The sequence below is a fragment of the Callospermophilus lateralis genome, chromosome 7 (assembly GCF_048772815.1).
Source record: "Callospermophilus lateralis isolate mCalLat2 chromosome 7, mCalLat2.hap1, whole genome shotgun sequence".
In the NCBI taxonomy this organism is placed as follows: Eukaryota; Metazoa; Chordata; class Mammalia; order Rodentia; family Sciuridae; genus Callospermophilus; species Callospermophilus lateralis.
In genome coordinates this window covers 132,856,531-132,919,366 of record NC_135311.1, presented here as the reverse complement: position 1 = coordinate 132,919,366, position 62,836 = coordinate 132,856,531, and the positions used below count along the sequence as shown (strand labels likewise).

At 49.3% G+C, this 62,836-nt stretch overlaps 2 protein-coding genes across 5 annotated transcripts; one reads left to right on the top strand and one right to left on the bottom strand.

The window, feature by feature from the left end:
* The first annotated feature begins 2,102 nt into the window (after window positions 1-2,102).
* On the top strand, window positions 2,103-27,656 carry Szrd1 (SUZ RNA binding domain containing 1). Of its 4 annotated transcripts, none has more exons than XM_076861193.2 (4): window positions 2,103-2,179; window positions 21,233-21,282; window positions 22,831-23,082; window positions 24,545-27,656. In XM_076861193.2, the coding sequence occupies exons 1-4, from the start codon at window positions 2,129-2,131 to the stop codon at window positions 24,645-24,647; spliced, it is 456 nt and encodes a 151-aa protein (XP_076717308.1). In that variant the 5' UTR covers window positions 2,103-2,128; the 3' UTR covers window positions 24,648-27,656. The 4 variants fall into 4 exon arrangements, with proteins under 4 accessions (XP_076717308.1, XP_076717306.1, XP_076717310.1 ...); XM_076861191.2 differs by having other exon boundaries at window positions 22,828-23,082; XM_076861195.2 differs by lacking the exon at window positions 21,233-21,282 and having other exon boundaries at window positions 2,104-2,179.
* Window positions 27,657-28,292: 636 nt separating this feature from the next.
* Spata21 (spermatogenesis associated 21) lies at window positions 28,293-58,540 on the bottom strand. Its single transcript, XM_077110089.1, has 11 exons — window positions 58,412-58,540; window positions 50,048-50,340; window positions 49,649-49,697; window positions 44,230-44,708; window positions 43,856-43,944; window positions 41,260-41,397; window positions 39,869-39,940; window positions 39,632-39,749; window positions 29,866-30,041; window positions 28,856-29,033; window positions 28,293-28,350 (listed from the first exon to the last, which is right to left on the bottom strand). Exons 1-11 carry the CDS (start codon window positions 58,538-58,540, stop codon window positions 28,293-28,295), a joined length of 1,779 nt encoding a protein of 592 aa, XP_076966204.1.
* Between the last annotated feature and the right edge of the window lie 4,296 nt (window positions 58,541-62,836).

Below are 62,836 nucleotides of genomic sequence, written 5' to 3'. Positions count from 1 at the left end.
AAAATTTGAGCTGCAAATGGAATATCCACACAGGGGACAATAAGAAATCTAGCTATATGAATCAAAATCAGTTCACAACTAGAAATCAACTTTGGGAGAAGCATCTTACCATGAGCATTGGTAAGAACAATGGACTGAAGGTAGATCTAAACATCAACAAAATTTCAGAGACAGGAAGTTGTGAAACTGAATTAGTAAACATGACACTTTAACTTCTAAGTAACGACCAGTAATAACACATGATTGCGACTCATAATGAAACAGTCCCTTTAAAATTCAAAGCAGGGGCAAGGGATGTGGCTCAAGCGGTAGCGCACTTGCCTGGCATGCGTGCGTCCTGGGTTCGATCCTCAGCACCACATACAAACAAAGATGTTGTGCCCGCCGAAAACTAAAAAATAAATATTTAAAAAATTAAAAAAAAATTCAAAGCAACTTCCTGATAACTGCTTTTCTGAATCCCGAATTTCCCCATGTTGAGAATGAAAACTGAAGACACCACCCACGGTGGTCTGGCTGGGCATCAGAAAGCTTGGGGATTCTCAGGCTAGCACCACCTGGCTAAATTAACATATGTAAATCACTTGGCTTTTTGTTTCTATAAATCCTAACAGCTTCTGCAGGACAGGCAGAGAAACAATCCAGCTGCTTCTCCCCAATTAGGTCAAACTGCATAAAATTCATTTTTCTTTTTTTACTTCATTTGCGTATTTCTCACGCAGGCAGGATGCCAAATTCCACCAGCCTGGATCCAGGGAAGTTCTCTGGCTGGGCTGCCAGTAACAGTAATAATCACCAAGGATACAGACTGCAGTCCAGTACGGTATCCTGTACCCGAAGTCCCAGAGGTTCATTCGAGGACAGCCTTCAGTTTATCCTGCCTTAAAATTAATAAAATAAAAGACTGAGGATTTAGCTCAGGAGCAAAGCATCCTGCTTTCAATACCCAGTAATGGGAAGAAAGAGAAGGAATACAAACTGCAAACTTTCACAACAGGAAAATGTTACTTTGTAAAGACTAATGGTATGCTAAAAACATGCAGAAAAATACATTCCGATTTGGATAAATTGATTACAGCAGTCAAATGAAGCACTGCAAAATTATGAAGCTTTTAATACTGAGAAGACTAGAGGAACCTGTCAGTGAGAATAAAAAACATGGTGTTTGCTTTTTTCCCCACCTTTTGTGTTTGGGGAAAGAAAGGATGATTAGAGAGAAGTGAGAATTAGAAGTCTTCCCCAGGCAGGCAAGACACCCCACCCCATAATGATAATAACTAACTCAGAATTTTTACTCAGGGTCAGATATGTCTAGGTTTTTCAGCATTGTAACTCGTTTAATCCTTACAACCTACCTTTGCGGTAGCTGTTACTACTATTTCTTTTTTTATACTTAGGGAAACTAAGGCACGGTTTCACAATGTACACAAGATTGTTCAAATTGAAGGTGTCTGAAGGTGAATTGGAAAAGGTCTCCACTTGTATTCTGAAAAAAGACAATACAAGAAAGCTAGGTAGAAATGTACTGGATTTTTAAAGGTAATGCTAATGTATTCGCCTATCATTAAAGACGCAGGACATCAACTCATAGTAACATTTCTACCACACGATAGAGGATATAAAATAGATGATTGGAGCACTGCTTAATGAGCAGGAAATACCGTGATCAGAAATTTTCACCCTATCAGAAATGAAAATGTTTTATACATTAACAGCTGTTTTTCATCCTTGGTTGAGATATAAGAGTATTTTCAGAATTCTGAGGGAAAACATGAACTACAGATTAGGGAAACTGCGACTCACTTAAAAAGAAAAGTTTTCAGTAATTGCCTGCGTCGGTCCCAAAAGACGCGCTTCCCGTACTGCAGACGATGACTTCAATGGAATTCCCACTCTATGCGAGAAATAACGCGTTTCCCTTAGGAAAGATGGCCGCCGCGCGGTTTCCACACCCTCTTCCAAGATGGCAGCCTCGGTTAGAGTAGGCCCTAGCCTGGAGCTTCTTCCGGGCTCGGCCGGGGGCGGGGTCCATTGAGTAAAGCCTTACGTGCCCGCGCCCGCGACGGAGGCGCGTTTCAGGGCGCAGGCGCGGGGAGGGGTTGGGGGAGGAGGGAAAGCGGCGAGTAAGATGGAAGATGAGGAGGTCGCTGAGAGCTGGGAGGAGGCGGCAGACAGCGGGGTAAGGAGGAGCCGCCGCCCCGGGGCAGGGCCGGGCGGGACCTGGCGTGAGGGAAGACTCCGGTGAACGGGTCCGGGGACGGTTTTCCCCAAAGAAGGGCCCCACACACCGGGCCGGGGGTGGAGGAGAGGCCCCCGGTCCCTGAGTGCCTTGAAGGCCTCTTAAAGGGGCCGCGTTCCATTTCTGTCTCCACCTTTGCCCGGTGCGCTTCCCTCCGCGCCCCCGTGTGCGCGTCACCCGGGGCGCCCCACCCGCCACCTGGGGTCTCTTTCCGTGGCCCCTGCACCCGCTCGCTCGCCCTGGCTCCTGGAACCCTTCCTTTCCCGTCGGGCCCCCCCGCCCGAGGCACCATTTTAAAGTTCATGTGCTCGCAGGAGGAGGAACTCACCGTAGGAGTGCTTGCGCGGACCGGGGTGGTGTGCCCAGTTCGGGGGGGAAGCGGGAGGAGGCCGCTGCGGACCCAGGGACGTCCAGTCCTCTTGGGGCCCTTCCGCTCTGCTAAAATCCCCCACCTCTTTGCGCCATCCGCCGCGGTGGGCGAGCCTGGGTTTTTTCCTCTTTCAATCTTACTATGAGAGTCCGCAGCGGGCGGCTCTCCGGGGACCCCTACGGAGCTGCCCAGGGCTCGACCGGCCGCCTCTCGCCCCGGGGGAGGGGTGCGAAGTGTGAAACAGCTGCATTCCCGGGACTGGGGCACACGGACCGTTCCACTCAACTTTGGAGTTTTCGTTTGCCTCTAGCAGCTGTAGGAATATAGTTCACCTCAGTAGGAACTGCCAGTTCAGCTAGGTTCGGGATTAATTTGGTCTTTGCAGAGTTTGTTGGTTCAATGGTGACCCTGGCAAAGCCGGGAAGAGGCCTCTCTGGTGTCCCTGTGTCCGTGTCTGTGCAGTGCTGGCTCGAGCGACATCCACCTAAAGGGTTTATGTGGGGAGTCGAGCGTCTCAGGGTAGAACAGGAATTGGGTCTTACTTTCCCAAGCACCTTGGAGGGTGCCCTGGAAGAAGACTGGGAAATTGACCCTCGCAGCAGTGGGTGTGTATATCTCCAGGAATGTTGAAACTTGGCTTCGAAGTTTTTTCCGCTGGTTCAGCATTTCTCCCACGGTTATGTTTTTCCACTTAGCATAACTGAGTATTTGAAGGAGTACTTGGTTCAGAGGACATTTAGTGGAGTTCTCAGTGCCTACCAGTTTTCTCGGAGTTTGGCTTGAGTCAAGAAAGTAAATTAAAGCTTTTATAGGGAATAAGAGGTGTCAGTTGGATATCCATTCATTCAGCCAACATTTTTGAGTGTCTGCTGTGTGCTGGGCCTGTGCTTAACAATGACTTTGTGCCAAAGAATGCCAAATTTCCGGTAAAGGCAGTAAAGGCGTTTATTGCCTTCCACTAAGGGGAGTGAATCACTCAGACACCCCTTGTGCTGCCCCCTGTAGAAAAGCTTGGGCCATAATTTGTGACTTAAGGATAAGTTTCTAGGACACCTGGGCCTTTCTTTGGTTTTCCTCACCTTGTGTTTGGGCTGGAGAGGGTAGGTACTTGGGATTTAACCCAAGGGTGCTCTACCCCTGAACTACACCCTCAACTTTTTAAAATTTTGTTACAGGGTTTCACTAAATTGCCGAAGTTGGCCTTGGATTTGAATCCTCCTGCCTCAGCCTCCCTAATTCCTGTGATTACAAGGCTGTGCTACCAAGCCCGGCTTTCTTCACCTGTTTTATAAGAACATGAGTTCTCACCTTAATGTGGTAGGGAGAAAATTAAAGGAACAAAAATGAATGTAGGATTCTGCAGAAATTGGGGGTTATTTCAGTTTTTTGAGAATGTGTAAATTGCTTAGAGGTCAACTAATGCAGGCCCCCATTTTACAGCTGAGTAAACCCAGAAGTGTAAAGATGTAACTTATGTCTTGCTGATGCTTATCCAGTATTCTTCCCACTATCTTTAAAGTGCCAGGTAACAAAGGTAGAACCTCAAACCTTGCCTCTTACCTCATTGACGTTTTATATATATATTTATACACACACACACACACACACACACACACACTGTGTGTGTGTGTTTGAGAGAGAGAGAGTGTTGCTATGTTGCCCAGGCTGGTCTAGAGCTCCTGGAAGTAATCCTCCTGCCTCAGCCTCCCTAGTAGCTGGAATTTCAGGGATACACACACTATGCCCAGCTTCTTTCTTTCTTTCTTTTTTCTTTCTTTTTTTCTGTGTGTGTCTGTGTGTGTTTTGCTGGGGATTATTGAACCCATGGCCTTGTGCATGCAAGGCAAGCACTCTACCAACTGAGCTATACCCCCAGCCCTGTGCCCAGTTTCTTTATGTATCTTATTGAAATAATTTAAAAAAAATTTTTTTTAGTTGTAGATGCACACAATACCTTTATTTTATTTATTTATTTATTTTTTTAAAGAGAGCGTGAGAAAGAGAACTTTTTAATATTTATTTTTTTAGTTTTCGGCGGGCACAACATCTTTGTTTGTATGTGGTGCTGAGGATCGAACCCGGGCTGCATGCATGCCAGGCAAGCGCGCTACCGCTTGAGCCACATCCCCAGCCCATATTGAAATAATTTTGAAATGACCTGTTGAACCATTGTCCTTCTGTTATAGATGAGGAAACTGAGATTTAGGGAGTAACCTATTTTGTTCAAGATCACATGCATAGTAAGAGGAGAAGCTGGGATTTGATCACAAGACTGATTTCAAAGTTGGTCTCCCCCACCGGTTGGGGATTGATTCTAGGATCTTGAGCATGCTGGGCAAGTACTGAGGGTGTAGTTCAGTGCTATGTGCCCAGCCCTTTTTATATGTCTGTGTCTGTCTGTCTGTCTGTCTGTGTCTCTCTCTCTCTCTCTCTCTCTCTCTCTCTCTCTCTCTCTGGTTTTTGTGGGTTTTGGTGGTGCCACAGATTGAACCCAGGGCCTCAAACATGCTAAGCAACCGTTCTATCACTGAGCTACATCCCCAGACCTTTTTTTGTTTTATCTTGTGACAGAGTCACAGTAAGTTGCCCTGAATGACCTTGAATTCAGTAATCCTCCCCCCTCAGCCTTTCCAGTAGCTGGGATTACAGGTGTGCACCACCATGCCCTACAAAGCTGATTTCCTTGGCTAGCATTTTGTTGCTTCCCTACCTGGAGACCTGTGCAGGACTTTTAGAGTTGGACATTAGCCTTTATTTATTTATTTAAATATTTATTTTTTAGTTGTAGGTGAACACAATACCTTTAATTCTTGAAAAATTTTCTTCTTTTTTTTAATATTTAGTTTTTTAGTTGGACACAATACCTTTATTTTTATGTGGTGCTGAGGATTGAAACCCAGGGCCTCATGTGTGCTGGGCGAGCACTCTGCCACTGAGCCACAACCACAGCCCTATTTATTTATTTTTGGTGTTGGGGATTGAACCAGGGCCACTTGCATGCTAAGCACACACTCTACCACTGAGCTACACTCCAGCCCTTACTTTTCATTTTTAATGTTTACTTTGGGCATTTATTTGAAGGCTTTGCTTTCCTTCCTTCCTTCCTTCCTTCCTTCCTTCCTTCCTTCCTTCCTTCCTTTCTTTTTGTAATCCTGGGGATAGCTCCTAGGATAGGGTGTTCTACTGCTGAACTATATCCCCAGCTCCCAGCTCTTTTTACTTTTTATTTGAAACAGCCTCTTGCTGAGTTTCTGAGGCTGACCTTGAACTTGTGGTCCTCCTGCCTCAGGCTCCTGAGTTGCTAGGATTACAGATGTGCACTACTGCACCCAGCTATTTGAAAGCTGTCTTGAATTTGATTCACTTTTCAGGTGTCAAAAAGAGTTTATTGTTGTTGTCCTTTTGTAGTTGGACACAATACCTTTATTTTATTTATTGTTATGAGGTGCTGAGGATCCAACCAGGGCCTCACATGTGCTAGGCGAGTGCTTTACCACTGAGCCACAACTTGAGCTCCTCAAAGGGTTTTATAAATGTGCACCTTGAAGGAGGGAGCCATGGAAGGGATGAAGCAACATGTGCACATCACTGTCTACCTATGGACTATTAATGCCTTTCAGATGTAGGCAGTTGCTTTGGGTCACTTTCCCTCTCTCTCTACTATTAATGAGCATTGAAGGCCACCTCCCCCACCACAATACCTTGCCAAACCAAATCTGAGTGGAGGTGGAGGGATTAGCAAATGAGGTCTGGTTGATTCTGAAAGTGAAAGTTCAAGCTCTACATAATCCAGAGGCACTTCTAGTCCTTGGTGATTCCTGCCCTCTAGTGCTACAGAAAAGTTTGATCATAATAGAATTTTTTTTTTCTTCCTGTGTCAGTGCATACATCTGAAGTCATTGTTTCCTGCCTGTCTTCAGAATATGCAATATTTGAGTGCTGTTGTGTCTTCAGGGAAAGACTGACTTTTGAGAAACACCTCAAATGTTATTCAAATAGACTACTGTTTTGGGGGGAGAACCAGGGATTGAACCCAAGGGCACTGTATGATCGAGCCACATCCTCAGCCCTTTTTACTTTTAATTTAAAGACAGGATCTCACTAAGTTGCTTAGGGCCTCAGTCTCCCTAGCCACTGGGATCATAGACTTGCGCTACCATGCCCAGCTCTTGCTTTTTCAGTTAGTACTATGAACAACTTGTCTATTATAAAATTATTCCATTACCTCTCAAGGGGCTATACTCACAATCAAAAGACAGTTCAAAGAATATGACTTCTATTTCACCAAGGCAGTGCTTCTTGAGCAATATGCTGTCTTGAGGGTAGCGTGGTGGCACACGCCTGTAATCCCAGCTACTCGAGAGTCTGAGGCTGGAGGAGTGCCAGTTCTGGGCCAGCATGGAAAACTCAGTGAGACACTGTCTCTAAATAAAATACAGGAAAGGGCTGGGGATGTGGCTCAGTGGTTAAATGCCCCTTGGTCAATCCTCAGTATCAAAAAAAAAAAAAAAAAAAGAATTCAAATTTATATTTACTTTCTGTCCATATGAGCCAGTCTTCTAAACATTGCCCCTTTAGTGAAGCTGGGTGCCGGATATTGAATACCAATTGTGTACCAAGCACTGAGGCCTTGTCCAGTGAAGGAGTCAGACAGGTAAGACAGCAACATTCATATAGAAGAACCTTGAGTGGGGTATCCTGGCTGCAATCAGAGACTGTCCTGTAGAAAAGATGATGCCTACATAAGATTTGAAAGACCAGGAGGAGGGTGTGGTGATGCACACCTCTAATTCTAGCTTCTAGGGAAGCTGAGGTAGAAGGATCACAAGTTCAAGGCCAACCTGAGCAAAAATGAAAGCCCCATCTCAAAAAAAAGTTTGAAAGAACAGCCAAATTAAGTTGTGTTTGGCCTAGGAGGGGCACGTGGTAGGTTGTAGGGCCAAGGTATGCACAGATGAGGCTGGAGGGAGAAGTGAAGGCACTGGGAGCTACAGGCATTTCCCTCTGGGTGAGGGGAGGCAAGGGTTGGCAGGACTAAGTGGAAAGAGATGAATCCAGAGAGGTATGCAGGGCCCAGATTGGGAAGGGCTTCCTTACACTTGGTTCTAGAAGCTTGGACTTCATCCTGAAAGCTATGGAGAGTTTTGAATGCCCCCCCCCCACCCCTTTTCTTTTTTAGCAGTGGTATGACATAACTAGATTTTAATTTAGAAGGTAAGAACTTTGATTTACCTCTCTTTAGAGAAGAGGCCATGCCCCCCACGTGTGGTGCCACTTCTCTTTGGGTCTGTATTGCTTCCTTTGGCTGCTGTCATTATGAAGTGTGTACAGTTGGCAGTGGGTAGCAGGCAAAAAAAAAGATTGATTTGAGACTATCTGCTATGGATTTCCTTCTGTCTTTACAGTCAAGGAGGTAGTCATGGTGTCAGAAAGCACAAACTCGGGAATACCAAGCCTGAAGTGACTCCCTCTCTGCTATTCTGGTCTTTTTGGAAAAATTGAGTTCTAGGGACTACAATGTTCTCAGAAGGGATTTTCTGCAAAACATTTGGCCAGTTTAGGCATGATCATGCAGAGCATTCTGTCCCTGGTCTTTGGAAAAAGATCTGTTTCACTGTGGCTTCAAAGAAAGGAGGATAATGAGCTTTTCAGTAGTAACTTCTCAGCCCTTTTCATTGAGGCTGCATGGAGTTGGGTGTTCTGTTCCCAGCATGCTCTGGGTATGCAAGAGAGCTGCCATGGTTGCCATGGACTATGGGCTGGAAATTCAGGCAATCACAGGCCTTCTTGATTTTCCTCTTACTGTGCAAGAGAATTAGTGTATCTTTCTAAAACTGTTGGTAAAATCCTGCAAGAGAAAGTTACTGTTGTCTAGATCTGATAGCCAGACATTCTTGAAGCAGCCCTTACTTTCTAGTCCCCTCTACTGCACTGTGGTGGCTGCCCACAGGTAGTGTCAGTTCCTGGCTGGTCACTTCCCTAGTCTCCACAAGGTGTGGTATGCACCCCTGGCACACCTCCCGCATAGGAATAGAAACTTTTCTTCTGTCAGGACAACCATTGATTTGTTGGTTTCTTAGGAGAAGGTTGAGTTTAGCTACTTAAATCTATGGCCAAAGTACAGATTGAAATTATGTATGTATGTGGATATGTAGAGAGAGATTTTTATGTGTGTGTATATTGTATATATATATATATTTTTTTTTTTGAAGTCCTAGAGATAGAACCAAGGGCCATGCACTATGCAAGTGTTCTACTACCGAACTATATCCTTAACCCAATTTTGTTTTATTTTTTTAAGTAGTGACGGTAGAGATTTCTTTGCCTAAGCTGGGCATAGCAGTGTATGCCTGTAATCCCAGTCACTCAGGAGGCTGAGGCAGGAGGATCACAATCCTGAAACCAACCTCAGCAAGTTAGCCAGACCCAGTCTCAAAATAAAATGGGATGGGGATGTAACTCAGTGGTAAGGCAACCTTAGGTTCAATCTCTAACACCAAAACCAGGGGTTTCTCTGTGAGACTAAGTGTTAGGTCTATTAGCCTCTACCATATATCTTTCTCTTTAACACCTCACCATATGAGGATTTTGCTGGGAAGATTAAGGTTAAAACCAAGCAGTTAGGAACAAATCTCAACAGTAGTCTGTATGTGGATAAAAAATCTTTGCTGCTGAGACCAGCTATTCCTCACAGGCTTGGTATGGTGGCATGCACCTGTAAGTAATTCCAGCTACTCAGGAGGCTGAGGAAGGAGATTGCAATTTTGAGGCTGCCTCAGCAAAATATGATATCCTTTCTCAAAATAATAGAGAGGGCTAGGGATGTGGCCTAATGGTAGATCACTTACACCTAATAAGTCAGAAGCTCTGGGTTCCATCTCTGGTTCGGAAGTAGGGGAAGAAGGGTCCCTCACAGTAAATCATTCCTTCCCTCTCAGAGGAACACAGGAAATAGCATTCATTCCTTTCCAAGAGGAATAATAAATACAGTTATAATTTCATTCTCATCTCATCATGCCTAGATGAGATTGTACAGGATATTTATGACTTGAGTCTAGAGAGGTCAGGCTGTTAACACTTTTTTTTTCCCTTGGTACCGGGTGTTGAACCTAGGGCCGCTTAACCACTAAGCCACATCCCCAGCCCTTTTTATGTTTTATTTAGAGAGAAGGTCTCCCTGAGTTGCTTAGGTCCTCACTAAATTGCTGGGGCTGGCTCAGCCTCCCGAGCCACTGGGATTACAGGCACAGGCATGAGCCACTGCTCTTAGTTCCTGTCACCACTCTTCATTGACCTTGAGAACCAAGTTCCCAGCCCTCAACGCTCTGGTCTTCATGGCTTAAAAGCATTTGTGACCTTCCTGTTGTCAGGACCTTTCTGCTGTCTACTTGTGTATCTCCTGGCCTACAAGCTACTGGTCCTGCATCTGAGAGGTGTGCAGTGCGGGCAGAGTGCCTTTTTACATTCATCGTCTGTGACCTGGTGGGGTGTTCGATGCTATTAACCCTGGTCCTGGAAAGGAAATCCTGAGGTCAGTCCCAGCTCTACTTTTGTCCTGAGCCCACATTCTGAGGGACTGGCTTGCAGGATTTGTTTACATTTGATGGTCACCAGATAATTAACTAGATGCTAGTCCCTGTGAAGTATTTTATTTGTTCTCACCTGGGATTGACCTGTTTCTGTAGCCTGCATGAGCTAATCAATTTTGGGTTTCAGAAACTTGAAATTGATGCAGAAGAGCCAAATGCATAAGGCTGTAGTTGATGAAAATACTGAGAGTGACTGCTGGTTGAAATCTTGGTCATATTGGGAGATAACCTTTTTTTTTTAAATATTTAACCAAGTGGAAAAAGATAATATATAAATAATTTTTGTTTGTTATTTTTAATTATTGAATTGGATGCCTTTATCTGGGTCTTGGTTGTTTTCCTGTCTTCCTTGCATCACCTAACATGTTCCCACTTGTGTTCCTTTCTGCCCAATTAGCCATCAGGCTTAGAATGCATTGTGTATTCAGTCCCTTGCTAAATACCATGAAATCTTACTGGACTTCGAGACATGCACTCTTGGGTATTACTGTAAAATCGGGAGGGTGGGGGAAGTGTAGTGACTTTGTTCCATCCTCCAAAATCAGTGTACCTGATATTTTCTTTGGGAGAAGAGCCTTGACATTTTTGTTAGAGATGGTAAAAAGAACAGGTAAGCCCCCTCTGCCAGTAAACATCCCCTTTTTTCTCCATTGGTGGCAGTAGAAGTCAGAAGACTGGTATTTAAATGACAGGTCTAATTTGGGGTTGAATTACTTCCTATACTTCTCTTAGCTTCATCCTCCTTGTTTGTGATATTGAATTAATAGCATTTGCCTTGCCTGGAGGAGAGTTCTGTAAAGCACTTTAGTAAAATGCCGTTGCATGGTGCTGGAGCAGAATGGGCCGGTGCCTTCTTCCCGACTCAGCCGGGGCCGCAGTTCTTAAGACTGACTGAAGCTCTCTTTCTTGCTGCCTCTGAGGACTCGTGTGCCTTTTCATAGTGTCATTTAAAAACTGAAAGGGAAAAAAGGCAATTTAAAAAAAAAACTGGACAAGGTGGGAGCCCCATTAGACTTTACCTAATATTTTACTTATAGGGCAGGTCTCCTCACCATATTCCCTGACTGTCCTGTTACTTTAAAGGTCAACATGGTTTTGCTGTCCCACACAGACTCTTTGAAGAAGCACCCAAAGGTAGACATTCTTGTCTCAAGATGGGAATTTGCAAAGTTTCTGAGGTCCTCTGGCCTGGGACTCATCTAAATTGCTGGGTCTGGTTTCTGCTGAAGAACTGTTTGCCTTTGGGTTCTGCAAAGTTTGAACGTGGAAGTTGGTTTCGCTGGTTCAATCCTTCCTCAGGGCACCTGGCCTTGTACCAGCCTTGCATGGATGCAAAAGCAGGTGGGTGGTGCCACCTGTCAGCCTTTTTCCCACCTCATTGGGTTCTGCTGCCACTCTCCTGCCACTCTCAAACTTTTGTGCTCCCTCCTCTGGAGGATTAGGGTTCTGGGCCATTACTTACTAGTTCTGTAACCTCAGGCAAGTCACCTTCTTAGTATTGAGCAAGGCTGAAGTTCAGCCCAGGGATTGTGATGAGAATTCCAGGTGGTGACAGGAGGACATTGGTGCCTAACATCTGGCACAAGTGCTTGGAGAATGTGGCTGCTGCTGCCCTCACCACGAAATACCTAAGGCAGCCTTAGTGTTGTGTGTGTTCTTGGTTCTGGGGATCAAACTCAGCGCTGCACATGTCGTCCAGCCAGCCTTAGTTCTTATTTTGAATACGGTTGCTTCCCTGCAACCCCAGCTTCACTAGCATGTTCCCTGTTGTATTCCTTTTTGCCCAGTTAGCCATTAGATCCTGAGCACATTTTGTACCTGGGCCCCTGCTGAATAAAGGGGGACATGGCCTTGCTTCCCCATGGACATCCTTTAAAGAAGTACCCAAAGCCAGACAGTCTTATCTCAAGATGGGAATGTTTTTTAAGTTTCTCCCACAGAGAGAAATGTGTTGTGTGTGTCTGTCTTTCTGTCTGTTCCCCCCACCGTCTGGTTTTGCACTGTTGCCCTGGCTGGTCTCAAACTTGAGATCTGCCTGTGTCAGCCCACAAGTAGCTGTGACTGCAGACATGTGCTGTTTGCTCGGCTTATGACATACCTTCTCTGAATTGATTCCTCTTCATTTGTAAAATTGGGTGTATTGGTTAAAAAATCCTATTTCATTTGGATTGTTCATTAATACATGTGTCGTGTATGGTTCTAGGCACTCTGGACAAAGGCAGCGCATGAAATTCCTACTCTCAAAGCTGCTGTTCACTCAGAAAAATGAGAAATTATATCCCATCAAAGCTTGCTGTTTAGTGGGGATAATTAACAACAAATAATAAATTATTTATATGTACACACAAGAAAAGTAAAACAGATTAAGGGACATAGAAAGTGACTGTGGTGGGCTGGGTTGTGGCTCAGTGGTAGGGCACTTGCCTAGCATGTGTGAGGCACTGAGTTCAAGCCTTAGCACCATAAAAGTAAATAAATAAAATAAAGGTATCGTGTCCATTTACAACTAAAAAAAACGTTTTTAAAAGAAAGTGACGGTAGTAGGGGTACCATTGAAGTGGTCTGGGAAGGCCTCTCAGAGACAGGAGAGAGTCAAGGAAGTCTGTGACAAACCTCTCTGCATCCCAGGCAGAGAGGACAGTAAGTGCAAAGGCCCTGAGGCTGGGGCATGATTGTTATTGTCTGAGGATACATAGAGGTTGATGTGGTAGACACATGTGGGAAGAGAAAGTGATAGAAGAGGAGTCAGAGGAAGCCAGGTTTGGGGGAGACCAGTAGGCCACAGTGGATAGCACCTTGCATAGGAAGCCATGGTCAGAGCTAACTTGATTTTTAAAAGATTCACTGTAGCCATGTGGAAAATAAACTGTAAGGCAAGAGTGGAAGCACAGAAGCCTGGTGCAGTGATGCATGCCTGTAATCCCAGCTACTTGAGGGGCTGAGGTAAGGGGGTCACAAGTTCAAGACCAGCCTGGGCAATTTAGCAAGACCCTATCTCAAAATAAGAAATGAAGAGGGCTGTGGATGTGCTCAGAGATGGAGCCCACCTGGGGTAAGAGAGGGAGACAGGTTGAGTAGGAAGCAGCTGCAGCTGTCCATTCGAGATCATTGGCGGTTTGCACCAGGATCGCAGCAGCAGGAAGACGGAGAAAGTTAAGAGAGTGTTTTGAGAATAGGCGCAACAAGTCCTGTTGAAAGAGGCATCAGAGTTCTCCCAAGTCTTTGGAATTCCCTGGAAGGCAGGAATTGCTGAGACTGCAGAAGGTGGATGCTTTTTGAAATCTAGGGAGCATTGAGTCAGAAGTTAAGTATTGGTGTTCATAAAACTGTGAGCCTAGATGTGGCCACTTAAGAAGCCATTGTAGACATAGAAGAAGAGATATCCAAATCTCAAGGGTCAGACGAGGAAGAGGAACCTATGACCCAAGAAGGGGTCAGCCTCTTTAGAGTTTGGGAAGAAGCTACCAGGGAGGTAGACAGGACACCTAAAGCAGTGTCTGGCAGGTTCTCTTATTCTGGAGGACCCTACTGGGGATTGAACTCAGAGGCATTCTACCTCTGAGCCACATCCCCAGCCCTATTTTATGCTTTATTTAGAGAGAGGGTCTCACTGAGTTTCTTGACACCTCGATTTTGCTGAGGCTGGCTTTGAACTCATGATCCTCCTGCCTTAGCCTCCCAAGCCTCTGGTGTATGCCACCATGTCCACCTGGGAAGTTCTTTTTGGATGGACCCTTGAGCCTTGTCAGGTGCTGCTGAGAGCTTGAGGGAAATGAGGGTTTGGAATTCACCACTGAATTTGGAAGCAGGGGAGGTCTTTGATGACTTTGATGAGTTCACGGTGAATGGGCTGCAAGGGCTTGGAGAGTTGGATTGAAGAGAAGTGGTGAACGTCATCCAGAGAAGGGCCTGAGCCAACCCTCGCACTATGTCAGTGCTCATTGCTGTTAGCCAGTCTGACAGGGCCCACTATCACAGGTGCACACAGCAAGCAGCATGCCCCAGGTGCTGAACATGCTGGACATTGTTCCACCCTGGCAGCTTTTTTAGACTCCAAGACAGTTTTGTCCAGCAGAGGGCACAATGAGAGTCACTCGTGTTACAAGTTCTAGATACCACCTTTTAAAAGTGCAAATAAATAGGTGAAGTTTTAATATTTTTTGTTGAGCCCAATGTATCAGAATGGCCTTATTTCGGCATATAATCAGTATTAAACGTGTGAATAAGGTATTTTATACTCCTTTGAACCAGGCCTGGAATGTACGCTCACCTTGGTTTGGACTGGCCCACACTGGGTAACAGGCTAGAGCTAGTGCAAAGCACTGCCCAAGGGACTCCCTGCTGGCCAGCGTAGAAACGCCCTAAAAGCTGAATGCACTTGGAAAGGAAAGCAAAGGGTGGTTTTTCCCTGGCAAGCAAGTAAGAATTATTTGTTTTATATGTACAACTATACAATGCGCACACGCGTGGTCTCTGGTTACTTCAGATGTGTTTGTTTGTTTGTTTGTTTTTTCCCTGATTCCTTCAGATGGTTTTTTTTCTTCTTCTTCTTTTTTTCTTTTGTAGTAGTGGGGATTGAACCCAGGGGCACTCTACCACTGAACTATATCCTCATACCTTTTTTATTTGAGACAGGGTCTCACAAAGTTGCCAAGACTGACCCCAAACTCGCAACCCTCCTGCTTTCGCCTGTTGAGTTGCTGGGGTTACAGGTCTGCTCCACTGCACCCAGCAAGTTCAGTTAGTTTTTAACCTGACAGTGATCCTAAAGCACCACTGTGAAATCATCTTGGTGAGATAGGACTTTGGGTGTTTCCCTGTTTGGAACTGCCAGGGATGGTAGAATAAGAAGGAACATTGGACATGGCCAGTCCTGCTGGGGCAGGACACTGTCATTATTATTGCCACTAACAGAGAAACAGTACACTCAGAGGCTGAGGCAGGAGGATAGGGAGTTCAAGGTCAGCCTGGGTAATTTAGCGAGATCCTGTCTCAAAATAAAAAAGGCTGGAGATGTAGCTCAATAGTTGTTTGAATTCTCAATACCACTGAGAGAGAACAAGACAGAGAGAGAGGGGGAAAAAAAGGCAGGGGATGAAGCAAAACTAAACAAATCTACTTGGTAATTGTTTGGAGAAATCTCTTTGGGTTGCACATTAAGTGTACAGAGATCGTGTATGTGGGGATCCAGTCCAGGGCCTCATGCATGCCAGGCAAATGCTCCACCACTGAAGACCTTTTAATCTGATTTAGGTCAGATTTTGCTGCTGTAGATTGCTTCTACCTTATAAATTTCTTTGCTTTATTCCTAAGTGGAATTGGGGCCTGCACAAGAAAAGCCAGAATCTCATCCAGACTTTTGATATGGGAAGCATGAGGCAGCTTAATGAGAGATCTTTGCCAGAAGAGCCTAGTACTGGCCATCTCTTGCCCAGGGACATGAGTGCTAATGTCCTGTCTGGGACTGAAGAGCTGAGGCCCAACATGGGTTCTGCCATGGTGGAAGTTCAGGGCCAGAATGTGGTGATGGGAACCTTGCCTTCTACTCCTTTTCAGTGTCTTATCTCCTCCTAAGTGTTTTTCTAAAATTTGGGGTCTGTGTTAATCAGTATTTGCCAGGTTCTGATTCCAAGAGAAATCCCTTTTCTCTCTTTTACATCCTCCCTCCCCCACTCCCTGTCCACTTAGACACTGAAGGACACCAGGCAAGACCAGTTGACCCTGTGGGACATATTGATTCACAGGGAGTTTTAAGACCAGTTGTCTTTTTTGAATGTGAGAGGCACATTATCCGGGAAGTTCCTTAATCACTGTGTTACCAAATCGGAGCTGAGAACCAAGGGTGCTGTCTCTAGATCTCCACTTAAGTCAAGACAGCTTTCCTTCTTAGTGACCAGAGAGTGGGGTGTGATGGAGCAGGACAGTTTGTTCCTTTGCCTTGGTACTGTTACACCTGGTGGTGGCTCTTGAGTAGGTAGCAGCAGGAAAGGCACCAGTAAAGGCAGAACACCACTCCCACCCTCGCAGAGTGACAGGTGAGGATCTGGGCTTGTTCACTTTCTCTCTTGTAAGTTTGGCTAGTTGGAGTCAATCCCCCAGGGCTTCATCACCCCTAGGTGAGTTGATAGTCTATTTCCTGAACATTCCATCTGAGTTGCTGTAGTTGCTGCACTTTACTCCAAGGCCCAGAATGGCCTGCATATTTCCCTCTGCCTTTCCTGCTCTTCCTCTGTCCTCTCTTTTCCTTTCTCATTCTCTTAATGTTAAGGGAGTGAGCCTGATGCTATAATGGGCCTGGCCTTGCAGGCACATTTCTGTCCTCTTTGTCTTCTTTGTTCCATTCACAGGTTGTGACTGTGTAACAAATTAGGCTGTCTTGGGTGGCTCTTTCCCTGCCCTCTTCTTTCGGAATGACCTTGTCCCCAGCTATTAGGCTTCCACCCTGGCAGTTTTCTGCCGGAGGCTTCCGTGAGCACACTCACTGCAAGCTGCAGTCAGGTCAGCTTGTTGCAGATGTTGTCACCTGATTTCAGTCACCTCATGGTTGTGGCCTCTCCTTTACCTCCCCACAGGGCCAGGCTGTCTAAAACCACCTCCTTTCTTCCTGGTTCTTTTGTTTTCCCACCTCCACTGTTCCCTCTGGCCTTGCCTGTTCTCTGAGAACAAGCAGCATGTACTGGGCTGGGGCTGGGGCTCATTGGCAGAGCGCTTGCCTGGCACACATGAGGCCCTGGGTTCCATCCTCAACACCACATAAAAATAGATAAATAAAATAAAGATATTGTGTCCGTCTACAACTAAAAAAATAAGCAGCAGTGTGTCCTATGTTTTTGTAGTGGTGTAATGCCACAGGCAAGCCATGCCCAAGTTTGGCAACAGCAAACCTTTTGCTTAGGATTGGGACCCAGAAAAGAAACCACCTCACTCATCAGAGCACCATGTAATCTGGAACCTGCTCAGTGCTACTTGGCAAAAACAAAGAGCCTTTCCAGGAGGAGAAGCCATGACACAGCAGACCTTAGCCACACCCTGCAATGTGTTTATGCCATCATACTGGCCTTGTGCCCCGGTGTCCACTTGGAATAGTCAGGGCTTATGTGTTTCTTGCACTAGCCATGGAGGTTGATCCTCTAAAACAGGTGCCTTGACCATGGGCAGGGATTTGTGCATCCTTGTAAAGAGAGAGGGTGCCCCTTGGTAATTCCATTCCTAATTTCAGGCCCATGTTGGTGTGTGAAGCCTGTTTGATTGCATTGGGATGTTGAATCTCTGCAGGAGATGTCTGTTCTTGTAGTGTATCCTGTAGGAAAGGTTTAACGTGGTTCAGCTTTCCAGAGCAGAATCTGAGAGCAGATTGGCTGCAGGGCCTTGTCTAAGCAGAGAGTAGACTGACTCATGATACCTTGACAAATTCCAAGGGCGAAACACGGTACCCTCTCCAACTGCCGGCAAAGCACTCCCCATCCTGCTTGGACCACTCTCAGCACACTAGTGTTTGACTGGCCATCTGACCATGGCCAGGATCCACTTTTCACCAGAGCTGCTTGGATTTCTATTCCATTCTGTAATCTGATGGGAGAATCCCTCTCCAGTTCTGCTGAAGCCATCCTGCCTATTGTGATGGTGTTGGATGGAAGTTTTAGTTATGCAGTACAGAGTGTGGTGTGGAATTGGGGGAAATAACGGGATCAATATTTAATGACATTTACCAGTGGCTTACCTTGATGTCTGGCATGGTGTTTTTTTTTGTTGTTGTTTGTTGGTTTATTTTGTTTTGTTTTGTTTTGTTTTTTGTTGCTGGGGATTGAACCCAGGGCTTTGTGCATGCTAGATAAGCACTCTGCCAACTAAGCTGTACCCCCAGCCCTTGATGTCTGGCATTTTTTAAACCAATAATACTATATGCCAAGTAGGCTGGTTATGCTCTGGTTTGGAGACAAAAGCACATTCACTTACATATGACCCATAATATTCTTTGTGTGTGTGGAAGGGTGCTGGGATTGAACCCATGGCCTTGTACATGCAAGGGAAGCACTTTACCAACTGAGCTATATCTCAGCCCCATATTATTCTTTTTAAAAAATATTTATTTTTTAGTTTTCGGCGGACACAACATCTTTGTTTGTATGTTGTGCTGAGGATCGAACCCGGGCCGCACACATGCCAGGCAGAGCGCGAGAGAAGAGGGACCTCTCAGATTTAGCTAATATATTAGACCCATTTGCCTCTGCCTCCCTCGTAGTGATAAAGTGAGAATTATAAAATTTTTAAAATTCAGAGCATTTCTATTAAAAATCTTGAACTCAAAGTTTCTTTTTTTAAAATATTTATTTAGTTAGTTAGTTCTCGGCGGACACAACATCTTAGTTTGTATGTGGTGCTGAGGATCGAACCCGGGCTGCACGCATGCCAGGCAAGCGCACTACCGCTTGAGCCACATCCCCAGCCCGAACTCAAAGTTTCTTGAAATGGATCTGGCCCTGTCAGACAGAACTTGGTGGCCTATGGCCAGTACCCTCACTCTCTGGGTGTGCCATTGCGTGTAGTGTAGCTGCTTGCCTAGCCTGTGTAGGCACTTGGTCTCAACCCTGTTTGAAGGCATCTGAATCCCACGGATGTTAAATTTTGTGTTTATGATGGAGGAACTTGAATAGGCAGTCTGGTTTTCAGATTGGAATGATGTGATACAGTGTGGAATTTTAATGAAACAAGATGTTATTTGTGGAAATCCTTGAAGAACCCTTAACAGGTGATGGGCTTTAGACTCAGGTGAGATGTAGTATTTACTCAGGAAATAACACGGTCCCTTCACCCTGCATTCCATCCTGGGATTGAATGAGCATGTACGTGCCAGGCAAGCGCTCTACCACTAAGCTGCATCCCTGCTCCCTGCCTTTTTTTTTTTTTTTTTTTTTTTTTTTTTGAGACAGGGTCTCATTAAGTTGCTCAGGCTGGCCTGGAACGTGAAATTCTTCTCCTGCTTCAGCTTCTCAAGTAGCTGGGGTTAGTTAAGCATGCGCCACTGTGCCTCACATAATGCAGGTATTAATAGAATTAATACAATTCTGATGTAAACTCTACAGAGGGCACAGATTCTGTGTGTCTTTCAGTTCACGGAAGCATCCAGGTGATTCTCATTCTTTTATTTGGTGAACCTTTTCAGTGTAATCACTGAATGTTCATTGGGCACTTACCTTGCTCCAAGCTGGAGTAGATTAAGAGGCTTCGTTTTGGCACCTCCCCAGCCTTCCAGAAACTCCCAAATGCTCAGAATCGCGTGTATTGTGCTTGCCAAATATGACTTAAACCTAGCTCAGCACCACTCAGGGTGGGTGTGTTAGGCTGGATTTAAATATAGCTTCATATGATTCCATCTAACTCCATGTTGTTTATAAGAGATACAAATAAGAAGATGGAAAGGTGTTATAGCCAAAATAATGATAAACTGTTTAATTTACTAGAAAGAATTTTTCCCACAGTGAGTAGCTCAAATGAATCAGTGAAAATTCAGAAGGTTTGGCTCGAGCTGGCCAGCTTGCACTGCCCCTGTGAACTATAGCGTGCAGCACAGAGAACTCATGAAAAGGGCCACCACACACAAGGCTCTGAGGCATCTCAGCAAATCTTAGGACCTTCTGGCCATATGGCTGAATATTTTGCAGGTGATGGACTTTTTTGAAAATCCCATGTATCTTACCAATCAGGTTCCCCAACCTTAGCACTATTGACTCTGGGGGCTAGTTAATTCCTTGTGGGGGTTGTTCTGTGCATTGTATGATGTTTAGCAGTTTCCCTGGCCTTGACCCAATAGCATTTTCCCCTGGTAATGACAACCAAGCATGTCTTGACTTGGCCACTTGGTGGGTGGGACCGACTACTCCTGGCTGAGAGTTGCTGTTAAGAGATTGGCTCTCCAGAGAAACACATAATTTTGCATATAGTTTTTTCTTCCAATAGCTAGATGATCTCTCCCGCCCCCCATAAAGAAAAGCAGTGGGACAGCCCAAGAGCTGGGAAGTTTGGCCTTTGCCCTGTGTATAGTCCTTACCCCCAATCCCCATGCATGGAGATTTCACAGAGTTCTTGTTCTGGGAGCTGTTGGCTCAGACTACCAAGGGTGCCCCTGTTTTGCTCATGACAGGAAGTTAGGCCCAGCACAGTGGGAATTCAGGGCCAGATGTGTTAGACGATGGACTCTTCTGTTTTTCTCAACCTGACTTCTCTCTGCTTCTTTCTAAAGTGGTGGTTTTGTGTTAGTTGAGTCCTGCCAGGCTCTAGTTCCAAGAGGAATCCTGTTGTCCCTTCTCCTGGATGCATTTGGAGACTTAGGCACTTCAGTTCTATAAATATTAGGCTTCTGTTTTACTCTAAGCCTTTTGCTAGGTGATGTAGTCACAGAGAGTTCAAGTCCATACCAGTAAGAAATAGACTATAAAATAGTTAATATGTGTGACCATGAAGGAAAGTGACAGGGTGTGTTTACCGCCAGGAGCAACACTTCATAAAGGAGAGGAGACATCTGGGTTTTGCAGGATAAGTGGGAGCTTGCAGGGGTAGAGGACTTGGAGCCAGGTGGAGCAGCACTGGGGTTCTCCGGTTGTATGGCTCGGGATTGCCATGGTGCAGGATGGGAACAGAAGACAGGAGGAGGTATGGGGGAGGCTGCTTCCAAGCTTAGATGTGGCCCTGCAGGCAGTTGAAGGGTTTTGAGTGGGGAAGTGACATGATCACATGTATTTAGAAAGTTTATTTGAATGGCTCGGTGAAGGACAGGCCAGAAGTCTGGAGCCTGTGCAAAGATCCCAGCTGAACAATATCTAGAATCATTGCTGTGGCCATGGACTAGGAGGAGATGGACCCTCAGAGGCAGCCAGGAGCCCAAACCCCAGAGTCTAGTCTGCCTCCATTATCTCAAAGGACACAGTCGTGTGTCCCTGGCTAGAGAAGACACTGCCCTTAGCTCTGAAAATAAAGACGTAAGTTTTTATTTGAGAGAGATTTTTTCCACTTTTTATATACATTTTTTTCCTCTAGGAAATAGACAGACGATTGGAAAAAAAACTGAAGATCACACAAAAGGAGAGGTAAGGCTGCTGTCTGGTCTGAGAACTTGTGCTCCTGCCAAGGAGAGCTGCGCAGTCAGCGGTGTTCTCCAGCTGGCTGTTAGGTTTAGCAGGCCAGGCTCCCGGGCAGCAAACCCTTCCCTCCCAGTTGGGGACCAGGGCATGGTGGCTCAAGGCTTTGGGAGTGAGGCCGGGGTGTTGCTCCTGCCTCTGACCTCAGTGGTCCCCTCATGTGAGGTCATCTGGTGGACAGTCGAGGTGACAAGTTGCAACATTTAAGTTTTAGGCCTGGCTGTGCCCAGTTGCTCTGAGGTTTGGGGTAAGTCGTCCCTTCTGGAATCAGATTCTTCCTCTGTGATATGAGGAGTTTGGACAGTTGATTTCCCTGGGGCCGCAGTGATTTGGCAGTTGAGGGGATCCTGAAAGGAAAGAGTCTAGGAAGTTGAGACATCTTTAAGGATATCTTTGTTCCCCACCCCGGAGAGGAGGAAGTGAGTTGCCAGAGCAGGTGACAGTTGACTTTGAGCTTGGGTAGCTTGGTTTTTCCCAGGGACAGGCAGCAGAAGGAGGGTAAGACTTGGATTTGCCCAATAGGCTGCATGGTGTTCCCCAGGGAACTCTGGCTCCTTGTTTGTCTCAGCAGGTGCACTGTCCTTACCCCAGGCCCCTCCCTCTGTTGTTCCTCAGGTCCCTAGCCCTCCCGATAGCCCTGGCTTTGGAAAAGGCCCCTGTGTGTCTGTTGGGTTCTGAAGCTAGCTGATAGCTTGGGGAGGGTTCTGGTGGCTGGTGTGGGGGTCATTCCTGCATTGGTTCCTTTCTCCTCCTGTGGCTTTTGTTCCTCTCCCTCCCTGTGCTGTTTCCCGTTTTGTTAGTTCCACCTCTCCTTGTGGACATGTGGCCTTGATGTGTACACCCACCAACTTTGAGCAGTGCTTCTCTTTTGAGCACTGCTAAGCCCTGTTCAGGCTCACCCTCCATCCCAGCCCCGCCGCTGTCCAGCAGACCAGAACCCTGGGGAAGGAGGTTTCTCTGCTCAGCTCTTTGGAAAGGCCGACTCAGTTGTCGGATGTCTTGGTCTCTGGGAGACAGGTCGCTCTCAGCGGAAGGCTGGGGCAGTGTGGTGCAACAGGTTCTGGCATTGTGTGGTTGGAGCCCATGTGGTGGAGACCCAGGCTGGCCACCTGCCTCTGACACTGCCCTTCATAGGAAGGCTGGGACTTTAACTGAGGTTATTGGATTCTGAACATGAACTGTTTTGCCTCAGGGGCCAGATGGTGCTTGCCGTGCCCATGGGTAGACATGGGTGGAAGTCCCAGGTTGAGGAAGCATTCTGGCCCCTGGCCAGGGGTTAGAGCTGAGCAGCAGTTCCTGGGTGCTGCTGAGCTGGTGACAAGGTGGCTTTCTTGAGAGACCCTTCTTGAGGGGAATTTGAATGTCTGGTCAGAAGCCAGAGGCTGATGAATAGAGTTAGTGGAAAGAGGGAAGAAGGTGACAAAGATGGGCATGGGGCTAGAGGGCCTCCTGGTCAAGGATGGGATTTGTGAAGCTGTGTTTGCTCTTTGTCAGCAGGAAATCCAAATCTCCTCCCAAAGTGCCCATTGTGATTCAAGACGATAGCCTTCCCACGGGGCCCCCTCCACAGATCCGCATCCTCAAGAGGCCCACCAGCAACGGTGTGGTCAGCAGCCCCAACTCCACCAGCAGGCCAGCCCTTCCTGTCAAGTCCCTAGCCCAGCGGGAGGCTGAGTACGCTGAGGCCCGGAAGCGGATCCTGGGCAGCGCCAGCCCTGAGGAAGAGCAGGAGAAACCCATCCTCGACAGGTGAGTGTGGCCGGCCACCCTGGGAGGAGCAGCAGCAGCAGGGCCTGGCTGTGTGCAGACCAGTGAGGAGCCTGCTGGGCCCGCTCAGTCTGTACTGCAGTGGCCTGGCAGGCTCTGGAGGCCTGGGGAGGGGGTGCTGATGCCATCGGGTGGGGGTTGTTGGCAGTCTGCAAGCACAACAGCAGTGCTATAGAGGCTATAGGCACAGACTTCGAGTCAAAATTTGCCACTCAAGAACCACTTAACCTGTCACCCAATCTCGAGAAATGGGTCAGTGGTAAATCCCTGCCTCACCAAGTCATCACACACCCTTGTGAACGAGCAAGTCGCCAGAGGGTGCTGAGCCCTGTGTGGATGGTAGGGAGCACCCAGTTAAGTGCTTCAGTGTTATATTCTGGATCTCCAGTAGCCCACTGTGTAAATTTTCTAAATTCTTTTTCATTCTCAGTATTTTTTTCCCTACAGTACCAGAGGTTACACTATATCAGTTTGTCACTTCCTAGTGAAGCAGTGTTTGTTAAAATGGTCTAACTTGGAATGGCCTCTTTGGTAATTTGATATATTGTGATTTAAAGAACTAATCTTTGGGGCTGGGGATGTGGCTCAAGCGGTAGCGTGCTCGCCTGGCATGCGTGTGGCCCAGGTTCAATCCTCAGCACCACATACAAACAAAGATGTTGTGTCCGCCGAAAACTAAAAAATAAATATTAAAAAAATCCTCTCTCTCTTAAAAAAAAAAAAAAATTTAAAAAAAAATGAAGAACTAATCTTTGAACTTTTTTTTTTTTTTGGTACTGAGAATTGAACCTAGAGATGCTTTACTACTGAGCCCCATCCTCAGCCTTTTTGGTTCTTGTTTTGTTTTTAGACAGGGTCTCACTAAGTTGCTGAAACTTCCCTTGATATTGTAATCTTCCTTCCTCAGCTTCCCGAGTCACCAGGGTTACAGGCATGCACCATTGCACCTGGGCCCTGCCTTTATTTTGAAGGGACATCTTTTATCTGTTTTCCTCTCTCAGTCCTCACCTTCCCAGAATGGAAAAGCTCGTTTCCTTCATCATCTCTAGTAATATTGGTCAACCACTAACTACATGGTTTAGAGACACTCAGGAGGCAGAATGGAGGGTGCTGGTTCACTTGAGCTAATGGCTAGGGGTCTTTACCTGGCCAACACGGGAAAATCTATGCTTTCTGGACAACACGGGCTCCTGAGCAACCCCCTGCCTCCAAATGGGGGAGAATGCTGTAGCTGCTGGAGGTGAGCATGGACCACCAACCCCTGTCCACCTGGATCTCCCAACTAGGAAATGTCCCAGCCTGCTTGCCAAAGAAGCAGGTTTATGGAACCAGAGTTAGCTGATAGCCACTGTGACTTCCACCCCAGCTTTAAGCAGATTGTTTTTATGATTTGGGGGCATCTTTTATATTTTGTTTCAGTCCTTCCTCTTGTCTTCCCCTTCAGGCCAACCAGGATCTCCCAGCCCGAAGACAGCAGGCAGCCCAATAATGTGATCAGACAGCCTTTGGGTCCCGATGGGTCACAAGGCTTCAAACAGCGCAGATAAATGCAGGCAAGAAAGGATGCCGCCGCTGCCGCCATCACCACCTCCTGGGTCGTCCACCACGGGTCGCACTGCCGTGGCAGACAGCTGGACTTGAGCAGAGGGAACGACCTGACTTACTTGCACTGTGATCCCCCTTGCTCCGCCCACTGTGACCTTGAACCCCATGCACTGTGACCTCCCCCCTTACTCCCCTTCCCACTGTGATTGGCACATCAACAAGGGCTGTTCCAAGTCAATGGAAAGGGAAAGGGTGTGGGCTGGGGGAAGGCTGGGGGTCCCATCAAGGACTCAGAGTAGAGAGTCAGACAGTGCCACTCGGCCACTTGGGGTAAAGCCAGTGCCAGCAATAACAGTTTATCATGCTCATTAATTTGGGATTTCAAAACACAAATGAGAACTCCCACCCACCCACCCCCAAGTGCATGTCTTCATCACTTAAAAAGTAAGTTCCATTTGAAAATATCCTTTCCTTTTTTTTTTCCTTCCTATTTTTGTTTGTTTATACAAATATATGATTTGCAAGGAAAGTGCATGGGAGGGGTTTTAGCAGTTTAATGAATTTTTAATTGAGAAAGGGTAGTTTGGTAGTCTACTTAAAAATGTTTCTGGGAAATTTGCTAGAAACATTAACCAATAGGATTTTGGTGAGCTTAGCTTCTGTATTCCTACTGCCGCCCAGAAAAGGGGCAGGGCTCTGCAGCCCCAGGACAGATGAGCACCCCATGCCTTTACCTCCCTCCCCCAGCTAGGTTCCGGGCCTCTTGGCCCTGCCTGGAGACAGGGCTAGCTCTATAGGCTCAGAGAGCCTGGGGAGGGTGCCAACCCCACCTCTAGTATTTTGGGAGATAGGGAAAGTAACAGACTTCCCCTTCCCCTCCCCCTCAGGGTGGCTTCCTACCAGCCAGGCTTACTACTTCTTGAGGAAAGCAGGAAGCATCAGAGAGTGAGGCTGCACTCCTGCCTTAGGAGCAAGGGATAGGAGGCTTGTCAAGTGTTTGCTGTCAGCACAAGAAGACCAGGAGAGTGTCTGGCTCTGGGACTTTGGGCCATTTGCTCAGTGTGGTCAGAAGGTAGAGAGTCCTGCCCACTCCAGCGAGGATAGAACTCTGAAGGGTCTGCGAGTGCTCCATCTCCATTGGTGGCCTCAGCTCAGTCCCTGTACCTGGTGTGCTTCCTATGTGAAACCAGTACCGTGGGAACAGACCAGTCTGAATAAAGATGGGAGAAGAAGCATTGCAAAGATAGATGGCCAACTAGTTCCCAGTGGTCTGGGCACCCTTCACCCCTTTTTCCAGAGTGAGGACTTGGAATGAAGATGATTTCTCCTCTCCCTGGAGCTTGGAAGTTTGCTTTGGCTTCTTGGGCAGAACAAGCTAGAGGGCAAGTGCCCAGAGAGCAGCTCTACACAGCTTGCCCCCTCTTGGGCCCTCTGGTCCCTCCCAGCGCACTGCACCTTCCTCCCCAGCCAGCCAGGTGGCCTCACACTCCTGGCTAGCAGGTGGGGTTTGGAATGGTTGGCATGATTTTGGATTAGGGCATCTTGTGGTAGCCCTGATGGCAGACTAGGGTTTCAGGCTCTCTCCACCTCGGTTCACCTTGTCTCAGCCTTGCCCTTAAGTGGTAAGTCAGGCCCAGGTATATCTCAAAACATCTTCCCCTCAGGAGGAAGGGCCAGCTGTCAGTTGACTAGTCCACTGCACAGCCTTAGAACTGGGAAGCCAGGAAGTATCTGGGAGCGGTGCTAGAGCAGAGCTCAATCGCAGGAGGAACGGTCACCTCCAGGAGTGGACAGGAAGAACACTGGCTACTATCGTAACATGCACTGCCCTGACTAAGTGTCCACCTTCTAAATGTCCAGTGCCCATCCTCAAGTATTAGTGATTTCTGGCCCATGGTGAGACTGTCTTTTGGGAGAAGGATACAGAGGTAGTCCAGGAGGAAGGCCAGAGAAGTGCCGACTGCCCAGTCCTCAGGACCACCTGTTCTTGTCCTGCCTGCTCCAGTGGGAGCCAAGGGCAGACCAGCTGGTGGGGCTCTGCAGATCAAGAACCTGTCAGGGACTGGTTCTCCCACGTCCCTCTGGCCAAAGGTGGAGCTGTTGCCCACATGTGCCTGTCACCACCCACCAACAGTCACATCTTTGGCTTCCCAGGTGGAGAGGTGGCAGGCAAATGAAAGAAAAGAAAATGAAAGAGGAGACTATTGTGGGGGGAGGTGGGAGGGGCGATGGGAAAACGGTTTGGAGTGTGTGTGTGTGTGTGTGTGTGTGTGTGTGTTGTTTTGTTTTTTGTTTTTTTCTTTTTGTAGTTGTCTTTCATTAAGTGCTTTTCTTTTTTTCTTTTTTTTCTTTTTTTAAGTAAGTTGCAGGCTTTGGCTTGGAAATCCCCAGGGGGGTGAGGGGCAGGAACCTGAAGCTGCTGCCCCTTTATCTGCCTTCATGGTACTGTCCCTTCCCCCAGCTCCTTCCAGACCCCATGAGCCAGGCCACAGCCCTTCCAGCTAACCGCTTCCCATGAGCCACTACTCTGATGTCAGCCTATAACCAAAGGAGCTGGGGGTCCCGGCCTGGTGACCAGCCCTTCTCAGCCCACTCAATCAGGGTGCTCCCCACCTGCAGGCAGGAGGCAACACCCTATCTGCTACCATCAGCCCCTTCCAGAGCCCACCTGCCCCGCCCAGCCCTGCCCTGCCCAGCCATACCCTGCTCTGCCCCATCTGGGGGTGCTCTGCTCAGGGATGGGCCGGCAGGGCTGCACCCAGCCTCCCTGGTAAGCAGAGACTCAAAGAAACCTCTGGGGTCCTGTTTCGTGGTCGTGCGATCCCAGGGGTGCACATGGGCCCCTTGGGTGTGTGAACAGAAGGGATTGGGAGGGAGGGCCGCACCCCGCAGTCTTGCTCTGCTGATGTAGAGGGAGCTGCCCACCCACCCCACCCCGCACCGCGGGCTCCTGAGTCGGCAGATTAAGCATTTTATAAATTGTATTTTAAATACATGTTTTAAACTTGTCAGATCCTTGTCCTCATTTCAGCCCCTGGCCTCTTACCTTCTTAATGTGGCTGTTTGTTGAACCCATGGGGACTACCTCTGCTCAGTCCCAGTGAGAGTCTCAGGTGAGGGAAGGGGCTTGGTGGTATGTGGATCTGGGGACAAAGGCTCTATTTCTTAGTGCTTCAGGAAAAGAGACCCTGCATCCTTGGGTTCTGTCAGGAAGATGGTGACTGGGGCCACTTCCTGCCCTTCCACGAGGCCCGTGACTTTCCCAGGGACTTGGCTTATGTTCACCACTGCCTTTGTGGGGCTCTCAGTCCAAAGGGGAGACACTCGTCTGAGGAGGGCCCCACTGTGCATCAAGAGTGCACAGAGGCCAAGACTTGACATACCAGGGCACCTGCAGCAGGAGCCCCAGCCCTGGGCAGGGCTTTGAGTCAAGCCTTGCCTCGAGCCTGAGGGGACTGGAGCGCTGTACTCTGAGGGCCTGGGAGGGAGGTGAAAGTCTGGGGACCTTCCCTGGCGCCAGGCACAGAGGCTGAGGTTCTTGGTGTTTATTGGCTTACCAGGCCATAAAAGCCAACTCCAGAAGCCACCCCTGCCTGATGGCCCATCTGTCTGCAGGCCTTGAACTGTTCCATCAGGACTCCAGAGGGTCAGTGGGTTCGAGCTGGCAGAGAGCCAAGCCACTTGCCACTGTCGGAGCTGTGTTCCCTGGGCAGGGGGATGGGACAGAAGGGAGGTATTTGGCTCTCTGCACAATCCTGCCAGGCTCTGTTGTCCCTGTGTGCTCAGGGGAGAGACCTGGAGGTGATGGAGCCAGCTATAGGACTTGGGCCTAACTCTTAAGTCCAGAGTCCTTTTTCTTCAAGGGGACCTGCTGCAAGAGACACACCCCTGCCCAGTTGCTATGCCTGCTATTCATAATTTAGAGCAAGGCTTGGGAGAAAAGTTCAAAGTTAAGTTTTCCTGTGTGGAAATGGGGGTAGTGCCAGCCAAGGAAAGATGGTGGGTGTCACTGAGTCCTGGGCACAAGAAGGCTTAGTGCCCTCATCTACCTGGTACACAGGTTAGTGCTTCCCCTCCTATTCCTCTCCCTTTCTCCCTCGAGGAAGCAGTCCCCCAGGGATCACCTCTTGGAAGGTTGGATTTTCCAGGCCTTAGGCCAAGGGCCTCTTACAGGAAGCATGACAGAGGCCCTGGCCCTTTGGACACCTACCTGTTTCCTTGAGGTCCTGACGGGAAGAAGAGGCTGCGGATGTCTGGGCTCAGGCTGCTGGAAGCACACTGGTCTAGCACATAGTGGTTGCCCTGCTTCCGCCGCACCATCTTCTTGTCCATCCGGGGACAGAGCGGGATGCAGGGCACCTGGGCGTAGGGGCTCTGCAGGTTGGCAGCTGGTGAAGAAGCGGGCAGGAGAGGGAATGCTTTAGAGTAAGGCCAGCTAGGGAGGCAGGCGGACCCCAGTGAAATCCTGGTTTTTCCACATGAGCTGTCTGAGCCTCTAGGCCAGAAACACTAGCAATAGCCAGCTCACAGTTGATGACGATTTAAGGGGAGATAACTACAAAGCATCCAGCTGGACACAGGCCCAGAGCAAAGACTAAGCACAGCTTTGAAAGGAGCAGATGTACTCCATTCTTGATGGGTCCTGGCCAAGGCTGGCAGGCGTGTGCCAGAAAGGCTGCAGAACTTCCAGCTATTGCTTGTCACACTGAGGAGCCTAATACATGATACCTGGGCAAAGGAGGCAGTCTTACTCAGTGGGAAGAGCACAGGTTTGGGGATCAAATGTGGTGTAAACCCATCCCAACATGGTATCTGGGAGGACTTGGGCAGATTGCTTAAACTTCCTGTTTCAGTTTTTCTCTTCTGTAAAATGGGGCCAATGTGTGTTCATGAGGATTAAATCTTGGCACATCTGCAGATGGCCTGTCACTGTGACTGACCCAGGGCTCAGTCAGTGATGAGCTGGGATCCCAGTCTCTATAGCTGCTCCCTTCCCAGTCCTGGCTCTTAAGAACAGCCTGTGCTCTGGGCTAAGGCAGGAGGGGAGGCGTCCGGAGCAGGGGTAGAGGCAAGGGACTGATCATCTGCTCAATTGCTGGTGGACAGTTAAGCCCAAAGTAGGAAAGCAGACCTCCCAGCTCCCTTGGGACATGGGCAAAGGAGGGAGGTGGGCAGGGGAGCCGAGCCCCTGCTCCAGCCCGGTGGGCCCAGGACCCTCACCATAGTTCTGTTGCTTTATCCTACTCAGGATCCTGAGGACCTTCCGCTCTGAGATCTCAAAGCTGTCTGTCTGCTGGGGGTTGTAGGGCAGCTTCTTGCGTGACCGGAGCCGGCCAATGGCCGAGTCCATCTCTCGCGCTTTGCAGGTGCCGTCCTTCAGCTTCTTCTGGTAGTAGCTGGGGAGGCAGTGTGGTTAATCCCCACCCCTCCTGAGCCCCTGTTCCTTCGGCAGCTCTGGAGCAGGCGCAGCCCAGGAGGCGGGAGACCTGGGTGGTTGAGTCTGCTCTGCCCTGCACTTCCTGTTCATGAGCAGTGCCGCCCTGCTCGGTCCTCAGTGCCCCTGTGTAAGATGGGGAGATGGTTGTCGACCCTGTCACTCCAAGTTACTCGAATTCTCTGAGCTTCCGGTTTCTCCCGGGTTGGCAATGGCGCACTCCATGTGCAGTGGGTCAAATGACAAGGCCTGTCAGGCACTTGCCACCAACTGTGCACAGAGAGCTTAGTATGTCATGCACGAGTTACCCATTGTTACCCATGGTTTTGGCCACTGATATCTTTACTTACACATGCAACTGCATATAAATGAGCTGCGCAGCCCACTCCTGCTCATCTCCAGAAACCTTCGATCCTCAACTGCACCACCCCTCGCTGCTGTTACTTGCCCACCAGAACCTCAGACACGGTGTCTTTCTTTTTTTGAACTAAAGATTGAACCCACAGGTACTTTACCACTAAGCCACAAACCCAGTCTCTTTTATTATTATTATTTTAGTTGTAGAGAAACACATTATCTTTATTTTTACGTGGTGCTGAGGATTGAACCCAGGGCCTCACCCATGTTAGGCCAGTGCTCTACCATTGAGCTACACCCCAGCTCCAGGCTTTTATTTTTTATTTGGAGACAGGGTCTTACAAAGTTGCTGAGGCTGGCCTCCGACTTGCAAACCTCCTGTCTCACTCTCCCCAGTCCTTGGGGTTACGGGTGTGCACCGACACTCCTGACCCCATTTCTTAGCTCTGTTTCTTGGCTTCTCACTGCGCCGCAGCACCACTCATTCAGTAAATATTCACCGAGTGGCCACTGTGTGCTGCCCACAAAAGTGGTTGACCTCGCAGGGTCCCTGTGTCCTTGTCTCAGCCCCACCTGTTATTCCAGCCACAGCCACCACAACCACTTCTGCAAGAGCTTGTAGCTTTGCCCAGGGACAGTCCATAGGGCCACCTAAGTCCTGCCTGGGCTTCTCTGACGCATGCAACCTACAGATACAGAGGAGTACACCCAGGGGCCACTCTTGGCCTAAGGAGTTAGTGGCCAAGGTTTAAGACTTTCTCCTTTCTTCCCCTGGGCCACCCTTTATGGTTCCCCAGGACATACAGTGCACACCTGACCCAGTAACATGTCCTTGTATTGTCTCCCTCTGCTGCTGTCACCCCTTTTCTTCCTCCTTTCCCTGGAAACACTTCCCAAATCAGCTACCTGCATACAAGTCTATGGGAGAGGCAGACCATGTACAAATGAAAACACAATACCACGCAAGGAATGGTGGGAGCTCCGAGGAAATGGGAAAGGGCAGGGGGGAGCGGAGGCAGGAGTTTGCTCAGGGTGGTCAGTGAAGGTGTCAGAGATGATGTTTGAACAGAATAAGGGGAGGGCCAAACCCAGTGGATTCCTGCGGAAAGGCCAGAGATGAGGAAGAGCCCAGTGAGCCCTGGGGACAGTGAGAAGGCAGGAGCGGTTGAAGCCTGGTTTGTGGGGATGGGAAGAGTCATAGGCACAAAATGGCAGGGCCACATCATCTGGCTTTGTGGGCAGTGGTGAGGAGTGGGCATGCACTAAGGCTTCTGTTTTGGGAAGGCCTGGTGATTGGAGTGGCAGCTGTGCTTCAGCCTCTACCTGTCCCTTGGGGCCTGGACTCGGATTTCAATAAACCTTACAGAAGATGGGAAACTAATCCAAGAGCCTCTCAGGGGGAGTGTGGGTCCAGACACTCAAAGGCAACCTGTAAGATGAAGCTTGACAGGATGTGAGCAAAGTGTAACTTTCTCAGTCACAATGTTAAAGGAAACCGTCTGCTCTCTTCTTTTCCCTTTCCTGTGGGCTTGAACTCATGGTTGCTGATAAGTTATTTAGCACTGACTTAGCAAAGGATGGAACAATACATTGGCAAGAAAATGGGAGCCCGGGCAACTCTGCGCCCTGCACGCTGCTCCCTCCACTGTCAACATAGAGAGAACTCCTTTCTCATTGAACTATAGTATATTGAGGCTTAGTCCTTAACGACCATATCAACCTCGGATTCTATACCCAGCTCAACTATGCAGTAAGTGAGGGCAGAAGAAACAAATTGATAGTCATACGAAAATTTTAAAATGCTGGAGGACATGTCCTTCCCAAATGAAAGCATAAGTCAAAAAAGAAAGGCACAGTATACATCTAGAAGACAGATCTGACCTACAGGAGAAGCTGGGGGGAAAGAAGACTGAAGCGAGGTCACACGATGGCAGTTCAAATGCCTTAAGGGACAGCCAGTTCAGACTGCATCACTGTGGCTTAACAGAAATTTTGAAGGCAATGTTCTTCAGTGTCTTTCTAGCCCAAGAAAACTACCAGGAAAATATGTTCCCATTTTAAAAAGGAGGAGGGAATATGTCAAGAAAGACATTCAGAGTGGCAGCTATTAAGAACACAAACAGGGGCTGGGGATGTGGCTCAAGCGGTAGCGTGCTTGCCTGGTATGCATGCATCCCGGGTTCGATCCTCAGCACCACATACAAACAAAGCTGTTGTGTCCGCCGAAGACTAAAAAATAAATATTAAAAAATTCTCTCTCTCTCTCTCTCTCTCTCTCTCTCTCTCTCTCTCTCTCTATCTATCTATCTATCTATCTATCTTTAAAAAAAGAAAAAAAATAAAGAACACAAACAGCAGTAAATGTTGGGTATGTGGGGAAAGGCACACTCATACGCTGCTGGTGGGACTGCAAAAGGGTGCAGCCAATACGGAAAGCAAAATGGAGATTTCTTGGAAAACTTGGAATGGAACCACCATTTGGCCCAGCTATCCCACTCCTGGTCTATACCCAAAGGACTTAAAAACAGCATACAACAGGGACACAGCCACATCAATGTTTAATGCAGCACAGTTCACAATAGCTAAATATGAAACCAACCTAGATGCCCTTCAGTGGATGAATGGATAAGGAAACTGTGGAATAAAATCATGGCATTTGCAGGTGAATGGATGGAGTTGGAGAATATAAAGCTGAGTGAAGTTAGTCAATCCCAAAAAACCAAATGCTGAATCTTCTCTGAAATAAGGAGGCTGATTTCATGTTGGGGTTGCAGGGGGAGCATGTGAAGATTAGACGAAATCTAGACAGGGCAAAGGGGAGTCAGGGGAAGGGAGGGGGCAAGGAGTATAAAAAAGATGGTGGAATGAGATGGACTCATTTCCCTAAGTACACGTACGAAGACACGAACGGTGTGAATATAGTTTCTATACAACCAGAGATATGAAAAAAATGTGCTCTATATGGTAATATGAATTATAATTTCAAAGAAAGAAAAACACATTCAGAAAAGGGAGAATCCAAATAAGGAAAGGAATAAAATGCCTGGGGCACAGCAGAGTCCCTGGTGCCAGGCAACTCTGCGCCCCGCACCCTGCTCCCTCCCAGTAAGCCTGAAATGCAACTTCTCCTAAAACAAGAGGAATGGCTTTTTTTTTTTTTTTTTTTGACTAAATTGAACCCAGAGGTGCTCTACCACTGAGCTATATCCCCAAGCTCTTTTTGTGTTTTATTTTGAAACAGGGTCTTGCTAAGTAATTGAGGCTGGCCTTGAACTTGTGATCCTCCTGCCCCAGCCTCCCTGAGTTGCTCGGTTAGGAATAGAATTCCTTAAACGTGATTTGAAAAAAAAGAAACTCCAGGGAAGATATCAGAAGATTGCCAATGGGTATAAAGAAAAAACAAGGCAATTGTCAACTAAGAAAGTAAGAATGACAATAATAAAGGAAATTAATCATAGTGCAAGTGGAGCATCCCTAATCCAAATATCCAGAATGGTCCAAAATCTGTGACCTTCTGAGAGTCAGTACGACATCACAAGTGGAAATTTCTACCCCTGTCTTCACACAACAGGTCACAATCAAAACACAGATGCACCCAAAATATCACATAAAACTGGGACTGGGGGTGTAGTTCAGTACTGGAGTGCTTGTCTAGCATGTGCCTGGTCCTGGGTTCCATCCCCAGCATCACCTTAAAAAAAAAAAAAAAAAAAAAACCCACAACAATTTAATGGTGTGATCCCGAATTAGGGGGAAAAAAAAACCTGTAAAGGGCATTGGTGAGACAACAGGAAAAATTTGGAATGAAAACTGTAAATTAGATAATATACAGTATTGTATAAATGTTAAATTTCCCAAAATGAAAAGATATTATGAATATGTAAGAAAATGTCATTATTAGGAAACATACTGAAAAGATCAGAGGCTTGGGGACATGATATGTTCAGCTCACTCAAATGGCTGAGAAAATATATATGAGAAAGAGGATGATATAGCACTTGTGGCAAAATGTTAACTACTCGTAAATCTAGAAAACGCAAACCTTTAAGTTTATAAACAAGTTTACTGACGTAGCTGAATACAAACCCTAATAGAAGAACATGAACTACCAATCAAATAGAGCTTTAAGAAAATAAGGAAAGGGCTGAGGATAGAGCTCAGTTGGTAGAGTGCTTGCCTTGCATGCACAAGGCCCTGGGTTCAATCCCCAGCACCACAAAACAAAAGACCTCAACAGTAAGAAAACAGCTTGATTTTTTTTTTTTTTTTAATGAAAGGGTAGTCTCTTTTTATTTATTTATTTATTTATTTATTTATTTTAGTGTTTGGCGGACACAACATCTTTGTTTGTATGTGGTGCTGAGGATCGAACCCTGGCCGCGCGCATGCCAGGCGGGCGCGCTACGGCTTCAGCCACATCCCCAGCCCCGAAAACAGCTTGATTTTAAAAATCAATTAAAAAAATAAGGAATAGTAGACTTTAGACCAATACCTATGAAAACTAGAAAAACTAGTTGAATTCCTATAAAGATATAAATTACCAAACCTAGCTCAAGAAGCAATAGAAAACCTAGTCATATAACTATAAAATAAGATAAAGTGAATCAATAATTTGATTTTATAGTAATTTATTAATTATTTTTGTGTTTCTGGGATTGAACCCAGCAACACCCTTAGTACTGAGCTATATCCCTGCCCTCCCCTGCTTTTTTAAAATATTATTTTTTAGTTATAAGTAGACACAATAAATAAAAAAATAAAAATATTTTATTTTTTTGTGGTGCTGAGGATCAAACCCAGTTCCTCATGCATGCTAGGCAAGTGCTCTACCTCTGAGCCACAACCCCAGCCTGATCCCTGGCCCTTTTAATCTTTTAATTTCAATACTAGCTGTCCCTAAGTTGTCCAAGGCTGTCTTGGAAGTTGTGATCCTCCTGCCTCAGCCTGCCTAGTCACTGGGATTTGGGACATGAATCAATAATTTTACATTATGCAAAATGTGTTGGCGCCTGCCTGTACCCCTTGCACTACGCGAGGTTGCTAGGGCTTGCTAGAGAGGTTGAGAGCTGAGGAGAGATACTTGAGGTTGACAGTGGATTCCAGTCCAGTCACAGTCATAAACCTCAATCTTCTGTCAATACCAGCGCCCAGAGCAGCCAGCCAAGATACAGAAAAGCCACGTCCCAGGAGGAAGGCCCATGTTCCAGAGGAGCAGATGGTAGATCTGTTTGGTTTCACAGGCTATGTCGTCATAGTTACTCAACTCTTGTCATTGGAGCTTGAAAGAATTCATAGATGATAAATAAAAATGAGGTAGCCTGGATGTGGCCAGTGGCGCAGAGTTTGCTCATCTCCTGCCCTGGTATAAGGTCTCCTATAGGCCTGACCTAACAGGGCCGAAAACCAAAAGCCACAGGAGAAAGGTGGGAAGTGAGTCTTATCCATGAGAGGCTCGAGGAAACTCTGGGTTTTTTCACAAATATGTTCTCATGAAGAAAGAAACCAAGCCTACACAAACAAAAGTTTATCAACCAAAATGTCTAGGATATGGCCCCAAACGCAAAACACCCATTTCAAAGGAAAAAAAGTACCAGAACTGTTCCTGAAAAAGAGCCAATGGCAGGCCTACTAGACAAAGACTTGAAAACAAAGTCTTACCAGATGCTCAAGGAACAAAAGAATGGCATTAACATCAAGAAAATGGCCGGCCAGGTGCAGTAGCACACACCAGCAACTTAGGAGGCTGAGGCAGGAGGACTACAAAGTTCAAGGCCAGCCTTAGCAATTTTTCGAGGCCCTATCTCAAAATTATAAATAAAAAGGTCTGGTGATGTAGCTCAGTGGTAGAACCCCCAGTACCAAAAACCAAAATGGAAATATCTCTTTGTGTGACATTTGCATGAAGACCACAAAAAGCATTAGTAGAGTCCTGGCACAGATCAAAGAAGTGCCACTGCTAGGTGTGGTGGTGCACACCTGTTATCCCAGTGGCTCCGGAGGCAGAGGCAGGAAGATGGCGAGTTTGAAGTCAGACTCAGCAGCTTAGGGAGGCTCTAAGCAACTCGTTGAGATCATGTCTCTAAATAAAATATAAAAAAGGGCTGCGGATATAGTTCTGTGGTTAAGTGCCCCTGAGTTCAATTTCTAGCAAAGGAAAAACAAAACAAAAAAAACCAAACAAACAAACAAACAAAAAAAAACAACTATGGCTATTTATCCTGATTTTAACTGATTTTTTTTTTTTTTTTTTTTTTTTTTTTTTTTTTTTTTGTGGGGCTAGGTTTTGAACCCAGGGCCTTGTGCATGCAAGGCAAACACTTTACCAACTTAGCCATAACCCCTGATATTTTCTTATAAATTAAGTTAGCCCATCACTTCAAGTTAAACAACTGACAGCATTTGTTGCTTATAATGACATTTGCATTTTTTATTAAAACAATTTTTGAAAATATATACACAATCATAGGCATATAAAATCATACATAAAATCATTTGTGGTACTAAAAATGAACGAACCAAGGCAGGGGATACAGCTCAGAGGTATAGCACTTGCCTAGCATGCTCAAGGCCCTGAGTTCACTTCCCAGTACCAGAAGGAAAAAAGAAAAATGGACTATAGCCAGATATGACATTTTTGGTACTTAATGATGTGGCTAGGCACAGTGGCACACGCCTATAATACCAGTGACCCTGGAGGCTGAGGCAGAAAGATGACAAATTCAAAGCCAACCTCAGCAACTTAGCAAGGCCCTAAGCAACTCAGCAAGACCCTGTCTCTGAATAAAATATAAAAAGGTTGGGGATGTGGTTCTGTGGTGGAGTGTTTGCCTAGCATGTATGCGGCACTGGGTTCGAATCTCAGCACCACATAAAAATAAATAAAATAAAGGTATTTGGTCCTCAAAATACTCAAAATATATATTTAAAACATTTTTTTTAGATTTTAAAAATTTAAAAAAATGGGGGCTGGGGCTAAGTGGTTGAGTGCCTCTGGGTTCAATCCCTGGTATGATAAAAAAAAAAAAAAAAACCTGCTGATCAGCTTAGTGGCAATATTAATATATAGATGTAATATATAATTATAATGAAATGTGTCAACAGTTGGAAGATACACATTTTCCAAATAACCAAGGCATACCATTACAAAAACATTCAGAGGGGAAGATCCATTCAAACCACAAGACAGATCAAAAGATTTTGATTTAAAAGAGTAAGAAAAGGGGCTGGGGTTGTGGCTCAGTGGTAGAGTGCTCACCTAGCATACATGAGGCATTGGATTTGATTCTTAGCACCACATAAATATAAAGAATAAAGATATTGTGTCCACCTAATACTAAAAAATAAATATTAAAGAAAAAGAAAAGTTCATGGATTCAGATTCCGCATTGCAACTAACCTTTGGTGCTACCCTCAAGTTTGGTGTAGTGTCAAAAAAATATCCACTTGTATATGGCTGTTAAGTGAAAAAGTTATTACAATCCTTCCTTTTTCAGTTACATCTTGCATGAGGTCAGGTTTTCTTCATAGACTAAACCAAAACAAGTAATTGTGACAATTTTTTTTCTTTTTCTTTCTTTCTTTCTTTTTTTTTTTTTTTTTTTGTACCAAGGATTGAGCCCAGGGGCACTCAACCACTCAGCCACATCCCCAGCCCATTTTTCATTTTTTAAATTTTTAGACAAGGTCTGAGTTAGTTGCCTAGGGCCTTGCTAAATTGCTGAGGCTGGTCTTGAACTTGCCATCCCCCTACCTCAGCTTCCTGAGCCACTGGGATTACCCCAACCTAGCTGCAGAAGCAGATTTGTATGTGTTTGTTGATACTTTGAACCCCGAGTGATAGTTACATATAGTTACATTGACTGGGCCAAGAGGTGCTGTTACTTGCTTCAACATTCTTTCTTTTTCTTTTTCTTTTTTGGTACCAGGGATTGAACTCAGGGGCACTCAACCACTGAGCTACATCCCCAGCCCTATTTTATATTTTATTTAGAGACAGGGTCTCACTGAGTTGCTTAGTGCTTCTCTGTTGCTGAGGTTGGCTTTGAACCCACGATCCTCCTGCCTCAGCCTCCTGACCTCTGGGAGTACAGGTGTGCACTGCTGCACCTGCCCAGCCTGCTTCAACATCATTTCTGTGGGTGACTGGAAAGAGCTTCTGGATGAGATTAGCATTTGAGTTGGTGGACTGAGTAGAGCAGATGCCCTTCCCCGGGGCAGTGGGCCTTATCCAATCTGTTGAAGGCCTGAATAGAACAAAAAGACTCAAGAAGAACGAATGTGCTTTCTCTGCCTGTTTTTGAGAGAGCCAAGGGTCTTTCCCTGTCTTTAGACTTGGTTCTCTTGGCTCTTATGTTGTCACTCGCGTTGAAGAGTTGAGGAAATAGGTCTCCGTTCTACAGATGAGCAAGTGGCTTGCCCAGGGCTGTGGGGCCAGGGAGAAGCACAGGCGGAATCCCAAAGCCTTTCTCCCTCCCACTGGATCCCAGGGCTTCCTCTGGTACAGCTTTAAAAACTCTGTGTGGAGCACTCAGCAACGTGCATTTTGCATTCTGATCTCATTTGATCCTCACAGCCGCCTCTGTTGAAAGCTAACATTTATTGAGCATCGACTATTAAAATATGTTCAATATTTAAATGAGAAACAAAGGATCGGGGTCCAAAACTGGTATTTGGAGATCAAGGGAGCTTTTCCACTTTCACCCTTTCCTTCTAGCCTGGATGTTTGTGTAGCTTTTATGTGCAGCCATCTCTTCCTTAAATGCACCACTACCTCCCCACCCACCCTCCCTGGGTCCTCTGGCAGAGTCCATCTGATTCCTTTGCTGAGATTGCTATGTGGATATTACAGAAAGGAATTCTTCCTGATGAAGTTGCAGAACTAGGAAGGTGTGAGGATGGGGCTACCAGTCGCCATTCTTCCCACTTGGAGAGAGCCTAACTCAGCTTGAAGCCATTGCACAGAAAAGGAGAGATGGAGAGATAAAGCCTTACCAATAACATTTGGTCTCCTGGATCCAGCCATTCCTGAAGGCCCAACCAGTTATTTGAGCCAATACATTCCCTTGTTGCTTAAGGCATTTTCTTTGAGTTTCTTTTGCTTTCAACTAAGAATCTTAACAGAGTCTTAACACTGCCAAAAACTAGATGTCACCTTTGTGTCCACAACCCTCCAGCCCAACAAACAGCCGCACTCACTTTGTGATCTCCTCTAAGGCTGCCTCCGGCAAGGCCAGCATCTCCACCAGCAGAGACAGGATCTCAAAGAGCAGAGTGTGGGGGTTCGGGGGAGCCATGTTCGCCAGGGCATTCTGTTCTGGGGACATGGGATGGTAGCTGCCATTACCACTGGGTGGCCCTGGATACTGCCCACCACCACGTCAGCCTCTTGGTCCCCTCTCCAACTCTAAAGGCCCTGGTTCCATCCCTACTCACCCACAGAGCAGAAGAAGCGTTTGCTGTCTGTCATCACAGCCAAGAAGTCTTTGAAGTCCACATGACCATCTCCTGTGAAGGCCAGAAGAGGGACAGGGTGGGCGGGGCCCAGAGCGTGTCCAGACAGCGCAACGCAGGCACAGGGACCCGCATGCACTCAGTGGATTGGATCATAAAAGTCATGGGCCTTTACTGCACGGTGTGCATAAGGAAGTAGAAGGCTACGAGGAAAACCTCCTGGGGTAGAAGCCACTAGAATTTGTGCTTTGGAGGCAGTGTTCTGAGTTCACATCCCAGGACTACCTCTTCCTATCCAGGTGACCTTGGCCAAGTCTCTTAAACCCAGTAGCTTTCGTTTTCTTTTCTTTAGAGTGCACATAATCATAATACCTATCTCATGGGCGATAAAAACAAAGTCAAGTGCTTAGAACAGGCCATGTATATGTTAGATGCTCACTAAATTTCAGTGACTATTATTGTTGTTACTGAGTGCTTGTCACTGCACAAGAACATACACCCACGAGATTCCCCCCTGGGCCTTCAAGTCCCTGCAGGATCCCCTTGTCACCTGTGTCCAGCCTCACTCTGTGCCAAGCTCCCAGGCACTATCAACCTGCTTTCCCAGGGAGCCACTTTGTTCCTTGCTCAGGGCCTTTGCACATGCTGTTTCCTCTGCCTGGACTCCTCTTCACCACCCTGCAACTCTACTCATGCAAGGCGAGCATTCTACCAACTGAGCTGTATCCCCAGCCCAATGCCTCTTAACTTTTATCAGCCCTGGCCCAACAGCACTGTGTCCATGAGCCCTTGAGGACTGCAAGATGAGTCCTACACGTCTTTTTATCCTCAGTGCCCCAAATAGAAATGGACACACAGTGAGCACTTAGTGAGCACTTACTGGATGAATATATTAGCAGTTACTATCTCCCGTACCCTGTGCTCAGTACTTGGCCTGGGTTATGCAAAAGCCTGATGAGATAGAAGGAGATACTGAGGGTTCATGAAGTTCTGTGACTTGGCCAAGGTCACACGGCTGGTAAAGGGAGTGACTGAGCAAAGGAGGAACACTTGGTGGAGCTTGCACTGGGAGCTGAAGGGAAGAGATCCCGAGGTCCCCACCACCCTGGGTCAGGAGGACGTTTTGGTCATCTTTGGGTCCCCAGAAGCTGGCACTGAATAGGTGCTCAGGGAGCCTCGGCTCCTGGCACCAGGATCTGCTACATAATTTATGGGATCCAGGGCTCAATGAAAATGCAGGACAGGGTCCCCTGCCCAAGATGTACAGAGAATAGCTAGATTGCCACAGTGGCGCCTTAAACCAAGCACCCATCCTGCAGGCGCGGGGCCCATGATGCGCCTGCTCGGGCCCTCAGCCACAGCCAGCTCCTCACCGTCAACGTCGGCGCTCATCAGGACGTCCTCCACCTGGGCCGGCGTCAGGGAGAAGCCCACCAGGAGCAGCATGTTCTTGAGGCTCTGCGCGTCCACCTCGCCAGGGCCATTGAAGATCTCAAAGTAGCTGCGGAAGGCTGCGAGGAGAGCAGGTTACCCGGGGAGGGGCACCCTGTCTTTTTCAGACACCCTCCTGCCCCAAGTCCTCTACTACCATGAACAGATGAGGACAACAATAATTAGAAGAGCAAAACTCAGGTGGACACCGAGGCCCAAGCTGTAAGCCACTCAGGAGGCCAAGGCAGGAGGATCACAAGTTCAAAACCAGCCTCAGCAACTTAGTGAGGCTCTGTCTCAAAATAAAGAAGGGCTGGGGACTCGTCTCAGTGGTTAAGCACCTCGGGGTTCAATCATGGATACCAAGAAGCCAGGCTGGCAAAAACTCATCTCAGTGGTGATGTATTTGGTGACAGGAGCACCCCTACCCTACTTCAGGACACCTTATGCCATGCCCAGGTTCTCAGTCCCTACATCGTCCTATGGAGCAGAATTCTTACTCCCTTTGTAAAGATGGGGAAACTGGGCCGAGAGGAGTGGTGACTCCTTTTGAGTCTAAGCCTGTGTCCTTGAGTTTGGTATCTGCACTCCTTTGTGTGGAAATGGCTTCCAGGGTAACATCAGTGTTCTGGGCCAGAGCAAGGGACAGAAAGCTCACCGAGAAAGTCCCGGAGCCACACGCGCACTGAGAGGAAAGGCCAGAGGGGTCAAGACAGGCAGCCTCGGGCCTCTCAGCCTGCAGCAGAGCCTGGTCAGCAGAGCCTGGTCAGCAGAGCCTGGTCAGAGAGCCTGGTGACTGGCTCTGTCCTTGAACAAACTGGGTTGCTGCTGCAGGCTGAGCTGTGTCCCCAAATTCAGCTGTGTCCCTGAAGTTCTAACCTCCACGTACCTCACCTTGTGACTGTGTAGGAAATAGAGCCTTTAAAGAAGGGGTTAAGTTAAAACGAGGTGAGCAGGGTGGTGCTGATCCAATCTGATTGGTGTCCTTACAGACACACAATGAGCTTGGGGATGTGCATGCACAGAGGGAAGGCTGGGGAGGACACGTCAAGAAGGCAGCCACCTGCAAGCCAAGGAGAGAGGCGTCGGGGGACACCAACCCAGCCTTGGACCCCCAGCCTCCGGGACTGTGAGGAAATAAATGTGCTCGGGCCAGCCAGCCTGTGGGGACGTGGATTTGGTAGCCCGAGCTGACCGCTGCAGTTCCACAGGCGGGTCGACATCGTCCTAAGCCGTGGTTCCGTGTCTTGTGTGACAGGCAGAAGCCCTCCTGGGGCCGCTGCGTGACTGTATCACTGTATGCTGCAGGTGCCCAGCAGAGGTGAACCGTGGGAGGGGGACGGCGGGGACAGGGTGGGGTCAGCTGGCCTGCCCTGGCAGACACCCCAGGAAGGAACAGAACAGCTCCCAAATCCGAAGTGAAGGTTCAGAACGTCCCAGGACGGCTGGGTGTAGGTCAGGTTAGGACACCTGCTCAGCACATGCGCCTTGCCGTCCCCAGCACAAAAACCAACCAACAAAACTCAAAATGCCCGGTGGCTTGAGCCACTGGAGCAGAGAAATCACCTCTTTCTTCCCCAGACAGGGACTGATGGTCGAGGTGGGAACCCTGAGCCTCTGTGTCAAAACCACACGTTGTTCGTGACAACTGAGGAGCTGGGTCTGTGCTTGGAAGAGGACCCTACTGGGCAGCGATGGGTAGCTATGGAGGTTTTTGTTTGTTTTTTTTCAGGGGTGGGGTGGTACCAGGGATTGAACTCAGGGGCACTCGACCACTGAGTCCATCCCCAGCCCTATTCTGTATTTTATTTAGAGACAGGGTCTCACTGAGTTGCTTAGTGCCTCCCTTTTGCTGAGGCTGGCTTTGAACTCACGATCCTCCTGCCTCAGCCTCTCAAGCCGCTGGCGCCACCAAGCCTGGCTAGCTAGGCAGTTTTGATGCTAAAAGGACGAGGTCATTGCCCTGGAGCCTATGAGAGCATGTGAGGAAGGCAGAGGGAGGGACTGCTTTGTCCAAGAGGGTCCCACACTTTGCAAAGGAAGACAAGGGAGGAGGACGCACACCTGTTCTTTTAAGATTGTCAGGGGTCGAGGTACCGCGGCCCAGCCCCAAGAACAAGCCGAGGGCACAGGTGACTTCCAGGGCGGAGCTTCAGAGCTTTTAAATTTGGGGGTGGGTGGAGAGCAGTGGGAAAGGGGGACCTGTCTAAGGCTGGTGACCTTGTCGACGGAGAGGGACTGTCTAGGATAGGCGGGGGCCTGGGAGCACTGTGTCCCGCCCGAGCTTCCTGCCAAGAGGATAATCAGAGCAGCTTGGGTGAGGCCACACAGCCTCCGGAGGCCACCGGGCTCTGCAGGACCTCGTCCCCCTGGAGCTGGAGAGCCCAGACCTCAAGTCAGAGAAGTCAGTGGGCACAGTGCTGCGGGCTGGGGCCACCTCCCACGCCCCCTGTGCCCAGGCCACCTGCAGATAACCCCGGGACCCCACACAGGGCGGTGGGGCCTGGGGGCAGCTGTGCCGGGCCTGGGAGCGCTCACCTTCCTCCTGCTTCTGGGTGAGGTGCTCCTCCGACCACTCCTCGCAGCTCTGGTACAGCTTGAGCAGGCTGCGCTCCTCCAGCTCCTGCCTGCGGAGCACTGGATGTTGCCACCTCGGCCCAGGGCCACCGCCAATGGCCATTGGAGGGGGAGGGGAAGCCAGGACAGAGGGGGTCATGGCAATAGCCCTGTGGGTTGGGGGCAAGAGTGACGGGCACAGGAGCCAGAGGGGGAGCGAGGCCGAGGGCGAGGAGGACCAGCAGGAAAGGAAACAGAGACCAGGGGACCGGGCTGGAAGTACCCAGGGGGACAGCCTAGGAGGGAGCAGGCAGGTGCAGAGTCAGGGACGAGGCCGGGGCTGGGGTGGCGCCTACCGTGCCTTGGTGTAACTCAGGCTCCTGTCATTGCTCTGGGGCAAAAGCTCCGGCCGCTTCCAGCCCAGGTCCATGGTGGGGACCGGCAGGACTGGGCAGGGTCCAGTGGTGGGGGCCAGGGCGCCCATGGGGGCAGGGCTCGATCCTGGGGCCATTGGCCGGGCCCAGGGTGGGGCTGTGGCGGGCGTGGAGGCCGGGGTGTGAAGCAGGGTCAGGGGCAGGCCCGGGGCCGAGCTGCCGCCGCCGGGGGCCGAGGTGCACACGGGGCTTAAGGTCTTCGGGGGCTTCCGTGTTGTCAGAGCTCCTCGGGCCTTCGAGGTCCTCCGGTGGGTGGCCTCCTCCTCCTCCACCTCCAGCAAGCACTTCATGAAGCCCTGCCAGGCGTTCCCAGAGCTCTGGGCCCCCGCAGCCTCCTCGGGCTCCTGCAGCTGCTTCTGCGCCAGGTACAGCTCCCGCTTTTCGCCAATGTCCCTCACCTCCTGGGGACAGGGGAGGGAATCCGGGAGCCTCCAGCTGGCACACTGTCCCTCAGGGCTGCTTCTTGCTGCCCTTTCCTCTCTGAGCCCCCAAAGGAGGGGACCCAAACCTCCTGTGCGTCCCATGGGGCTTCCTCCCGTGCCCCCTCCCATCTATGAGTCTTGGCATGGTCACTCCCTGTCCCTCCACTGGGTGCATCTCCTTCCTGCAGTCTGCACGGGACGCCTTGTCCCCATCCCTGTGTACCCAGCACAGGGCAGGCACGTCGCGAATCACCTCTTAGTCATTCAGCAAACCCAGCCACCTCCTGCGTCTGTCCCCTCCCATCAAACCATCAGAGGGAAGAGACAAGGGCTGTCCCCCAGGCCCACCCCCACACCAGCACCAACCCAGGCCTTTCTCTGAATCCAAGACCCTACTCTTTTTTTTTTTTTTGGTCCTGGGATTGAACTCAGTAGTTCTGCACCACTGAGCCACATCCCCAGGCCACCCCCTTTTGATTGAGACAGGATCTCATTAAATTGCTGAGGCTGGTCTCTAACGTGTGATCCTCCTGCCTCAGCCTCCTGAATGGCCTGGATTAGAGGCCACCAAGCTTGACATTCTCAGGCCCTGGGCTTGCCACTACATGCTTGTTCTTCAAAGGTAGCAGCTTAACTTTCCTCCTGGGCTGTCCTCCCCAGCATGTAATGTATTATCTTCCACGTGTGTATGTGTGTGCGCGCGTGTGCGCGTGTGTGCAGGGGTTGCACCCGGGGCCTGCTACACACCGTCCACACCCTCTATCGCTGGGCTACACTGCGGCCCTGTCTTCCTTCTTAAGCAAACTCTCCTGACACCCCGCCCCTCCAGCTGCAGTCCCTGTCCTCTGCTCCTCTCTCACAGCGAAACGACTCGAGTGAGTCGACCATCCTAATCTCCACCGCCCCCACCTCCTCGAAGCTGCTCTTAGGAGGCTGTGATCAGATCCTTGCCTGCATCTGAGGGGATCCCTTGGCAGGGTTGGACCCAGACGATCACTCGGTCCTCTGTGGACACCTTCTGCTCTGGACCCCATCGCCTCCTGGGCTGTTCCTCCCGCCCCCTTGCCCTGGCTCAGGGTCTGTCTGTCTCTAAATGTGACCTCAGGCTCCCCCCTGCCCATGTTCTCCCCTCCCCCCCAGTGGGCTTCCTCCACAGCTGCTTTTCTCACATTCACGTCCCCAATCCTGACCCCACAGTCCTTCCTAACGCCAGGCGTCTTTCTCAACCTCCTGCGTGTTCTAGAACAGGACCAGGGCAGACACCCTTCCTCCCGCCAGCTGCTTCCTGGGCACCCACACACACTGAAAGAAGACCCCACCTGATGCTTCTTTTCTTCATCTTCTTTCAGTGCCGGGGATGGAGCCCAGGCCATCACACTCTCAGGGCCAGTGCTCTACCTGGGAGCCGCACCCCCATGCCTTGTCCTAAGCATTTTGAAGAGTACATGACGCTAAGCGCATTTAGAACACGCAGCCACCACCACCATCCAGCTCCAGACCTCTTTGCATCTTGCAAAATCACGCGTGTTAAACATACCTGGTGAACTGTACCCGTTTGTTCCCGTTGGTGGCCTCTCTGCCTCTCAACTAGATCCTAAGCTCCTTTTGCCATTAAACCCCCGTGTCACAACTGCAGGACTGTCCTCCACAAATTTGTTCTAACCAAACACTGTATCTCACACTTTTCTCGGTGAAGTCCAAGGAGAAAGATCAAGTCTGAACAAAGCGCTGGCACAGAGGAAGAGCGGGCTCACGGTCGGTTGAAAATAATCCCAGTTGAGCACTCTGCAGCCCAGAGGGGCCCCACCTCCCCCAGGGCCAAGTATCCCTTGGATTATTTTCCCGAACTAAGGGCAAATGCTCAGTTTCCGTCAGGCATAAAACAAACTAAAAACCAAACTTCACAAGTAGTTCTGGGTTCCCGCTACCTTGCAACCCTGGGGCCCCCGGGAACCTCAGTGCTGCCCGAGTCCTATGCCCCTGGTCCCACCTTACATACAGACTCCGAGCCCTGGGACATGTGGGGTCTCTCCTGGAACCTTCCACATAATTCAGGACCCAGGACGAAGAAGCTTCAGTCCCCTCAGCAGCTCAGCCCACGGCTGAATCCAGGACCCTGACGTCTCCCCGCCCGCGTCAACTTCTCCCTCCTTCTTCCCCGAGCCCCCTCCACCTGGACACCACGTGTCCTGCGTGAGCTGCTGGAGGGACCCTCTCAGCTCTTCTGTCCCTGCCCTCCTGCCCCTGAGCCTGCAGATTCAGGGACGTGCCAGTCCCCACCCTGGGGTGCTCTAGTGTGTATTGTCGGCCCAGCCCATGCCAAGGGTATAGAGGGACATGGGGGTACCACTTCCAAACATCTCCCTCCAGGACTGTGCAGGACACTTCTCCAGGTGGCCTTGGACAGATCCAGCTCTCCCTGTTTTTAGTGTGCGGTTCTCAAAAATTTAGAAAGTCCTGGGAATGCGGTGTCCTGAGTTGGGGGGACCTAGCTGGACAGCCGGGCTCTGTTTCAGTCCCTTCTGGAAATAGAACGCTGTAGCCGGGCAGATCACATCGTCCTGGGTGCAGGACCCACGTGGGCAGCTCACTGGGGTTCTCCAACAAGGGAGGTGCACAGAGAAGCGCCTCCGTCCACCTGAGCTCTCCCGAGCCTCCAGTGATAGCCCGGCCTGGCTTTCTGTCACCCTGTCCACTACATCCAACCTCCTGGCCCAGGAGGCCCTCTGCCCAGCCGTGCCCCTCCCTTCCTCGGCCTGTGTCCTGCTGCCTCCTGGGCGCCCTTTCCCATCTCCCCTGCATGCCAGGGGATGACCCCAGGGCTCCTTCCCTGAACGACTGCGCATTTCCTGCCTAGGACCCCCCAGGTCCCCCAGTCCTCAGGAGCCCTGGGCAGCCCCCCACCTTCCTGCCTAGTACAGGGCCTGGAGGGTCACAGACACTCGGTACAGACTGAGCCCTCTCCGCTGCTCCCCTCTGCTCTCCCTCTGGGTCCAGCCCAACGGCGCATGTGGCTGGGAGAGGCAGCGAGGAGATGCACCCACAAGGGACATTTCCTGTTTGTCCTCTGACTTCTCACTGGGCAGAGAAGCACCTCATGGTATTCCCATCCGTTTGTTTATTCAACAAATTCAAACTGAGTCCCAACCACATGCAGGATGTTGTTTTAGGCACGGAGCATAAAGCGGTGAAAAAAGTGGAGTAGACACCCTCGTGGAGTTTATGTTCTGGATAATAAGTAGGTTGACAAATTATTGGGATCATATTGAGCAAAGAAAGTGTCACAAGGATGAGAGAACCAGAGAATGTGATACGACTGTGGCTGACAGGCTACTTGAGATAGATGGGCCAGGAAGGCCTTCCTGAGAAAGTGACGTGAATGACTTCATGGAGTCAGCCATGAGAATGTGCACAGGGAGAATTGCAGGCACAGGAAAGAGCATGTGCAAAGGCCCCGAGGTGCCAACCAGCTTAGCCTATTTGAGGGATAGGAATCTCGCCAGAGTGGCTTGAAGATTTTGGATCTTTTTCTAAGAGGATGAAGCTTGGACCAGGGTGATGGGAGAGCGGGTGGTGGGAAGCGATGGATTCAGGATGTATTTGGGAGGTAGTGCTAGGCAGGGCTTGCTGATGGGGTTGTAAAGGGATTGTAGATGGAATTGGGAGTGACTTTGAGCTGACTGGTATGAGCAGGATCTTTGCTGAGACAGGGAAGGCTGGGTGAGGTGGGCGATGCCATGTTCTGCTCGTGTTCAGTTGGAGAAGCAAAGTAGCTGCGTAAAGGGGCCTCACTTAGGCAGTTGGACATAAGAGCCTGGACTTCAAGGGCAAGGTCTGGCCTAGAGATTAGGATTTGAGAGTCCTGGAGAGGGGGACCAAGATCACCCTGCAGGAGAGTGGAGATTCAAGATCAGAGAGCGGAGCCCTGAAGACAGAGAGGGTGAGGAGGGGCCGGCCAGCGGCTGTGAGGTGGCCCTATAAGGGCACAACTTGCCATTTGATTTGGGAAAATGCAGATTGTGGAGCCCTCCATAAATATGCTCATTGTGGAAAGACAAGAAAGTGGGGTGAGTGGGGCGACTCCCGAGGGACCACGCTGGGCGAACAAGCAAAGAGGGGAGGCCGGGCTGCAGGGGACGGGGCGGAGCGGGTGTGGGTCTTGGAGACACTGACCCGGGTCGTGTGCTGAGGGGAACCGTCCTGTTGAGATGGGAGCCTGCCCATGGGGGGTGGGCATGGGATTAAGTCTATGTGGTGGGGGAGCACGTGGCGGTGGCCGGGTCTGTCCTCACAGTTTCCATCGGAATCCGGAGAAGCCAGACAGGGTGGTGGATTCGGGGATGGCTCTCCTCCCCTGGAACTTCTCATCTTTCAGGGACTAGAGAAGTGAAGTCTGGTGACACGTGCGAGGGATGCCACCGTGCAAGGACATCCTGGTGTTTGAAAGGGGGCCTTGAGCAGGACAGGGCTTCTCCAGAGCTGCTCAGGGGCAGAGCGGGGCGTGTGGCTGGGCGATTAGCCAGGGTAGGGTGCGGGTGGCAGAAAGAGACAGAGCATCCTGTCCAGTCAGAGCCGGGAGGTGGCCGAGCTGGCAGAGGTGGGGATGGCTGGACCCCTCCGGGTGTTCCAGGAAACTCTGGGTCACAAGGCTCTAGCTGGGGGCCAGTGGGTGGGAGAAACACGTGCTGCTGTGGAACGTCCCAGGACTGGGGAGGAACCCAAGACTCCAGAGTGTCCTGCACCCTTGACCCCACTCAGATCCGCTAGGCACACCGGGTGCAGCCCATGGCCCCACGTGGCTCCTGTTCACGCCCTCCCAGGTGGACGCCCAAGCCATCCCATGTCCGTCTCTGCCCCCCCTCCTCCTCTGGATCCCCAACACACACACCACATCTCCCTCCCACTCCGGCTCCACTTACTGGTGGAAGAAGAGGCCCCGGTGCTGGCTGGGTCTCCACAGCTTCGCCTCTAAACAGAGGAGAAATCCCCCCATGGGGGAGGGGCTCAACTTGAGACTTGTCCCTGTGCCACCTCTCAGCCCCCAGGACACTCAGGCCCGCCACCCATCCTCACCCCTCAGCCTCTCATCCCGGGGGACCCTCTGCCCCTCGTCGTGACGCACACAGGCCCACAGAACAGAGCTCGGGGGAGCGACTGTACAGATGGGGCAACTGAGGCCCAGAGGGTGTGACTTGCCCAGGGTCCTGTAGCAGGTCAGGAGCAGCCAGGCTGGACCTCACATCACCTGTGGCTTAGCAGAAGCGCAACCCGTGAGGGGCAGGAAGGGGGACAGGGGATGGTTTTGGAGGACGACTCACCCTTCTTTGGGTGTTTTAGGTCCTGGTGTGGATGGCAAAAGGGGGTGGGCTGTGTCTTCCTCTGCAGGGGTCAAGGGCACTAGGAGCATTGCTTCCTGGGAGCCGTCTTCGAGGTCTCCCGCATTGGGCTCTGGCGCAGCCTCCCGGGGTCTGATGTGTGGGACGCCTGCTTTCTTGGGGGCATCGTCTCCCAGTGGCTGTCCACAACTGTCCAAAGGGCAGGAAGACTCTGTCGGCTGCACCACGTCGGACCCATCTGCTGCCTGGTGACCTGGTGACGGATACTCCAAGCCCTGCTGAAGACAGGATGCGAGGGTTGGGGAGGCCCGTCCGGTTCCTAGGTGAGCCTCAACACCCACGGACACCAGTGACCACAGGCCTGCTGCTGTCCAGGCACCACAGGCCCCTCCAAGACAGCAGAAGGAAGAGGAAACTGGGGCCCAGGGAAGGCAAGGCCACCCAAAGTCATGGTCCAAGCTCCCTGTGGAGGGAGAAGGGGAGGCTGGGAAAGCCAGAAGATCCCCTTCAAACACAGAGGTCTGGGGCACCGGGGCACACGCCTGTAACCCCAGCATCTCAGGAGGCTGAGGCTGGAGGATTCCTGGGCAACTTAGCTGTCTCAAAATAGAAAATAAAAAAGGGCTATGGAGGTAGCTCAGCGGTAGAGTGCTCCTGGGATCAATCCCCAGGACAAAGCAAAAACTCAAAAGCTCGATAATAATAAAACAAACCACTCAATTTTTAAGAGGAGTGGGAAACAGAAATGGAAAAGACAACCCTCAGAATGGAAGAAAAATTTCCTTAATCATACATCTAATAAGAACCTAGAATCCAGGGGCTGGGAATGTGGCTCAAGTGGTAGCGCGCTCGCCTGGCATGCGTGCGGCCCGGGTTCGATCCTCAGCACCACATACAAAACAAAACAAAGGTGTTGTGTCCGCCGATAACTAAAAAATAAATATTGGAAAAAAAAAAAAAAGTTCTGGGGAGTGATGGCTGTGTTTGTTTTTTTGAGTGTCCATTAACAGCAAGTTTTGTGCTAGAAGTACATGCCGATGTATGTCAAAGATACCCCACACCAAAGTTGTTAAAAGAAAACAAAAAACCCTACATCTTAGAAATAGATAAAGAGGAAAGTTTTGTTTACATAGGTTTGGAAAAGGCAAGGTACTCTAACCATGTCTTGCATGCGTCTGCTTTGCCAAACTCAGTGTGTCCCCATATTATCTGGATCTAGAACCCCCACCCCGGCCCAGGCCCCTGCAGCTGTGACACCCACCCGGCGGGCAACCTGGGATGGAGACTTAACCCTCTCTGTGCAGGCACCTGGGGTATCCCAGGGACAGCTCCGGCCTCGGCAGCTCCCGGGCACAGAGGAGGAGGGACTCAAGCGCTCGAGAATGGGGTGCCTTGGCCTCCCTGCGGGTCAGTCACCCCGTGCCCTCCGGCTGGGTTACCTGGGGCGTTCTCTGCCAGCTCCCAGGGGGCGGATCCTCCACAGGGCTTGGGGTCTGAGGTCTCTCCTGCTGGTGTTCTGTCCCCACCCCAGGCTGCTCTTCAGATGTCACAGGAAGCCTGGAAGGTGGCCACCCCAGGTCCATCTCTGGCTTGGCTTGATCGTGGCCTGCTTGCAGCTCCCAGGGCCCTTCCTGGGCTGTCCAAGACAGTTGCTTCTTCCTGGGGAGGACAGGAAGGGGACACCTCGGCTCCCCAACTGGAGCAGAGACGCCTAACATTTCTTGATAGTTGCCGTAGCACCCGCACAGGGCTGGGCGCGCCACAGGTGACACTTAGTGTCTGGGAGGACCTGAAGGATGGGCGTGGATTCCCCAAGTCACACACAACCCGAGGTCAGTGTGAAGGGCAGTTAGGATTCAGCCTTTTTTTTTTTTTCTTTTTCTTTCTTTCTTTCTAGCTTTATCTTTCAATCTTCCAGGGGGAAAAAAAGAAACAGAAAAATCAGAGAAAACTGGAATTGGGAGGTGAAGAGGCTTGAGATCAGGGGCATGAAGACAGCAGGTCAGCTTCGGATCTGTGTCTGTCTGGTCTCACCTGAACATTCTAGAGTTTCTCCTCTAGCCTTTCTCCGTGTGTGTGTGTGTGTGTGTGTGTGTGTGTATTTGTGTGCATGGGGAACCCAGGAGCACTGGGCAAGGGCTATACCACCAAGCCACATCCCCAATTCTTCTTATTTTTTGAGACAGGGTCTTGCCAAGTTGCCCAGGCTGGCCTCCAACCTGTGATCCTCCTACCTCAGCCTCCTGAGTAGCTAGGACTACAGATGCCCAGGCTCCTCTAGGCCTCTTGTGTATATATATACTTTTTTATTATTTTAAAATATTTTTTAGTTGTTGATGGACCTTTGTTTTATTTATTGGTATGTGGTGCTGAGGATCGAACCCAGGGCCTTGCGCATGCGAGGGGAGCGCTCTACCGCTGAGCCACGATCCCAGCCCTCATAACCTGTTTTAATGATGCTATAAAATGCCATATTTTGGAATAATCAGCCATAATTAACCATTTCCCTATTGTATAGGCATTTAAGAGATTTTTTTTTTTAGTATTTAAATAATATGGTAGTGAAGATCTTTTGTTGTTGTTGTTTTGATAGTGAAGATCTTTGTGCTTAAAACTTTGCATGTATCACCAATTTTTCCTTAAGTCCTATTTTAAGAAATGGAAAAAGAGAAAAACAGTTGTTTTGTTTTGTTTCTCATCCATCAACAGCACATTACTTGGGAAGGGTTTTTTTTTTTTTTTGGTTTTGGTTTTGGTTTTGGTTTTGGTTTCTGGTACCAGAGATTGAGCCCAGGGATGCTTAACTACTGAGCCCCATTCTCACCCTTTTTATTTTTTTGAGGCAGGGCACTAAGTTTACTTAGGACCTCACTAAGTTGCTGAGGCTGGCTTTGAACTTGAAAACCTCCTGCCTCAGCCTCCCAAGCTGGGATTGTAGGCATGTGCCACTGTGCCCAGCTTCCTTGCAAAGTTTCTGTTTATTACATCAGTATTCACTTCCTATCATCTTTACTCCTTCCCCCAGTCCAGAAAGATTTAAAAGTATATAAATGTGTGTGTATATACTTATGTGTGGACGTGTGCTTGTGTGTGTGTATTTGATTTCTCTAAAGTCTTAGGTTAGAGAAATTTCTGCTTTTCCTTGAGAGTGCTGCTTTGGAAGGAGAAGGCAGTCTGTCCTGCTCACTCAAGATTTCCTCTGCTTCCTGGGGAAAAAAAATGGTCAGTGCTTCTGCTTCCTCTTAATAGATTCCTTTCTCGATTGCCATACATTGTCGTTACCACTTGACACCATCTTAGAAACTAGATCATTGGATGCATTTTCCATTTGGCAAAAAATTCAGTGTGGCTTTGACTGGGACGTTCAAGCATCGGAAACAGCAGCGAGAGGGGATACACAGAGTCACATACATCCCCCAGAAGAACAAAGGCAGGAAGGAGACTGAGATGAGGCTTTCAGGGTTCACGAGGCCCATAGACATCACTTGGGTTTGAGTTCTGTGGCTGTGGCTTCCAGAGGGACAAGTGTATCTGATGCCAAGGATATCAGAGCAGACATGCACAGCAAGAAGTATGGCAGTAAACGTAAATAAAAATATAGAGGCCAGGCATGGTGGTAGCGCATGCCTGTGATCCCAGCAACTCAGGAGGCTGAGGCAGGAGGATCACAAATTTGAGGCCAGCCTCAGCAACTTCATAAGGTCCTAAGCAACTCAGTGAGACCCTGTCTCCAAACAAACAATAAAAAGGGCTAAGGATGTAGCTCAGTGAGTTCAATCCCTAGTACCAGTAGCCCCCTCGCCAAATACCCCGTCACCCAGGCTCTGGAGGAGGAGAAAAGAAGCATCCTATCCCTATCAAAGTCCTATTAAAGTACACTTCCATCTCTAACTTCCCCGCGACCTCAAGCTTCTTTAGCTCCAATATATGCAAGGCCAAAATGAAGTTGAGGGACAGGTCCCACTCTAGGTCACCTGGAAGCTGGTCTTCTGGGCCATTGTAGGAGCCCAGGGTGTGCCCCAGAGGCATCAGGTCCACCCAGGGGGCATGCCTTAATGATCCTCACCTTGTCCACGGGGAGGTCCTAGGAGTTTGTTTCCACCATTCCCACTTGACTGACCACTCCTGGGTCCTGCACACTCGGCCCAAAATGGTACATTTACCATGGAGCCACTGGGTGGGAGCAAGGGTCACAAAGAACTGGCCGCCACGGTGTCTGGCCCTCAACTGGCCATTGGGAGATTTCCAGCCCCAGCGAACTTCAGGTCTGGATGAAGTTCATCTTCAAACTGCTTGCCGTAGATGGATGCACCACATGACTGTCCCTGTTGGACCCCCCCGCTGGGTCATGAAATCTCTGGTTATTCTATGGGATTTGGGGCCACTGTAGTAGCCTCGACTTGCCAACTCGGCAAAGCCCTCCCAGGTCTTTGGAGTGTGCTTCCAGGACGCTCCAGCGCAGTGCCTCCCGCGCTGGTGTCCAGGTAAACACTAAGTGGCTGCCAGGAGTCTGGGGGAATGGCTACCACAATGACCAGGAAAGACAGCGTTAAGGCAGTTTAAACAGGTGGTCAAAACAGATGTGTTGAAATGGCTTGTATTTCCACTCCCATGGTATGTGGTATGTGTGTCAGAGGTTTCTAACTGATTAGACTTTGGTTCTTCTCTTTTGAATTTCAGGCACAGGAAGTGATTTAGAAGTTTTCATTATACCAGGTGCAGTGGCACACTCCTGGAATCCCAGTGACTCCGGAGGCTGAGGCAGGAGGATGGCAAGTTGGAGGCCAGTCTCTGCCGTTTAGTGAGGCCCTAAGCAACTTAGCAAGACCTTGTCTCAAAATAAAATATAAAAAAGGCTGGGGGTGTGGCGCAGCGGCAAAGCACCCCTGGGGTCAATCAGATTTAAATCAGAACAGCTAGTCTTCACTATTCCTACCACCCGGCCTTCCATTTTACCTCTGGCTGCCTCTTGATTTTTTTTTTTTTTTTCTAGTTAGAAAAATATATTCTCACTCTAGAAAAGTTTCAGAATATATACAATATTCAGAAAAGAATAGTGACCACATCATGTACATCTTTGCGTGTTGCTGGGCCTTCTTTTGTTGTTGTTCATTATTCTACTCAGTGAGCAAGCATCTACCGTGTGTGCGGGGCATACTACCAGGCATGAGGGGTAAGAGGCTGGGCGAGACCCAGAAATGCCCTTGACCAGACCCATGGCAGAAGTCTGTGGTCTAAGGGGGGAGCTCAGACAACACATTAGCCCACACTAATGACCCGTGTGACTGTGCTATGGAGCAGGGCGGGGCTGTGGCTGACTGGCCCTGCCTTGGTCTGGGATTCTTGGCCCCCTCCCTCTCTCTCGCTCTCGCGCGCTCTCTCTCTCTCTCTCTCTCTCTCTCTCTCTCTCTCTCTCTCTGTCCCCCCCAGGAGGGTTACAGGGGCTTCTCTCTGGGACCCATTCTCTGGGAAGCCCCCAGCTCACCCTGAGCTTGCTGGAAGCCTCTGCTCGTGGGTCCCTAGCTCCCCCGAAGGCCACTCTTCAGATGCTTCTGTGTGTCCGGGCGCCTTCTCTGGCCCTCCTAGAGCGGATGGAGGCTGCTTCCCACCGCCCGTGACTGCGGCATCTGGAAACACCACCTGGAGCAGAGTCGGCCGTGGCGCTGGCTCAAGGGCTGGCCACGCTCAAGGCCAGCGGGGGCATGATTCTGGGTACTTCTCCCTGGGTGTCCTCCTGGCTGCTGGGGAAGGCTTTGGGGAGAGGTGAGGAGGACCAAAGAGGCGGGAGGAGAGGCTGGAGGAGAGGCCGGGTGCAGGGCCAGGCTCAGCCTGAAGCTGTCACTCAGCCCTACAGGCTGCCTCGTGAACCTGGAGTCCAGATGAGCACCTGAGCCGAGGGGAATGCCCGGAGAGCAGCTAGAGAGAGCGCCCTGGGGACTCAGGACCTCAAGGGTACAAAGCTTCTCCTCACCGTCTGGGTCACCGTCTGGGTCTATCACCCTATCACATCAGGGTGCCTGTGAGCCATGACTTGGACTCAGCCCCCAGCCTCACCTGAGTCAGCAAATTCCCAATGACCTGACTCCTTCAGCTAATTGATAACATTGTGATTAAGAAAAGCTTCTGATGGGAGCCAACCCCATTGGGTGCCTAGCATGAGGCAGGGACTTAACTCAGTCATCTTTACCACACACACGTGAAACCAGTGGGGTTCAAAGGGGTGCCATGAAGCCGGGCACAGGGGCGCATGCCTGTCATCCCAGCGCCTCCGGAGGCTGAAGCAGGAGGATCACGAGTTCAAAGCCAGCCTCAGCAAAAGTGAGGTGCTAAGCAACTCGGTAAGACCCTGTCTCTAAATAAAATACAAAATAAGGCTGGGGATGTGGCTCAGTGGTTGAGTGTCCCTGAGTTCAATTGTTGGTACCAAAAAAACAAACAAACAAACAAAAAAACCATGGGGGGTGCCATGATACGCCCACAGTCACACAGCTACTTATGTGACAAGACCAGGATCCCAAGACTGTGCTTGTTGAATAAATAAATGAACGCATGTGAAGGAAGCCCAGAGGGTTTGCCCAGCTTCCCTCCAAGCCTCCTCCCCTCCAGGCCCTCTGCCTCCACCAGGGGGGAAAGCAAGTATTTTTTTGGTATGGTGGAGTGGGGTACCAGGGATTGAACTCAGGGGCCCTCAACCACTGAGCCACATCTCCAGCTGTGCTTTGTATTTTATTTAGAGACAGAGTCTCACTGAGTTGCCTAGTGCCTTGCTTTTGCTGAAGCTGGTTTTAAACTCTTGATCCTCCAGCCTCAGCCTCTAGAGTCACTAGGATCACAAGCTTGCACCACTGTGCCTGGCATGGAGGCTGCAGGGCTAGTAGTTGGATCCAGGGCCAGTGCACGCTAAGCACCTGCTCTCCCGCTGAGCTATGCCAGCGGCCCTGCAGTGGGTCTTTAGCCCTGAGGAAATGGGGTGTGGAGGAATATCTCTGAGTCTCCAGTTCATACTAGTGGGAACTTTCTTTCTTTATTTTCTTTTCTTTTATTTTTCTTTCTTTTTTCTTTTTTTTTTTTTTTGGAAGGGTTTTGGAGATCTAACCCAGAGGCACTTTACCACTGAGCTACATCCAAGTCCTTTTCATTTTTTATTTTGAGACAGAGTCTCATTAAGCTGCTTAGGGCTGGCCTTGAACTTGTGATCCGATCCTCCTGTCTCAGCCTCCCGAGCTGTGGGGATTCTGGGCGTGCGCCCCCACACTCCACCAACTGGGCACTTTCAAAAAGAAACACTTTTGGTGGAAAGGCTGAGTAGGGTTTGGATAGTGCCAGGGTGGCATATTGGGAGGACCTTTTGTGGGGCCTTTTGTGGGTCCTCCTGGGAGGTCTGGGGGTAATTGAGGGCGGGTGCTTTAAGGGACAGTGGGACCCCACCCCTTCCTCTTCCTTTTCTCTGGCCATGAGGTGAGTGGCTTTGCTGTCATGCGCTCTCTCCTTACTGTGCCACTACTGACTTCAGGCCACGGGGCCAGCCCTCATGAATGGTTGAAACCTCTGAAACTGTGAGCCCAAATCAACTCTGATGATCTGACTAACACGGACCATTAGGATGCAGGCCAGGGCTGGGCAGGGACATGGAAGACCCCCAGGAACTGCCAAGGGAATAAAGGGTAAAACGGGGACTGGAGGCCACGAAAGCACCTACAAATAGGTTATTTGGGCGCTGGGGATAGAGCTCAGTCGGTAGAGCATTTGCCTCGCATGCACAAGGCCTTGGGTTCGATCCCCAGCACCAAAAAAAAAAAAAAAAAAAAATAGGCTATTTATTGGCTCACCCTTCCTTCTCCATTGGGTCCCTGGGGTTCCATGGAGCCAACTCACAACTCTGTCTCCACTGTACCAAGACACCCATTCCCCTTCCTATTGCCATGGTGTCTGGTTTAGGGATGAGCATGTGACCACAATCTGGGTCAGTGACAATGATACCAGAGAATTGTTTTGACTATTGTAAAAAGGTTCTCTTCCCATTGGGGATGCTAAACCAGAAGGTGTAAGATGGGAAGACGGAAGCTTGGGGTGACCAGGGAACCCTTGCCATCCTGCAGGAAAGCCCAGCTTAAGAATGAATCCAATGAGGAAGGCAGAGCAAGTGCCTGGATCCAGCCACACCTGAATTCTACCAGTGGATTTGTTAGCTACCCACGCTCATGTGTTCTCATTCCTGCTTAGTCCAGTTTAAACTGGGCTTGATGTTATTTTATAGTCTTAACTGAAGCAGTTGGGGAGGAAGGCTGGACAGGGAAAGGGGCCTGGAAGAGTGGAGCAGATAGAACCCGAGGTGAAGGTCACTACCTGGCTGGCTCCTGATGCGGTGGGTTCCGCATCAGTCCTCTTTCCTGTGGAACTCAGACCTGGACTTGGCTGGCCCCCTGGAGCCTTGGTCCTGTCCTCCATGTACGTCTGAGTGTTTCTGTAGTCCATTGTGCCCAGGCCAACACGTGTACCGAGGGAGGGGCATCAGCACTGGGTTCTCCCAGAGAGTCAGTCACGGTCCCACTACGCGCCTGCCCACATAGCACCTGCAGAGTAGAGGGCCTGGATCAGGATGCAGCAGGACCAGGCCTCGCAGTAAAACCAGAGAGCTAGGCTCCTGCGAGACACCCCATGTCTTCCGAATTCTCGCCATGACCCTGAAGGAAAGGAGGCTCTGGGAGGCAGAGAAACGTGTCCAAGATTCAATACCTGCCAGGTCACAGAGCAGGACTGGGACTGTGGCCAGTTGGATTCCCAAACCCATGCCCTTTCCCCTACAGGGCCACTTCCTGTAAGTTGTTCGTTGGAATACTGGTCCCTTAAGATGCTGCATGAAGAATAAAGGCAGAGTTCAAAGTGAAACAGGCTCTTTCTTGCAGGATCCTCAGAGTCTTTTAAATTCTAGCGGGACCAAGAGCAGGGGTGCATGCTTGTAGTTCCAGTCACTCAGGAGACTGAGGCAGGAGGATTGCAAGTTTGAGGCTAGCCTCAATAACTTGGCGGGACTCCATCCCAAAATAAAAAATAAAAAGCGCCAGGGATGTAGCTCATTGGGTAAGTACCCCTGGGCCCAGTCCCCGGTACCAAAAAAAAAAAAAAAAAAATAGTGTGCACTTTAAAGAAAATCCATGAATGTCATAACTGCTGCTGACATAGAGGAAAACTCCGCATTATTATTATTATTATTATTTTTTTTTTTTTTGGTACTGAGTATTGAACCCAGGAGTGCTTAACCACTGAGTCACATTCCCAGTCCTTTTTATTTTTCATTTTGAGACAGGGTCCATCTAAGTTGCTGAAGCTGGCCTCAAACTTGCAACGCTCCTGTCTCAGCTTCCCAAGTTGCTGAGATTACAGACATGCACCACCGCACATTCTTTTTTTTTTTTTTTTGGTGGTGCTGGGGATTGAACCCAGGACCTTGTGCATGTGAGGCAAGCACTCTACCAACTGAGCCCTGAATGCCACATTCTTGAATGCAACTAAGGCACAGGAATTGGGATCATCTCTCTGTCTTGGGGGCCCCCCTGGTCTGCGTTGGCAATCTGTGGTTTGCTGAAGACCCACACCCGCTGCCCTGGACACACCCTTTAGTAAGGATCAAAGGCCCCTCCCTGGGTCTCCTGGTTCTGCCACCCACCTCACCTCCAGCTTTCCTGGCAGGCCCTACACAGACGGGGTTAACTAGTTCCCAGGGGTCAATCCTCCCCATCCCTCAGGGAGATCCATGACCTTGAAGAATCTTGATGATGCTTCTTCCACTTCAACCCAGCGCAGGCCTGAGACCGCCCATGGGGTAATCTCCTCTTTGCTGGAACTTTCTCTTTGTGAGCTGTATTCTCCTTAACAGTCCTGTGAAGTCAACGGTTCTTTTAAAGATAAGGAAACTGAGGCTCAGGGTTGCCCAGAGCCTTGTTCAATAGCACATGGCTGTTCTGCAGGGGAAACGGGTTCAAACCCAGGCCTGTCGGGCTCCTCGGCTGCTCACCTCACCACACCATCTTGCCTGTGAGGAGCTGGGCCATGCTACCCATGCAACCGAGCGTCTGGGCCTGTGACACCCACCAGGTCAGGGCAGGGGTCCCCTGGGGGCTCTGATGCCTCTCACAATTTACCAGGGACCCAGACAAGGCGCCCCTGACAGCTCCTGGCTTCCTCTTCCTCCCCACCAGTTCCTTCCTGCTGTTCCCCCTGCACCCCGACAGTGCAAAGAACTCTCAGGTGACCTCTCACCCTAGGGACATCTCCAGCCTTCCACAGGACCCAGGCTCTCACTTGGCACAGAGGAGTCAGGGCTGAGGCCAAGCCCTCTCCTTTCCCCTGGAATTCCTCTTTCCCCCCATCCCTCTCTTTCCCCTCCCAAGGTGGATGACCCAGCTGGGAAAATCTCCCCTTAGGCCCCCCAAACACCTGCCCATTGTCCACTGTCTCCACCTGAGAATGTGCAGCCTTGACCTCAGAATCCTCGGGCCCATGATATTCCACAGGCTGAGGTTTTAAGGGGGCAGAAGCCCCAGAGGAGGCCCAGCTCCACCTGTGGCTAACTGAGAATGTAGACCAGGGAAAGCCCCAGCAGAAGGGCATGGAATCCGAGGACAGAGCTGGGGCAGGACTGGCCAATGCTGACTGTGTCCTTGCTCTTCTTTTTGTTCATTGCTTTATTGAGATATAATTTACATGCCACACAATCCACCCATTAAAGATGTACCATCCAGTGGCTTTGAACATATTCAGAGTTGTCCACCTGTTACCACAATTTTAGGACATTTTAATCACCCCCTCCCCCACAATTGCATACTCCTCGGCCATCGCCACTCATCTTCCCAGCTCACCCTCAGCCTCAGCAACCGCTAATCTACTCATCTTCTTTCTTTAATTGGGACCAGGGATTGAACCCAGGGGCGCTTAACCCCTGAGCCACATTCCAGCCCTTTTTATATTTTATCTTGAGACAGGGTCTCCCTAAGTTGCTTAGGCCCTTGCTAAATTGCTAAGGCCCGTCTTGAACTTGCAATCCTCCTGCCTCAGCCTCCCGAGCCGCTGGGTGTATGCCATGGCACCTGGCCAGTTATCTCCTTTCTGATGCTTTCGATTTGCCTCCTCTGGAGATTTCATACAGGTGGAATTATATGGTCTGTGGTCCCTGGTAACTGATTTCTTTCACTGGGCATGGTGTTTTCAAGGTTTATATATTTTGCAACAAGTATCAGAATTTCATTCCCTTCTTTATCTTTTGTGGCTCTGGGGTTGAACCCCAGTCCTCACACATGGGAGGCAAGTGCTGAACCACTGAGCTACACTCCCAGCCCCGTGTTCCTTTGAATGGATGTGCTATGATGTGTCAATCTGTCATTCACCCCATTGATTGACATTTGCCTCCTTTCAGCTTTGTAACTACTATGATTGGAGCTGCTACAGACACTCACACGTTTTTGTGTGAGCATGCCTTCATTTCGCTTGGGTATACACCTAGGAGTAGAATTGCTGAGTCACATGAGAACTTCCTGTTTTCCCTATTGAATAATCCCCAGACCATCCTCCAATGTGGCCGCCTCGTTTGACCTGCCTACCAGCGGCACTCGAGTGTCCCAGTGTCTCCACATCCTCTCCAACACTTGTTATCACCCACCTTTTTCTTAGTGTTCTCATCCTAGTGTGTGTGGAGGGAAGTTGTTATTGTGACTTGGATCCTCGTTTCCCCCACAGCTCATGATGCTGGACCTCTCTGCATGGGCTTCTCGGCTCTGCATACCGTTTTTAGAAAGGTTTCTACTCAGAGCCTTGGTTTTACACTGGGTTGTCCTGTTATTATTTTGTGATAACTTGCTCTTTGTAAATTCTCGATACGACTCCCTTATCATAGGTATGATTTACAAAAGATTTTCTCCCATCCAAGCATTGTATTTTCACGTGTCTGTCCCTTGAAGCACGAAGTGTTTTAATTGTGTTGAAGTCCCACTTGTCTATTTATTCTCTTGTGCTTTTTGTGTCATCTGTCAGAATCCATTAGATTTTTTGATTACAACAAATCCAAGCTCTTGAAGATTTTTGCCTACATTTTTCTTCTATCTTTTAAGCCTAGGCCTATAATCTATTTTGAGTTGCTTCATAGGTATGGTGTGAGGTAGGGATCCCACTTTGTTCTTTGGCCTGAGGGTATCTAGTCCCAGCATTAGTTATTGAAAAGATTTTTCTTCTTATTTTTTTGAGGGGGTATCTGGGATTGAACTCAGGGGCACTGGACCACTGAGCCACATCCCCAGCCCTATTTTGTATTTTATTTAGAGACAGAGTCTCACTGAGCTGCTTAGTGCCTCACTTTTGCTGAGGCTGGCTTTGAACTCGGGATCCTCCCTGCTCAGCCTCCCGAGGCGCTGTGATTACAGGGTGTGCGCCACTGCACCTGGCCTCTTCCTCCTATTGAACAGCCTTGCTATGTTCGTGGAAAGTCATCTGACTGCAAATGTGAGGATTTATTTCTGGATTCTTAGTTCGATTTCATTGTATATGTCTCTCCTTACGCAGTGCTGCAGTCTGGATTATGTAGCTTAAGTTTTGAAATCGGGAAGCACACATCTTTTCCAAAATTGTTTCAGCATCAAGAGCCTTTGTATTTTTATAAGTGGCCCTCAATACCACTATCTGAGAAATGCTGAGAGCCACAGCCGAGTAGGAACGGCCCCTGGCATTTTGCCAATAGTATTGGTTAAGAGGCGAGCCATTAAGATGATGCTGGATTGATTC

Coding starts and splice junctions, on each gene's coding strand:
- Spata21 (XM_077110089.1), bottom strand. CDS start 58,540: ATGGACTACAGAAACACTCAGACGTACATGGAGGACAGGACCAAGGCT. Junction 41,398..43,855: donor CACCCAGAAGCAGGAGGAAG/GTGAGCGCTCCC, acceptor CTCTCCTCGCAG/CCTTCCGCAGCTACTTTGAG. Junction 29,034..29,865: donor GATAAAGCAACAGAACTATG/GTGAGGGTCCTG, acceptor CTTCTTCACCAG/CTGCCAACCTGCAGAGCCCC.
- Szrd1 (XM_076861191.2), top strand. CDS start 2,129: ATGGAAGATGAGGAGGTCGCTGAGAGCTGGGAGGAGGCGGCAGACAGC. Junction 21,283..22,827: donor AAGATCACACAAAAGGAGAG/GTAAGGCTGCTG, acceptor GCTCTTTGTCAG/CAGGAAATCCAAATCTCCTC. Junction 23,083..24,544: donor GAGAAACCCATCCTCGACAG/GTGAGTGTGGCC, acceptor CTTCCCCTTCAG/GCCAACCAGGATCTCCCAGC.